General features: G+C 41.6%; 2 protein-coding genes and 2 long non-coding RNA genes across 7 annotated transcripts in view; 2 read left to right on the top strand and 2 right to left on the bottom strand.

The window, feature by feature from the left end:
- The window catches only part of pax3a (paired box 3a), an 18,463-nt gene extending 3,718 nt beyond the window's left edge, over positions 1-14,745 (top strand). For both annotated transcript variants that reach the window (XM_069511676.1, XM_020112609.2), the window contains exons 5-9: positions 7,931-8,130; positions 8,754-8,919; positions 9,033-9,253; positions 12,375-12,638; positions 13,590-14,745. In XM_069511676.1, coding sequence (XP_069367777.1) covers positions 7,931-8,130; positions 8,754-8,919; positions 9,033-9,253; positions 12,375-12,638; positions 13,590-13,607 — 869 coding nt within the window. In that variant the 3' untranslated portion in view covers positions 13,608-14,745. The remainder of the gene's footprint in view (positions 1-7,930; positions 8,131-8,753; positions 8,920-9,032; positions 9,254-12,374; positions 12,639-13,589) is intronic.
- A 5,644-nt stretch (positions 14,746-20,389) lies between these two features.
- On the top strand, positions 20,390-52,231 carry LOC138405162 (uncharacterized). The gene is made up of 3 exons (XR_011238844.1): positions 20,390-20,639; positions 47,378-47,445; positions 47,566-52,231. It is a non-coding gene; the product is annotated as an uncharacterized lncRNA (long non-coding RNA).
- Positions 25,485-39,466, bottom strand: LOC109638719 (mucin-2). 2 transcript variants are annotated; one of them, XM_069511713.1, is made up of 25 exons: positions 39,237-39,466; positions 39,040-39,092; positions 38,856-38,930; positions 37,952-38,175; positions 37,768-37,840; positions 36,932-37,329; positions 35,659-36,223; positions 35,370-35,566; positions 34,888-35,277; positions 34,171-34,463; positions 33,451-33,716; positions 33,027-33,089; positions 32,616-32,753; positions 32,258-32,514; positions 32,044-32,128; positions 31,839-31,910; positions 31,504-31,638; positions 31,129-31,385; positions 30,942-31,026; positions 28,744-30,852; positions 28,324-28,532; positions 28,053-28,209; positions 27,545-27,963; positions 26,425-26,554; positions 25,485-26,095 (listed from the first exon to the last, which is right to left on the bottom strand). In XM_069511713.1, the coding sequence occupies exons 1-25, from the start codon at positions 39,308-39,310 to the stop codon at positions 25,953-25,955; spliced, it is 6,867 nt and encodes a 2,288-aa protein (XP_069367814.1). In that variant the 5' UTR covers positions 39,311-39,466; the 3' UTR covers positions 25,485-25,952. The 2 variants fall into 2 exon arrangements, with proteins under 2 accessions (XP_069367814.1, XP_069367815.1); XM_069511714.1 differs by lacking the exon at positions 33,027-33,089.
- Positions 52,232-52,371: 140 nt separating the features above from the next.
- LOC138405161 (uncharacterized) lies at positions 52,372-57,506 on the bottom strand. 2 transcript variants are annotated; one of them, XR_011238843.1, is made up of 2 exons: positions 54,544-57,506; positions 52,372-54,254 (listed from the first exon to the last, which is right to left on the bottom strand). It is a non-coding gene; the product is annotated as an uncharacterized lncRNA (long non-coding RNA). The 2 variants fall into 2 exon arrangements; XR_011238842.1 differs by having other exon boundaries at positions 52,372-54,239.
- Between the last annotated feature and the right edge of the window lie 14,583 nt (positions 57,507-72,089).

Below are 72,089 nucleotides of genomic sequence, written 5' to 3'. Positions count from 1 at the left end.
GCCGTTGCTTTTGCGCACGGAGCTTCTTTTTTTTTTGACACAGTCTTTGAGCAGTGAGCACGACGCCTTCAGTCAGTGGGCGCAGGGGAAACCCCTCTCTCCACTAGATTAAATCCCAAACCTTTTATTTCTCTCCACTTTCATCTCGGGCAGAGTCCGCCCCTTTCCTTTCCGCCCAGGGCGCACACATTCATGCAGTATCTGTGGGCACTTCCCTCTCCCTCTCCCTCTCCCCGCGGCGAGACACATCCCCAAACACTCCTACAGCTCATCTATACATGCACAAAACAAATAAATCATTTCAGACGCTTAAATGATAAATCATTTGTCTGATCAATAAATAGGATAAATGCATTTGGATCCTGTTGTCAAATTAATTTAATTTACATTTTTGCCGGTTAAAAATATTTTTTAAACTTAAAGAAGTGTTTTTAATACAACCAACAGAAATTATGCGAGAATTATAATTTATTCTATACTGTGTCTTTAATTCTACTTTTTTGGCACATTGAATTTTTTTGATGAGAACAAATGACATAAGTTTTTTTTTACATCAAATACATGACCTCCTGCATTCAAACAGCTCCGAGACACCTTCCCCTCACTGATATACGCAACAGCACTATTTCATTCTTGTGTCTCTTTGTGGAAGTTGTTGTTGTTTTTCCTCTTTTACGGCACTTCATTAGAATGTGAAAAGCGTGGTTTTTGGGGACTGGGAGAGTGTCTTCTGGCCAAATATTGATTAAGTAGGTGTTTGCAGAGGCTATTGTTGCAGTGGGGAGAGGGCCTGTTGCTCTCTGCCCCTTTCTCCTCAACCACTATTGTTGGCTTCCCTTAAGTGCTAAGATCAAAGCTGACTCATTTAGATTTATTTGTCTGGGAAAAGGGACTTGCTGAGGTTTGTGGGATAAAGTATACTGGGCAGCCCCAGGTCTGCATGGCAAGTGGGCTGGAATATTGTGGGAAAAGGGTGTTCGCTGCTTGGGATGAGGCTAATGCAAAGTTGTTCTCCTCAACTGTTGACTGTGTGGAGGGAATTTACGCACATGTACAGAACCACATCCATGGCTGAGTTATGTGTGAGAGAATCTGCTGTGTCATTTCATTTTTGTCACATTTGGTCATAAAGCAGGAGTGTTTCCAGCCCGGTGTAACTTTGGTGTATGATTTTAATCCAGTGCTACTTTTCCATGAGCGGTTTAATTAATTGATAGCATCCTTCAATCTATTTATTACTGTTAGCACTTTGGCCTCATTTAACTAATTAAAGTAACCAAAGTCATAAAAGAGGAGTAGCCACTCTCACAGGATCAATTTATGGCAGTGGGGGTGAAAGGGAGAAGGGGGGGGGGGGCAGAAAGCTCAGAAATACAAACAGTCAAAGGGATAACTTTTCTTTAAAGGGAATCCTGTGGTGCCAAATTGAATGAGCCCAGTTCTTTCAAATCTGCCATGGTGAACGCAGTCAACATGTAATAATTGGTTTCATTGAGGTGCATTCCAACAATCTGCTGCCATTCTCCTGCCCCCATTGTCCAGAGGCAGGCAAATAGCCAGAGGGACAGGAGGAATCAAGTGCTGACAAAACATGAAAGATTTAGCAGCTTTTGTCGATGGAGCTGAGTAGGACTTTGTTTGTGTAAATAAACTGGGTTAGCGGCTCCCCGTGACTTTTGCATGGATTTAGCAAGAGGAATATTCGGAGCAGAAAGATCATATTTGCACCGTTGGAGTGCATAATGCTTTGCAGCAGTCTAAATGTTTCTTTTATTACACATTCAGATTTTGAACTTTCGTCGCACATTTACACCACATCTGAGCCATCTAATCTGATTTGCTGTTTTTTGTAACTTCTGCTCTCATGAGACAAATATGACTAGAAACAGTTTTCTCTCTCTCACACACACACACACACACAGGGAGAGAAAAAAGCAACAGAGCAGCATTGCAATAACCCGCAGCTGTAAACAGTGGTAGACGCTGATTCTCGCTTGTTAGGGGTCCCTGCATTTCCACGGTGAATAAGTGAAAGATTGGAGGGTAAGACGAGGCTGGTTACAGGAGACAGAAGGCCTCCATCCAACCAGAGGAATGTCTGCCGCAGACACATTTCCATTTTCATCTCAGGAAAAATTTATATTTGGGTTTTCCTGTTAATAATGTTTATAATGCTGGTTTAGCTGAGTGGCCTACTTGAGAAAACAAACCAGTATTTAGAATGTATTTGTTAAGTTGTGATTAGATAGATAGATAGATAAATGGATAGATGCTTCTTAAATTTAAATACTCAGTGTCGACATGATTCTCAAGGCTCTGTCTTTCTCGAAAAAAGAAAAAAAAATCCACACTAGCTGATCTGCAACTGAATGCCGACTCTATGCTTCATTAAAGCCTCTTTCTCTGTTGGCACCCACATTGTGATCCTCCAATATTAATTCAAAGGACAATTAATGAATGCAGGCCAACTTTGAAGTAATGGGCCGGGGTCCTGCCCTGAGCCGGCCCCTTGGCGCTGATGTACTCTCCACATTCTCTCCACTAACCCCAGAGACACCGTGAAGTGACTGAAAGAGAAGTGGCGAGCAATGGAAGGTCAAGGAGAGGAGCCCCAGCAGAAAAAGAGCTCTCTATTTCCTTGGAAGTATTAGCCAAGCAAAACTCTGTGATGGGGAGGATAAAGGAGTGGGAAGAGAAAAGGGTCGGGGGCGAGGGGACTCTGCAAAGAGAGGCACAATGGGATAGTTAATTGAGTAAAGCCAGACAGCGTTGTCAATCACTTAACTTTGTTTAGCCTCAGTTTTTGTGGAGCTGTTTCATCCAGCACATTGCACATTATGGACATGCCAGCACAACTCTGTTGCTGTTTTGATTAATGTCTTTTTTCCCGTCTCAGAACAAAGAAATCCACTTAAAAAAAGAGCTGATTTTCAAGACGTAAGGATTTAAAAAAAATATATGAGAGTATATCAGAGTTACATATACTTTTGTCCAAACACCAGCATTCATGCAGCAGTTGACGCTGAAAATGTCCACAAATGTGCCAAGCTCATAAAACCAAAAGCAAGACCCAAATTACGAGTGTAGTAGGTAGGGTAACAAAAAAAGAGGCATGGAATGTAATGACAGTTTCTCTCTCTCTTGAGCGTCTGTGAAGTTTTGTTGGAGGGGTCAGATGTGAGGCCGTTTTCACTGCAGCACCGTGCGGTAGCTGTGAAAAGGTCAGGGGCTAACCTGGGGTCACTTCACTGTTAGAACTATCAGGCCCCAGGAACAGGAGGTTATGATAATGTTTGAGAAAAGACGAGAGCTGACAGACGTGACGTCACACGATGGGAATTTCGTTGACGAGACATGAACCTTTGTCTTACAGTGTATAATACTGAATGTGGAGCGTGGTCGGGTTGTCGGCGTGGCCGTAACAAGGCTGGACTGAGCTGGTTAGTCTCTGTTCGAGTGGAACGTGCGGCAGACTGGCCTGTTGCTGCAGCCCTGCGTGGGCTCTGTGCTGTAGCTTTGTCCCAGCACCAAGGGTGGAAATGCCACCGTGAAACTGTCACCTAACTGCACCACAGTGGAACTAAATAATAACCACCACACACTGGGCACACATAATAGCTGCGCAGGGCCATTTTGTGGCTTTTTGTCACTTCACCGATATTAGACAGAGATACATCTCTCCGCGTCATATCGCCAGCTATAGCTCTTTGTCCGTTAAGTGCCAACCTCCTGCGCTCATTCACTCATTTTTTCTCTGCCCATCACATCATCATCTCCCTCTCTCATTCTCTCTATCTGACCCCCTCCCCGTCCTTTCCCAGGCAGCTGCGGGTTCCTGGGGGCTTTTTAGCAAGTCAAGTGAGCAGCCCACTCACTCCCCATTTTTTTCCCCTTCAACTGTTAACCCCAGCTGAGCCCATAAGCTGTCAGTTAACCATTCTTTTCCTCCAGTGCATCTGCTCGCCCTGGCTCTATGTGGCGTGCCACTATTTTATTCAGTGGCCCACTCGCACCGTGCTCCGTGGCCTGAAAGGGCCAGATCTACTTCCCTGGGCAAATAACTAGTTCATTTGTCTCTTCTGCCCTTTGTTTTGTGTTGCGAACACATGTCACCAGCTCAATTACCTTCTCTATTAACGGCCTCTGGAGGAAGGGCCAGCCAGCCCCTACCAACACAAGACTATAAACTTCCCCATATGCTCCACTTCTCTGTCTCTTTCTCGCTGCGGCTCTTCATCCCCCGTCCATTAATTTCTTTATTTTTCTCTTCATCTAATTCCTTGCTCATTCTCCTTCCTTTAAAATCAGTCTACATTATTTCGAATTGAGGATAAGATAACACTTTGTCACTTTTTCCACCTCGTTTTTTTTGCCATTTCAGGCTGCGTGTTTGAATGTATATGCACATGTGTGCACATATATAGATCCGTGTGCATGTGCATGTCTCTTCGTATTAACATCTCCTGAGCGGGTGGGAGGGGGATGAATGCTTGGCAAGGCAAGTCCTGGCCACTGTAGTCTCTGCCGTAAACAAGAGCAGTCTTTATTCTCGCGGTTGGAATCCTCACTTGTGTTCTTTCTCTTTTTTTGGGAGGGGGGGGGTCTGTTTGAGGCACTTTCGCTGCAGGTGAAGCTAATGGAAGTGGACGTTCCCTCGGTTCACATCTGTGACCCTCTGGAGTTTATCTTCACTGCCTGTCAGTCTGCTCTCTTGATCAATAAGCGTTTTTCTTTTCCTGCCTCGTCTGTGGTCGTATCTGCTCCTCCCTGAGCGTTTGTGTTGTTTGTGTGCCGACACTTAAACACCTGCAAATACACTTGTTGAATTTGATCAGTGAAAAGAACCTGTTGAATTCACTTGTTGAATGCTGCACATCGACCAAACTATGATAAATACAACCTCCTGGACTAGTGTGAATAAATGACCCACTATCCATTCCAATATCTAAAGTAGCTTGTTATTAGTTTAATAACCTGAAGCCTACTTTGTTTTTATACTTCTGTTTTATGGATAATTCTGCAGCAGCTTCAATTTCCGCTGGAGGGATAATAATCTATCTTTCTGTTAAGATCCTTGTCAGAGCCGCAGCCAAACTGTGAGCAGCTATGGAGCAGTTTCTGCTCCCCAGTGCTTTAGCTGCAGCGTAAAATTTGATTTGGGTGTTTAAGTAAGGAGGTCGAGGCCTCCCTTTGTGTGTTTGCTATCCTCTTCTGCCGTTTGTTGCGGGGAATGTGTGGGAACAAGCTTGCCTCTGCGTCAGCGTGCCTCAAAACTGATCCACGCCGGCGTGTAGGAGCCTCATTTTGAAAACGTCAAAGATGTGGACGCAGCACTGGCGGGCGAGCAAAGAGAAAGAGGGGAGAGAAGTGAATGCATGAGATGGAGGGGACAGCTCCCGCTTTTAAGAATGACCAGCACCCCCTCATTCTCCATAGCATGGCACCCCACACCCCTTCCCCAGCATCGTCTTCAGGTGCCTTCAGCCTCCGATCTCCTCCTCATGTCAACCCCCTCAACCCCACCATCCCCCAACTTTGTGCCCCTCAGGCCGTGGAGGGAGGGGATGAAGGGGTGCTCCCCTGCTGTGCCCCTCAACATCCCCCAGTAGCCCTTCTCCGGACCCCTTTGTGCCCCCCCTTTCTCCCTCCCATCCTTCATTCCCCCACTCATCCCCTGGCCCTACAGCCCCCATCTCCCCCTACAGCCCCCCTCCCACTCCCCTGCTGGGCAGGTGACAGGCCCCTGAATGCGGGCCCGGGCGTCCCTGATGGCTCCTACAGATGGAGCGTGGTAATTCGCCCAATAGAGTCCTGGCCCTGCCACAGGCTTTTCCCTGCTGCAGATACAAAGGCCCGGCCATATCATTTCTAAAAAAAGAGAAAAAAAGAACAACAAAGAGCGAGAGGAGGAAGAGCGCAAAAGAGAAAACGCGAGCCAGAGGATGACAAAAGCAACACTGTCATTTGCCATTAAGGGAGAGTCTGTGACGGAGTGTTTTCTCTCTAGTTACTAATAATAAACACAAGGAGAGAAAGAAAAAAGAGAGGGAAAGACAGAAATAAAGGGGGCAAAGGAGGAGAGATCCACCCCCACCCTGCAGTTAACATGAGTTACAGTGCCAATGGGGAGCTTTCTCCTCGGAGGAGTTTTATGAGCTCTCCTTCCCTCCCTCAGGAATCTTTTTCGTTTCTGCGCCATCATTGGTCCTCTGTCTTTTTCTTTCTTTTCTCAGCCATCATTAAAATAGCAATGACACCACTTGTTACTTAGCTTCCCAGTCTCATCCTATGGTGTTTGGTGATGTGCTGATTAATGGAAGTTACACTAATCCAGACAAAACAGATTTATTTTCATGCTGTGTGACCCCGTCCTCACGCCTGTTGTATTTTAAGACTATACATCCATTTTCCTTTGAAAGCAGTGTTTTCAAGCTCAAACGATCTGAAGACATATATCACATGCACTGGGCATGCACGTGCCAGTGTACACAGGATTTGCTCAAATAATAGCTCATCTCAGAATTTAACCAACAGCTGCTCTACAACTCTGGAGTAGTGTTAACGCCAGGCGTGTCCAAGAGTTGATGCACACACTATTGTGGATGTAGCCTAAAATTTGAACTGAACTGAACCTGCATCCAAACTTAAGTAAACCACATCCCAAACTCACTGTGCATGTTCCAAACGTATTTCCGAGCATTCAGCCATTTCCCCCAACATGATCCTTTATGCCAGTGTGGCACCCTGAGTCCCCCTGTAATAAAGACGTCTTCCCAGCATCATAATCTCGTGTGCCGGCAGTCCGGAGCACAGTAACATTCCCAGGGACCAAATCCGTGTGTAATGCCTGGTCAAACACACACTGGCAACCAGCACAAACATTTCCTGCTTCGGCTCCAGAGGCTCCAGAGGCAAGCGGGGGGAGATCCCTGCTACCCCCCTCCATGTCTGACATGGCACTTTTTAATTAAATCTTTAAATCTACAGAGGGCAGAGGGAGAATGAGCAGTCTGGGGGAAACAGGCCAGACTCTCCACTGCTGAGGCCTTTCTGCTGCTTACACCTGTCTCGCCGCCTCAGGCTCCCTTATTCCCTCTCCCTCAGCGTAAATATAGGTGTTTGCTGCAGAGACTGGAGTGAGGAAAAGGTGCAGTGACCCCTCTCCGTTCGGGTTTAAGAGGTCTCTCTGGGGTGGATTTGGGAGTGGATTCCAGCTCTTTCTGCCTCTGTGTCCATCTGTGTTGGACACATTGTCATAGACTGCTTTTATTGAGTGAAAGCCCACAGCTCAGACGCAGTAGCAGATGCATGTTTGTGAGTATATGACGGAGAAAGAGATGGGGGGATCGCAGACATTTAATGGCGGACAATAGCAGGCTGTCACGCTACTTTGTGGAGCCTAATCATTATTTAATAGATGGGTAACCTCCCCCTGAAATGCAGCAATAGTCCTCTGTTTCTAGTCTCTAGCCTTCATTGACTTCCCTCTTCTGCTGAATTAGGCCCCAATAGCTGTCTCCCAGTTACCCAGTCGCTCTCCTCTACCCTCAACTGAACAAACAGATTAAGATGCACCTGCAAAAGGCTGCCCGTTCTCCACTGTGGGACCCTACAGGCACAGTGCACAGCATGGCTAAGACTGGGAGAGACTCAGAGTCCCAGGAAAATCGACGCCCTGGAGGGATCTGGTCCTCTTTAATCCATGTTCAAGCAGCTTCTGGCTTTTGATCCTCTCGGGAACTACTGAAGAGTTTAAGGGAGCAGGAGGACACAATCTGAGGTGGCTCTGTCCCATGTGTCGAACTCAGCATAATCTATTGTCTCGGGTCTGGGTATTGTAGCTCAACTCAGTCTTTCTCAGTTGGACCCCTCTGAATGTTTAAAGTAACAGTCTGTCTTCTTGTCCCTTGTTTGTTCTTTGCAATTTCAGCCAGTCACTCAGACGAGGGCTCTGACGTGGATTCAGAGCCGGGCCTTCCCTTGAAGAGGAAGCAGCGCCGCAGTCGGACCACCTTCACGGCGGAGCAGCTGGAGGAGCTGGAGAGGGCCTTTGAGCGCACACACTACCCTGACATCTACACGCGGGAGGAGCTGGCTCAGCGGGCCAAGCTGACAGAGGCTCGAGTGCAGGTTAGACAGACGCACAGACGCACTCTTCAAACCTTAAAATGACCCCCCACCCCCAAGCCCCAGCAGAGCAGAGCAGCGCAGTGTGTTGGTCTGTCACAGATATGTGTCATGTGGCCTTTAAATTGCCCGGGGATGTTGCCACACATTCCTTACAACCATAAGACATGGCCCCCTCGCCTTCAAGCAACCCTTGACCCCGCACCCGCCTCCTTCTTCGCTGCACATACAGACACAGACAAACACAGATACACTGTGCCCACTGTGTGTGAGGGCAGCATCTTATTTGGGGCTGTGCAAAGATCTCAGAATAGATTGCTCATTTAGATAGTACGCTAATATAGGCTTTAACAGCTGTAACTGGCCCTGTGGCGTTATCTGAACCCGGGGACTGGCAGTAGCTTACAAAGATGTAATGTCTGCGGTTTCACTGCACGCTCCAGATGTTAAGATCTCTATCAGTTCAGCTCCCTGTAGTAGGTCATAGAGGCCTCACACACACATGCATGTATACATTTACACGTGCCAAGCACACGCGGAAATAGAGAAGAACATGTATGCAGTCTACAAGTTATTCTCTTCGGTAAAATGAAAATAAACACTCTCGGTCTCTGTTGTTCCTTCAGGTGTGGTTCAGCAACAGAAGAGCCAGGTGGAGGAAGCAAGCTGGAGCCAGTCAGCTGATGGCGTTCAACCACCTCATCCCCAGTGGTTTCCCTCCGTCAGCCATGTCAGGCCTGCAGCCCTATCAGCTGTCCGACAGCCCTTACCCTCCTACTTCCATAGCTCAAGGTGCGTCCAACTGAACACACACAAACCTATTTTAAATGTATGCAACAGTAGCAGCATTTGTTTTCTCAATTTAGCAGCACAGGGTTATAAGTAGAATGTTTGATTCTCAACAGTATCCGAGCAGCACAGCACAGTCCACAGACCGCAGCCGCTGCCGCCCACGTCTGTGCACCAGAGCGGCCTCAGCTCGTCAGCGGGCTCTCAGGATGCAAGCTCCGCGTACTGCCTGTCTTCTGGACGTCACGGTTTCTCAGGATACTCAGACAGCTTTGTGACTACGACGGGGCACGGCAACGCCGTGAACCCCACCATCAGCAACGGCCTCTCGCCACAGGTTCGTCCTTACATCTTTTATAGATGTACAGAAATATATCTTATAATATGTATTTGCCGACATGGACATAGATCTATGCACAAATAAACACACACACATTATACCAGGAAACAGGAGGTATTTAGTGATCCGTGCTGTTTTGGAAATTCACCATATGTGCGGCTAACACGTTCCTCAGTGTGACCTCGGAGGTGTCATTGCGGTGACATTGATGAAATCTTGTTAAGCTGAAAAACACGGTTGCTTTTCATTTTTGTTTATTCTGATGGGTCGTTTGATGAATTCGAAATGTGGCTAACGTCAGTCTCCGGTGAGCCATTGAGGACCAAACATGAGGAGGGATGTATGGATGTCCGATGATGACACAAATCAAAACTGAAAAGATAATTATTGTCGATTACACAGTCATCAGTGTCCATCAGTGGCTCCATACCAGCCCAGAAGATGGACTAACAGGCGTAAAACGAGCTTTTAACCACCACAAAGGGTGGCCAGCCCACATGCAATGCATGCTGGGTACTAATTCCCATGAGAGAGAATCTCAGACTCCTGTTAGGCACCGATAAAAAAACTGCCTCGGGCATGTTTGTTACTGTTTGAATGCCTGAGGATGTATATATGTTGGAAAAAACAGAGGAGCTTTGTTGTGGCTGTGGACGCACGGTCAGAGAGGAGAGGGTGGCACCATTGTGGCTGAAGGTATAATTGACTGCTTTGATATATGAGCTGGAGAAACTGACTCAAATTTGTATTTAGCTTCTCAATAACTCATCATGTTTACTTTTAAATGCATCATTGTTTGGGGACTTTTATTGGATGTATAAAAATATAGGGAGACGGGAGAATGATGCTGACACACAGCGAGCTACAAGCATGGTGGCTTCAACTACACTCATCATTTATACTTCAGTTTGTTGAAGCATTTGCATTCCTGCTCGAAGCTGCCGTCCTGTAACCGAGTGCACGGCTAGGGTTCACATACCCACAGGGTCACCGAGTGGCTTCAGCTCCAATAAAAAGGCCAAAGGTGCCGCGGCCTCATGGATGGTTTCAACATTAACCTTAACGGGCAGCTCCACACAGAACGGACAGCTCATCTTGCACAGGAGACAGCGCACCCAGAATGTTTTCCCCGTCTGGATTTGCAATCACAGAACGTTCCAGTGTCTTAATTGATTGGTACGAAGTAATCTTTCCTCTCGCAACAAAGTGTGTAATTTATGCAAATGACTCACTTTGTTGGCTAATTTGTTTTAATTCACATATTCATTGCAGCTGTTTGAATGTATATTGCAATGCGCCTCTCTCTATTTCAGATGAGGGTAGAATTAATTTCCTGATATTAAAATGAGAATTGATTAACTTGATTAACTGTGATATTGATAGTTCATACATGAAGACCTCTGTGCTCTTCAAAGACTTTACACTTTCAGTTTCCATAACATAGGTTTGTCTATTTTGTATTAAACCCTCACTGGAATTGTCTTGTTATCTGAACTCCAAATTTGTCTATAAAAGCTGCTCTACCCTATCTACTCTTATGAAGAATCAGGGGTTCATTTCACTCCAGATATGGTCACATTAGAGCGTGGCGGAGTTTTGATATGGATAAGGTTTACTTTAGATAGGCGATATTCTGTGTGAGCAGTTAGCTCGACTTTTAAAAACAGCGGTCAGGCCGGTGGTTTCCCCTGTGGTGCTGAGTGTCTCGGGCGTCTCACTGCTGATCTGGTGCATACCAAAGCAATCCTTTCTCACCAAGGAAGCGAGCGGTCGGGATTTGCACCCCCCTGAGACCTAATCCGCGGAACAACCTCAAAACAGACACAGCGTTGGGGGAAACTGCTGCTGTTTCAGTTGTGGACGGAAAGAGCACATGAACGCAGGAGCTTGTTGATGCACATGCCGCTCAAACTTATGTTTGCTTTCATACAAGCAAACAGAAACAGACTTTATTCTTGTTTGATTTTGTGAGGATAAACAGCAATGAATTTAATTATTTAATGATTTTATTTTTTTTCTGAGGCCTGGTGAGATTCAATGTGTATTCTAGGGAATCTATGCACCTGCATGAATAAAAATGAAGATATTCTATATTGGATGGAAGAAATATTCAAATAATAATAACAGACAGTGCACAAGGCTGTGCACACATTCCCTGCAGTGGCACAAGTGATTTATTGTCGGGGCACTTTGCTGTTTGTCAGATATGTGAGGTCAGATCACACCAACTGTAAATTACAGACTGAAAAGGCACCTGAGGTTACATGGTGTGAATGTATTTGTGTGTGTGTGTGTGTGTGTGTGAGAAATCCTTGTTTTGACATTACTCAGTGTTATTTATTCTTCGCCCATTTCTTTTGTTTTCCTTTACTCTCCAGGTTATTTTGTTATTTTAAGCGTATTTGCTCGGCTTTATCTCTATTTTCCTTCACATGGACTTTAATTCTCTCTCTACCTTCACTTTTGAGACACTTTCATGACTTTGCTTCTCACGCAAACCTACGTGCAGCTGTTCACGATGTATCACTGATACCCCTACACCCCTGACTTCAGAGCAAAAAGTGCCTACTACACACACACACACACACACACACACACACACACACACACACACACACACACACACACACACACACACACACACACACACGATTCCACACATTGGAGCAGTAGTGCTCTGTCACATACACAAACACACCTTGCCTCTCATTCCCACGTACCCTTTGGCCCTTTGGCCTCTTTACCCTGGCCTCAGAAGGACACGGTGAATTTAGGGAAATAACAGAAATTAGAAGAGAGAGACATTAAGAGAAGAACCTTTCTCTACATACAAATCTTGTTATATTCTACATCCAACACATCACAAACGAATATTTTCCAGTTGTAAAAAAGTTTAAAGGTTTAACAGCAAGATAAAATAAAATAAAATGTATCAGTCGAGCAGAGAGAAGAGAAACCACGTGTGAGGGAAGCCAGTGCTGATGTATTTCTGATGGAGTTGTGGAGCCTTAGATTTTTTTATGTCATTTCCATATTGACTTTGAGTTATATTTAATTTTCATGTATTACAATTCAATTAAATATTAATAATCAATTTCCTCCATTGTTCCACCCTCAGGTGATGGGCCTGTTGAATCCAGGTGGAGTGCCACACCAGTCCCAGAGCGACTTCGCCCTCTCCCCGCTGACCGGAGGCCTGGAGCCAAACGGAGGCATGGCCGCCAGCTGTCATGGCTCCCAGCGCCTGGAGACTCTACCGGGCCTGACCAGCATGCCCACACTTCCCAGCACCCAGTCTTACTGCCCACCTTCCTACACCTCCCCTGCCTATGCCGTGGACCACCATCCATCCTACCAGTATGGACAGTACAGTCAGAGCAAGGTGAGTTTTAAATACCCTGGATTCTCATTTTCTAGAATTGAATATAAATTGGATATAATTGATTGGCGGTCATGTCCTCTTGTGACCCCTCCTCTGGTTTAGCTACTTACGTTCGATTTTCTGACTCACAACCCGGGTTAATTGCGCAGACGTCTCTGATGAGCTAGCGTCTCAAATCACCCAGGGGCTGCGCTGAAATTACATGTATGTTAAAGAGCGCTAGCTGGCGGGTTACCTCAGTTTACATTACCATCACTGGACTATCCACGTGGCTCGGTGCAGAGGCAAGTCCAGATCGTGCAGCCCAACGCACGCATTTTCCCTCTGTCCTTTCATGACCCCGTATGATGAGCTTGCCCCATCAAACCCTTAGTCTACCTCAGCTAGCCATGTAATGACCCCTGCGTTACAAAGATCGCCGGCCAAATGAAAGGAGCCACTTCCCAAAGCATGTTTGACAGGAGGGAGGGGTGCATGTTGCTGTTGTTGAGGGCTGATCTGAGGTACACCACCACATGTCGACATCAGTGGCAACATCTTGATGTCATTAATTTAGCCGGGCCTGGGAGAGACACACATATAGGTTTTGTGGGTTTGGTGAAATGTGTGTGTCCGTATACGTGAGTGTGGACATGTAGGTGTGTGTGTACAAGGGGAGGGTTAGGGGCTCTTTAACAGGGGCCGATTATGGCCCTTGGCAGGCCAGGATTAGAACCATGTGTGCCACTGGAGGTCACATTTAGAGTTGTTATTGATCAGTGGAGCAGAGCCGAGGACCCCTACGAGGAGTTTTCTTATTTCACCCAAAACCTTGTTTTCCATTCAAACCGACTCTGACCTGCTCTAACACCACACCTCTCATTTAACTTTATCAGGGGATGTAAGCCGTTAAATAAAAAGCAAACTGAATCTCTTTAACCCTCCCGATCTGTCTTTCCTTGTCCTCCTCAGGTGCCTTTCATTATATGAAGCCCCCCGACATGGCCTGAGCAGGAGGCTTCTCCCGAGCTAGTCTGAGATTCATCTCCAGACTGCACCCCCCTCCCATGCTCACTGCCTTTGCCAAACCTTCCCAGCCCTGAGGACAGCAAGCAGGAGAGAGTTGGGTGGATGAAAAAGGGGTTGAAGTGTTTCTCCTACAGCGAGGAAGGAAACCAATTGAGATGGCGGTTAAGTGATGGCGAGGGATGGGGGGTTGGACTGGAATAATTAGGACCAAAGGCGCAGCATCTCCTGTTACCTGGCACTCGCTTTGACTTATACGTCAACGTCACGCTCCGAGGACCTGGCATGGTCTGTGGTCAACGCTGAAGGAGGAAAAGAGGAGGGTGGGGAGAGGGAAGTAAATACATTCAAGATTCTGTGTTTTGGTTGTTGTAATACGTGGCAGAGATGGAAGCTGAGGCAGACTGCCTGGGCCCCCCTGTGCTTCTGGGGCTGACTGGATAGGGAGCTGAGGGGTGGATTCTTATGGCTGATGGCGATAACGTGTTGCGATCAGCCACGATGGTCTCCTGAGGACCTCTTCACCACAATGTCTTAGGGTAATGATATTAAACGTACACCGATGTTATGCTTGTTAAAGTCATAGGAGATAAAAATGTGACCACAGGAAGGTGCGGACGGAGTCATAGCGAAACCACTGCAACCCAAAGAAAGTGCAATACATTCATACCTCAAATGTCCCTGATTATATCATCAAACAATAAAACATGCTCTCTCTTTTCAATGTCATTCATTTTGGGTTGCGTGCATCGACCAATCAGGGGAAATCGTCAAGCGGTGCAAAATGGTAGTTGTGGTGTCATCAAACCAAAAAAAAAAATCTCCAGCGCCAGTGAATACAATATTCAGTTTGACGTTTTTTTGTTTTGTTTTTTTGCATGTGTTAGTTTTCACCAGGAACTAGTTCCATCTCTTATTTATTTAGTGCTCAAATGTTATGTCTTGTTATAAGTGCTTAAGTGAGTCTTATACAATGTCCAATATTCATGTTCTTTCTTTTGTATAATTTCCATTTACACCAGCGTAAAAATGATTTTGTGGTGAGACGTTTTGTGTACAGTACAGCATTATTTACTATTTATAATAAAGTATCTAAAAATGAGTTGTGACTTGATGTTGGTTTCATTTATGGGATACGAAGGCTGAGGTCACATCCCCGAAGTTTTACACTTAAAACCCTATACACATGGACGGTATTTCATTACATTTACATTTGACACATTTAAGGCCATTTAAACCATTTGTCTCCCAGAATTGTATTCCCAGCAGGGTGGAGAAGACATTTATTTAGAAATATCTAAATTAAATGTACAGAAAGTATTTCTTTCTTTCTGTCTTTTAATCATTTTAGCATAGCGACAATATCTACATTCTGTGAGCAGTGCACCTTCTTTCTTTCTTTCACATCATACCTTATCGCGACAGTACTTACTCTACTCTGAGCCGTGTGCCTCATCCACACCCCTGCAGCACTAAATCATAAATATATCCCCTTTTATAAACACTCCTTTTGGACAAATTCCTGCTCCCTGGGGGCTCCTTCACACCCCTTAATGACTAAAGCAGAGCTGTTGTAAATTATATCAGCACAGCGGCCCACAGACACACAGGGACATCGGTCACTGACATGACCGGACAGGGTTCAAAGGAGTTTTGGCTCTGGCTGCCGAACAGAAACGAAAACACTGTTCACCCAGTTGGCAGACTCCTGAAAAGGTTACATATATCAGCAGTGGATTTTTTGCTTTTATCACTCCTCTGGAGGTTTAGGGATCAGGTATGCAGCTGTTCACGTCATTCACAGCATCCGTCAAAAATACTGCAAATACACGAAATATGTGTATTTTTGTGGCATTTTGATTTTCATGTTTGTGTGAATGTATCTGTGTTATCACATTTGTTTGTGTGTCTACAGGCTCAGTTTATGTTTGTCCAACGTGATAATATCAAAGTAAGATTACATTTCACTATTTTCTTTACTCTCGACAAACTTTTCTTTTTTTTTTAACAAGTGCTCAACTTGTAAGACACAATCAGTGAAAAAGCCAAAGGGGCTGCTTTAGAGCGGAGTGTCAGTCAAGCAGCAACACACTGGAGACAACTTAACCTCTGACCCCAGCACCCTTTGAAATGAGTAGACTACTTGACCGGAGCTGACAACAATCCAAGCGTCTCTGCCGCTTCCAAACCCCCGAATTGAAAGTGAAGGAAAAAAGCACAAAGAAGACAAGACAGGAAAAAAAAAAAGAGAATCAGATGGGGGGTGCGGGGGGAAGAGTTAAAAAGGAGATTTGGAAAATACTTTGAGCCAGAACGTCCACTGAGATCAAAATGACAAACAAGTCTGTACAAATGTTTCTCCAAAGGAGCTTATGATTTTCTGGCTGCATCCAATAGAGCTGAAAAGGAATGGGCTTTATCTCTGTGTTACTGCGTTATCAAGTCACTTCAAGAGTGGGTGGGTGACTCACAGCGTTCCTTTCCTAAAGTGGTGAGTGCCTGCCTCTCACACTTTCCATCTATAGTCCTTTCTCTGTTGGTCCCTGTTCTATTTTCTTCTTTGATTCTGTGAACATTTTCTGCTTCTTTCTATTTTGATATGAAACCCATGAACCGGACCCTCCTGCTTTCTGTACTGTCCAGATGCCAGCAGATGGTGGAGGACAACAGCATGGACATCGACGGGCACCAAATCAACACGACTGTTTCCAACAGCACTGGTCCAGTCTCCGCCGTCTCCAGCTCCAGGGAGTCGTATGACAATGCTTACTTCTACATCCTGTTTGTCATGATCTTCTACTCCTTTCTCGCTACAACACTTTTCAAATGCTTGGGCAGCGACGAGGAGAAAAAGGACTCGTACGAGGAGTTCATAACTACTGGGCAGTCATCATCGCAAAAATTCAACACAGGCCCCATGGCAGATAAGTTTGACTTTGAAGAGGAGAGCAGCCTGTGAGCCACGAGCTTTCTGAGGAGAAGGAGGGAGCGTATGAACGCATGGGGGGGATGTTTTGACAGTCACCAAGCCAGAAAAATGTCAGTGCGGCCTAGTCAGGCAAGACCTGTTAGTGATTTTGCAAAAAACCTGTAGTAAGTTCATTTTCCCCTTTTTACCCCCACCTTTTCCATCTGACAATCAGAAACCTCACGCAAGCAAGGCCGGCCGGCAGGAGGAGGAGGAGGCAGCTGCCTCTGATGATCTGAGAGACGGGTGGAAACATGGAGAACTGTGGGTCAATGGCAGGATGGAATCTCCTCCTGTGAGGCCCAATCAGGATCAATAACACCGGGGTCTTCGACATGCACACACCACAGGGAGCCAGGGATACCTCAGCAGACATGATGGTGTGGACAACATGGACACCATGTGTGTGTGTGTGTGTGTGTGTGTGTGTGTACTTGAACAGATATCTTTGTGAAGACCATCTTGAGCCATGACCTTATGGCGTGAGGTCATCTTGAGAAAATGACAACATTTTGGCCGGTTCTCACTTTCTGACCCACTTTCACTGTTTGAGTGTTAAGACTTGATTAGTGTGTGTGTGTGTGTGTGTGTGTGTGAGAGAGAGAGAGAGAGAGAGAGAGAGAGGGAGAGAGAGAGAGAGAATATTGACCAGACATTGGATTTTCCATTCAGTTGACATATACTGAACAAATTACATTAGGATTAATATAAATTTTACTGCATTTTTAGGATGAAACCAATTTGAAATAATTTATATTAGAATTATATTATTATTATTATTTAATAAACTGTGTTGGAACCTGGATATACTGGTGTGATCTCATGTCCTGTAATTTCCCTCTAACGCACCAAGCAGCACTTTGAACAGTAGCTGAAGAACATGCCTGCAACAATAAAAAGTACACGCGCACAAACAATGATCCTGAATAAAACAAAAACGACGTCCCCACTCTCAAATTGGCTCTAATTGGATCCAAGGCTCCGTGCAATATAGCGACATTCCTTTGCCATTACATTGAAACTGATCTTTGGAGACGATCGGCTGCAGCAGGGACGCTTCAACCTCCCGGTGACCCCCTGCATGATCTAAGTTTACAAAGCTGAGGCGAAACGTGAACCCGGGACTCGCTCTCTCTGCAGAATCAACTTCAATTGCGCAGCGGGATCGTGCAGAGGAGCTTGCGGGGAACACACGCTTCTGATTTGCACCTGGCGTCGCTGCAGTGACCTCCGCGGTGGAAAGGGAGGACCTCTCAGATTAGCAGGTACACACAGTGGGATACGCCCCTCGGATCATCATGCAAGAGAGAAAGATTTTTTGATTTTTGCACTAAACAGGGTTTTGTTTTGTTCAATGAAATCTCCGGGGTCAAAGGTGCGCGCAGACTGACAGCGCTGCTCTAATTTGAACTATCCGCTCCTGGAGGTTGTGCCGGTCCCTGAGGCCACGCGGACCTGTTTCCTCTTCTTCCCTCTTAATTAAATTTCTGTCTCATCCTCTTCCCTTGAAGTGCTGGGGTCACAACGTGTGGATCCTCTACCTAACAACACTGCATTCATCCATCTGACCTAGAAACACTCAGCAGATAGGCCGGATTTTTATCTAAGGCCTGAAGTGAGAGCTGATCATTCATCAGGTCTGTTCATTTTAGAACATCAAGCAGTGTATATAGGCTACATCAGCAAATGAAGGAGTAGCATCAAAATAAGAGATAAAATAAGAATAAGTGCATAAACACATTTTGTGTTCAGACACATCTTATATTCATATTTTATTTGGAATGTCATATTCCTACCTACCTTTACATTATCTTTTAATGCAAACTGCAGCTTTACACACTTGTCTCTTGTTCGTAGTTTGTCATCTCTTGTATTTAGTCTCTTCTTTGTAGGCTTATTCTTTGTTCTATTATATTTAGTACTTTACTGTGCATTCTAGTACTTTATTCTGTATAATTTACTTCTGAATATGTACATTTTTTAGTACATTTGATGTTTATTACATTCTATTTTGAGCTATTTTAATTCTGCGGCTGTAACGCAAAAAAATCTCAATTTGGGAAAAAGTAATTCTGTCTATCTATCTGTTTGACTATCTATCTGTCTGTCTATCTATCTATTTATCTATCTATCTATCTATCTATCTATCTATCTATCTATCTATCTTTCTATTCATCTATCTATTTTAAACACTGACAAAAGCATTTCTTTCTAATTACTCAAAAGACTCAAAGTTATATTCTGTTTATTTAGAAGCAACATAAAATACAGTTGAATTAAGAAATGTTGCTTTATGGATATGAATCGTCCCAAATAAAACAAAAGGTTAATAATACTGCATTAATTGTCACACATTATACCTCGTATTGAGAGTAAGTTATGATTATTCTCTTCCATTATAATCGTATGAGTTGCTTAGTACAATATCACATTTCAATGCCTGACCTGGTTGTATTTTCTTGTTCAGTCTTCCAGAAAGATTTTCCAAGTTGTTTTCCTAAAGTGCTGTAGAGACATTCTCAAATAGTCAATGTCTGTTGGTGCATCTTTTGCTAGACTGTGCATTCAACAGTTCTCTTCATAAGAGTTGGAGAGTCTGTTCTTACAGATGTGAACACAATGGTGCTTCCAATTGCAGATGGTTTTAGTCAATTGTTGGGTTTAATTCTAGCTCTGCCAGAAAAGGACTTCGACCTGAGACACAATCTGAGAGGAACCACACAGACAGCGACAACCATGGACACATGGAAAGATGAGCACACTCTTTATTGATGGATTGATTTTTTTGTGAAACTTGATGATGCTTATTTGCAGATTGTATGAACTTATATGGATAAAAACATGAAAGTCCCATCTTCATTTTCACCATTTATTGTTGTTAAATTGTTAAGACATTTGAAGAGAGCAGTGTGACAATGTAAATGCACACAGTGTTTTGTGTTACTGACTGTAACCTGGTTGAATCTGCTGCTGACTTTATGGATCTGGAATCTGGCCTTTAGTGGGAAACTGTGGATGTGCTTCCACCTGCTGGTAAATTAATTGTTGCTCCACATTCCTCATTTGAGCAGATTGATCTTCAGATATTACCTTTCTAAAGTTAAAAAATAAATATTGCGACTTTATTCTTACAATATTATGACTTCATTCCAATAATAACATGACTTTATTCGTGTAGAATAATTACTTTAATCTCAAAATCTCCAATTATTTTCCATTTATCTTGATAATTATCAATATTAACGAATATCAAAAGTTGTATGTGACTCTCGGGACATAGCGTTCATATTTGATGTGAATGTAAAATCTGATGTTTAAATGTAATGCTCAAGTTAACTCATTTTAATATTTTGTGCTTTATTGTCAGGATGATTTCATTAGTACATGACAATCAATCAATCTGCAACAATTCTGACAATCGATTCACTTTTTAACGTGAGCAATTTTTCATGAAAAAAAAGGCCATAATATTATGACTCGACTCTCAAAACCTCAGATTTATTTGCATGTGGCCCTGGTACAAAAAAGTTGGGATTAAGTGACATTTTCTCTCAAGAGCAAAAAGGTAAACCCGTGTATGGAGCATTGAGTAAACAATGCTGTCTCCCCAGCATCTATCCCCCTAAGACCTACAAGCACACTCTGCTTTACGACCATTGTTGAAATGGTGAAAACCTGTTGTAAATTTCATAAAGTTTACTTTAAAAAAAACCCCCACATATAAACATGTGTGAAACAGCGCCCCTCTCCGTTTCAATGTCTGGTTAATGTTGGAGAACGGAAGAGGTCAAGAAGGATATTGCACCCTCACGACAGTGGCGGAAACAGGTGCAGTTTGATTGAGATGGAAACAAACACGTGTTTACTCTTGTTTGAGTCTGCTGCTGCGACTCAGAGGGAACCTTTCAGGACAGAGCTCGTGGTGAAGGATTTAAAAGAGTGGAGCCGCTGAAGGAAACCCAGCTGAGGGCTGACAGAGAAGTTCAGCTCCAGGATGCTGGAGGAGAGACTGGGCCTGAGTGAAGCAGGTGAGTCACAACATCCTCTCACTGCTTGTTCCATGTGTCTCTGCGGAGTCAAGTCTATTTACATGGTTTGTACTTTGACATCACTGCTGAGGTTCAGCTGCTCGTCCAGTGTGGAGGCTTGTTTGTGTTGTGTAGACTAAAGCTGTTGTGTTAGTGTTGCTGGGTTAGGGTTACACAAACAGACACACACAAATTTACACAGGGACACACACACAGAAAGGCTGACAGACACATACATGCACACACACATGCACACAAACTCACATGCGCATACACAACTACACACACAGACGGACACAAACGTAGACACACACACAAGCACACAAACTCACACAGACACGCGCACACACAACCAATCCACACTCACCTACCCAGATACACACACTGACACACTGGACATGAGTCTGCATTATATACCCTCGATTAGTTGGTGGATTTCCACCACTAACACTTCTTCAAATGTGATTTGTCAACTTTTTCCCTCCCGTTGTTTTACTCTGCACCTTCTAATGAGATGACCTGTTGACTTGAAGCGTCCCCACATTGTTTAAGTTATTTTCACTGACCTCTGTGGCTTAAATGGGCCATAACCACCGCTTCCAGTGTAACTAAACTTCCCTCTCCTTTAAATACCACGTAAAATCTCCTCTTCAGTTGAAAAGCACCTTTCTTTGGTTTTGGCTGCTCAGCCTTTTCTGACGTCATGTGGTGCAGATAGTGCTGAATATATATGTGGAACACAGCCTCTGATGAAGGGTTATGTTGGACAGAAGCCACATTCATGCTTCTGTTTTCTCTGCATGTGCTGTGTTAGGTGAGTTTGATGCGTTTGACGGCCACGGTGCAGTCATCGCATTTCTGCCGCAGAAAGATCCGGGTCAGAAGCTGTGGTTGAAGAAACAACAGTGTGTAAAATGCGTATGTTTTATTTGTGATAGTTAAATATAATGATTCCTATTAAAAGGTTGTTTGTACTTACATTAGATACTGCCTCTGAAAGCACATCTTCGTTTTCCTCACTATGTGATAAAACAGAAGCTCTAAGATGAACAATCACGGTTTGGTAATCTACAGAAAAGTACAAAGGAAGAAATATTATCATGGAGACATCAACTACGTTAATAAAGAACAGTAGTCCATCACTGTCTCACTTCCATAAGTACACTTCGATATAATACGCTGTTAAATGACGACAATTACGAAAACTCGCCTGACAAAATATCTACCAGCTGCTTCGCACTTTTCCTTATACAAGCAGGATAAATAAAAGTTTACTCTGTGTTGCACTGAATTGCACATCACCATTTGATGTGTCAACAGCATGCTCAAATATACGATATACAGTGATAACATCCACTATCAAACAATAAGATCAAACCCATCAACATTAATTTGCATCCATACATGAAAGACAATGAAATAAAGAAATACCCTCACAAAAGTCATATTTTCTTCATATGCATAATATGAATTATACTTCATGCAAGAACCAAAATTCAGCATGTTACTTTCTTGTGTGTGCCCCCTCTCTCATGCAGCACAGTATTTCTACTTCCACAGGCGCCAACGACGTATCCTCCTTTCTTTGCTGTCATTTTTACAGATTTGAAAATTCACTGGTGGTCCCTCTTTTTCTGCTACGTAGCCAAGATGGTGACTGTAATGAGTGAGAAGTTCTTTCTTGGATCTTCTACTTTTTGACCACCGTGAATGTGTCAATGCGAACACTGACTGTGCACTGCGCATTTTCATAATTCTCAGTGTGAATGCAATTATGATTATAGGAAATCGATGCATCCTGCGTTTCACTGACTGCACCTTTATGTGAGCTGCTGGTCCTCTGGGAATCTGTGTTCATGTTGGAAACCTCAGATGTGCTTCCCTCTACTGGTGAAGATGTGACACTACTGGTTCCCAGAGTAGCACTGGTCTCTGACAGTGTTGCTCCAGCTGTGAGAACATGTTAGAGGAAATGAGTCACTGAGGATCATAGTTGGGTTTGACCCTGATGCAACAATAAAACAACAAATTATCAGTATTATCGTTTATAGATTCAGTTTAGACAATCAATGACCAACCTGCTGCTGTAGAGGCTGTGGATCCTGAAGGTGTGAGTCCATATGCAGGTGTAGCTGTACTGCTTGAGGACGCTGTGGTGAAGTTTGTCTGTGCAGATGTGTTGTTTGTTGTGTAGTGTGTTGTAGACGCAGCGGTTGTGGATGAGGACGTGCTGCCATCTACTGGTGTAGATATGCTACTGTTTGTTGTATTGGAGAGAGTGGATGCAGGCGTCAGGGTGGTGTTGCTCTCAGTTGTGTTATGTGCAGTAGATGCTGAGGTTGTGCTCACATGTGTTGGTGCAGATGTAGCGTTGCTGCTTTGTGTGTCAGGAGCAGACACTGAGGTGCTGCTCACATTCAGAAGTGCAGATGTTCCACTGCTGCGTGTTGTCGTGGGAGCAACTGTTGTTGAAGAAACTCTAGATCTCAAGGTTGTGATGGTATTTGCCGGTGTAGACGTCGTGGTGCTTCTTGATGTGCTCGGAGGTACACTGGCCGAAGCTGTAATCGAGAAGAAAGATCGTCACTTTCAAACTTACAGCGGCAGAGAGAGCTCAATGCACTGCAGATTAAGATAACAACTTCATCCATTGGACGACACATGGGCTGTTTCACAACACGTGCAGATACAGAAATGCGCTGCAAATAAACGACCCAAAAAAGTGATGAACCTTGCTGGAGTCCAATGCTGTGGTTCTTCACTTTTTTGGGTCCCCTGGAAACATTTCCAGTGTCGTTTCTGTTTTGTCATTGTCTATCATTTTCTTGATCTTTGTTTTTGCTACAGGACATCCAGGATTCATTCATTTTTTTCAATGAGTCTTGCAGCCATGATAAGACCATCTTTTAAATGTACTGAAATTGCTATTCATTGTATTAGCTATCATTGTTTTGTCGCCAAGGAGACAAAATCATGGGTGTAATGGTGGAGCTGAACTTTCAATTCCCCAATATTTTGAAGATATTTCGCACCAGAACAGTTGAACCAAGGAAAACTCCCAGATCAAGTGTCCAGCTCATTTTTACACTTTAAACATTGATTGTTATCAGAAAGTCAAATTTGTATGAGGTCCAATAATTTATATTGAAAAAACATCCCCCCTTTTGTTTTCCCCACGTTCTCACCACACATTATCTTCAACATTAATCGCGAGGTCCCTCTGACATAACATTTTATTATTTATTATTTTTCCTCATCTAATTTTTGTCTTCACCATCACTTACAAGTGCAGGTTGAGCTGTAGTCTGCACAGCAGTCACTGAATACTGAGCAGAAATCGTCACAGTAACACCCCCTGAAACAGGTGAAGTTTTGACCGGAGCAGCACAGCACTGGTGGACCTGCACAGCCTGAAGCACACACAACACAGCTGTTGCAGAGAAACCAAAGGCTCAGTACTGCATGTAGTCGTGTGTTCTTTTAAGATCGGTAATCAACCTAACTACACATCCTGTTCTACAGCAGGTATGTGTGGATGTTATGGTGGTAGTGGCAGGCGAACACTGGCAGGGATCACTGCAAACTGGGGTGAGAGCTGGGATGTGTTTGATGCATCTTGGGTGGACGCAGAATATGTTGCACAGGAGAAGTGTTGGAACAGGAAAAGGTCAGGTTGAGGATATTACCTGTTGCCGCTGATTGTGCTACAACATGAGAAGAGACAAAGATGTGTCATTTCATTTGAATTCAGGAAAAACTTTCATTGTGTGTGTCCAGACAGCAACGTCAACAGTTGGATAACACAAAATGTAGGTTCCTAATTTGATAGAAAATTAATAAAAGGCAAGTCCTTGTTCAGAGACACAATTTGTCACCAGTTTCTAGATGAATAATTCCATAAAACCTTAATGCAATTACATCTCATGAAGCAAGTTATTATTAGTATTACTTTATTGTAGTTATTAGTGTTTATGGGAGGAGTTTTCATGCTGAAGTTGGTAGAATTAGCAGTGATAAGTGACACACACCGGCACATAATATAAAAACAGGTGGAGGCTGTTTAGTTGCTTTCAGTCATAAACTGAGTCAGTGGTTCAGCTAAATATAAAACAAAGAACCCAAGGACAATAACCTGGTTCAGTAGAGGATTCTTTTTTAATTGGAAGTGGCAACACACTTGTGAGCATTGAATTATTTCTCATTATACTTAAGAATCCAATTGTCTGAGTCATTTAGTATTTGAATTATTTGATCATTTTTACAAATGGCTCAAATAACAGTCACATCATTGTTGATCAAACTTTGGTTTGTTGCATCTTAACTATACTTATTGTTCATCCTTATTGTAAATATAAGTTTTAATCACATCCTTTGGCATTTATGTGATACATTTGAATATGACCTGACTTTATTGAACTCCTGAGTGAAATAAATGATTTACTCACCATCACTGAGAGGAAACAACGCCATCAGGAAGAAGAAGCATAGTGCAAAGCAATCCATGACTCTGTATGCCCTCTGAGTGTAGGCAAGGCTCATTTATACATCTGTCATCAGACACAGACACTAATCCCATTGTCTGATAGCAGAAAGGGGTAAAAACTACCTGGTTGTAATCATAATATCATGTTTCAGAAGTTCTCTATCATTTTTGTAATGATTTGTTTCACTTGTTCCACTGGTTCACCCTGTCTGACTTTAGATATGTCAGGAATGGCCTTGTGTCGACACTCCAGACGTAATGGCGAGACACAAGGTGACGCAAATTACCACAGTGCATTTTAATTGAGGCAGTGAAAAGAAAACCTGCCATTGTGCTGTCATTCAAATTAAGTACAAACACAATTCTTAATAATCATTTATTGCACATGCAACCCCTTTTCAACAGTATCATGTGTCCATATGTAGACATACGTTCTCATCATTCAAACACTGTATTGTACCTTTTGTTCAGCGTGGCCATTACTGTGAAAGATCTACACAGCTGTAAGAACATCGCTTTTGAAGAAATGGTATGCTCGACTGTGACAAAAACAGCAACGTCTGATATATTGTCACTGATTTCTTGAAAATGTGATGGTTTCAAAGAAAAATCATTTTTAAAATAGACGTAGTCTTGACATCAGATTCTTTGAACAATGCAAATCCTAATAAAAGCAGATGCTGTAGAAAAGTATTTTTTTTATGATACTTTGTCCTGAACAGCTGGAGGAAAAGACAACTCAGTGCCACTGGTGTTTTTTAGCTTAGTCATGTTTTGAAGCTTAGGTTTATTCATATCTTCTAAGGTTACAGATATTATCCTTCTGATATTTACACTCTCCAGCTCTCTCCGAACTCTCGAACACTCCTGGCCATGGTGCCGTCCGGCTTCATCCAGTCATTCCTCTTTTGACTGTCAAAGTTCCCACACAGACCTCTTACTTTCCTTTTATATATGTGTGGGAGAATGATCTCTGCAGGGAAAACATATCAATCCATCAATCAGACTTTATTTATACATCACCTTTCAAACAAATCAATTGCTGTTCATAAACCAAAAGCATCTCTGACAGGTGTCACGTAAATACGAAAAATATCATCTTTTCCACATTCTCTTTTTAGTTCCATGGTATGATTATTTTCCATACTTTTCACATAAACAACACAAAGCCACTTAATTCAATGCCTCTCTCCAAGAAAATAATTACTTGCTGTGGAATTTAATAATAAACTGTGATTTAATGGTTTGTGATGAATCCTACAATTTTCAGAACTGCTAATTCTGTTGGTGAAGATTAGTTACCTGCTGAGCTGCGTCCATTAAACTCCACTGAGAGGCCAAAGTCAGTCTTCAGGTAGATGCGAGATGAATGCTGCCGGATGTTTAAACCAGCGGTCGGTGAGACAGGCATTTTGGTTTTCTTTCCATCCACCTGCAGGGAGATCGAGAAGGGGATGTGTCAGTGAGAGACAGGTAGAGTCGTGTGAATATAGCTAGCTCCTGTATGATTATCTATGTTGTGTGTAAGCATTCAGAAAAACACTTTCATTCCTTGTTTCTTGTCTAATAATGACTGAACAGCAAATCTAATAGTGATGGTAGTAGAGGAAGGTGATATAAGCAGAAGGACACAAGGAGGCAGGCAGAGCAGCAGGACTCATTTGTGTTGGCCTCAAGAGTCTTGCCACACTTTTCTGTGTGCTAGAATTTCACAAGGTGTTGGGATCAAGATGTTATTTTATTTTACTTTCTCTGATTGTGTAGAAATGTTTTCACATCCCAGGTTATTATGATATCAAGTCAGATATAATGAAGAAAAGGCTTTGGCAATGAGGATTGTGTGTATAAAAACTAAACATATAGACGTAGAAAAAACATGTACCAATGAACCACACGCACCTGACTATACTGAAGATGACACCCCCACTCATCCTCAAAGTTGATGTGCCTACTCTGACTATGAAAATCCTGACTCTGGGAAAGCCAGTTTTTAGCCGTGCTACCAGTGTGGCTTAGGTATGGGGAAAAATAACAGCTTGATGGTCAGTTCAACACTTTCCAGATTGATATTATAAGAACTATTTGCTATGAAATTCAAAAAGAGTGTTCATAGAATAACTCTTCATGACTCTGCCATTTGATTTATAAATTGATTCCCTTTGAAATGCGTGTCCACAATGCTTTTGTGTACAGCTTTACTCTGCATATAGCACATCATCAGTTTCAACACTATAGTAACACCTTGCTGTAAAATAAACCTATATGAGTAGTGCTGCATTTTTCCCTTAGTATTTTCATAATTGTGTGTGGGCGGGCAGAAATGGGATATTATCCCACGTACCAGATACTGCATCTGAGAAAATGATATGGCAGCATTGTGTTGATGTGTTGTTAAAAAAAAAAAATAGCACTTGGTACTTACGACCAGCTCTCGATTCTTCCTCATCTCCACAGTGTGATTGTACACTATGATCTTAAGCTCTTGTAATCTGGGATGCTCCTCATCTTCGTCGCTGTCATCATAATATTTGCGATCGTTGCGGTCATTGTCATCATCGGCTTCATCGCCGTCATCATCATCTTTCTCTTCATCCCCGACTCTGCGACTGTGGTTTTCTTCACTGCTACTGTCGTCATGATGCTCACTATCATCACTATCATCACCATCATCACCATCATCTACTCTGCGTGTATTGATGCCCACGATGTAGACGTCTGGAATGTCATTCGGCAAGTTTTTGGTCTGGACCAGCACATACGAGTGCTCGCCCTCAAATTCATACTTCATTTTATCAAAGGTTCTGTACTCTGGGTCTCCATTTATAGTGCATTCACTGAAGCCTGTGGAACGAGTGAAGAGTAAATAATAAGTTGGTGAAGAAGATGTAATGTAGTTTAGATATGCAATTAAATGTTGGCATTAACAGCACCTGTAGATCTGCAGTACCATTCGCCCTCGTTGTTTTGAAGGCAGACAGCATTTCCATCGCATTCGTCTTTGTCGTCGCAGTCAATCGTCCCTATGCCATCGTCTTTCTCACATTCACATTTCTGACTGCAGTGATTGGTGTACCACCTGTCATTGAACTGTCAAGAAAGATAATGTACAGGTTGGACCTCAGTGTCCACATGCATTGCTCTCATCGTCTCAAGTATTTCAAACACTGTGTGAGTCATATTGGTGAAAAGTTATTCCCTCACATGATGTTTGTTGCCACTACTGTCCACGCATCCACACTCTTGGATAGGCACGCAACGCTGCCCTTTCTGCACAAAGCCGTCATCACACACACATCCTGGCACACAACTGTCACTGTCACTGCAGCGTGGTGGGCCATTCAGGTGTCTGCAGGTTGGACTGCAGGCAGGGATGCAAGTGGTGTAATGACTGTTTTGTGGGCAAGAGGGTGCTAGGCAGAGAAAGAGAATATCCTTAGACACAACAGAAAATGACACAAAACTTCTACATAACCAATTTATACTTTAATGAACTAAATTATTGGGTCACATGTGACTTGTTACCTTACATGTGACGTGTAAAGTAGCCTGTGCATTATGGGAATTACAGTTCATGTTCAAGTTTTTTTTATATAAATAGGGGAATTCAAATGTCTTACTTACTTGGCACAGCTGTAGTTGGTGGTTTGGGTCTAGCAGTTGTTGTAGATTGTGTTGTAACTGTAGACTGAGGTCTTTCTGTTGGTGGATGTGGTTTTAGGGTTGTGGTGGGTTGGGGTCCAGCTGTTGTTGTGGGTTCTGGTCTCAGTGTTGTTGTGGATTGTGGTGTAACTGTTGTGGTTTGGGGTTTAGCTGTGGTTGATTGTTGTGGTCTACTTGTTGTTTGTGTTTCAGATGGAGGTTGGGGTCTGGCTGTGGTTGGAGGTTGAGGTTCATTTGTAGTGGTTTGAGATGGTGATCCAGCTGTAGTGGTTTGAGATGGTGGTCCAGCTGTAGTTGTTTGAGATGGTGGTCCAGCTGTAGTGGTTTGAGATGGTGGTCCAGCTGTAGTGGTTTGAGATGGTGGTCCAGCTGTAGTGGTTTGAGATGGTGGTCCAGATGTAGTGGTTTGAGATGGTGGTCCAGCTGTAGTGGTTTGAGATGGTGGCCCAGCTGTAGTGGTTTGAGATGGTGGTCCAGCTGTAGTGGTATGAGATGATGGCCCAGCTGTAGTGGTTTGAGTTTGTGGTCTAGCTGTTGTGGTTTGAGTTTGTGGTCTAGCTGTTGTGGTTTGAGTTTGTGGTCTAGCTGCTGTGGTTTGAGATGGTGGTCCAGCTGTAGTGTTTTGAGATGGTGGTCTAGCTGTAGTGGTTTGAGATGGTGGTCCAGTGGTTTGAGATGGGTGTCTAGCTGTTGTGGTTTGAGATGGTGGTCCAGCTGTAGTGGTTTGAGATGGTGGTCTAGCTGTAGTGGTTTGAGATGGTGGTCCAGTGGTTTGAGATGGGTGTCTAGCTGTTGTGGTTTGAGATGGTGGTCCAGCTGTAGTGGTTTGAGATGGTGGTCTAGCTGTAGTGGTTTGATATGGGTGTCTAGCTGTTGTGGTTTGAGATGGTGGTCCAGCTGTAGTGGTTTGAGATGGTGGTCCAGCTGTAGTGGTTTGAGATGGTGGTCCAGCTGTAGTGGTTTGAGATGGTGGTCCAGCTGTAGTGGTTTGAGATGGTGGTCCAGCTGTAGTGGTTTGAGTTTGTGGTCTAGCTGTAGTGGTTTGAGATGGGTGTCTAGCTGTAGTGGTTTGAGATGGTGGTCCAGCTGTAGTGGTTTGAGATGGTGGTCCAGCTGTATTAGTTTGAGATGGTGGTCCAGCTGTAGTGGTTTGAGATGGTGGTCCAGCTGTAGTGGTTTGAGATGGTGGAGCTGTGTTTGGCGTTTGTGACTGCATCGTGGTTGAAGGTTTTGGTCCAGCTGTTGTTGAAGGTTGTTGTTTAGCTGTGGTGGTTGAAGGTTGTGGTGCGCTTGTTGTTTGGGACTCGAGTGGAGTTGTGGTCTGAGGTTTTGATGTAGTTGTTGTTGGAGGATGTGAAGTGCTTGTTGTTTGTGACTCAGATGGAGCTGTTGTTGGCAGTTTTGGCTGCGTTGTGGTTGGAGGCTGTGGTTGAACTGTGGTTGTTAGTTGAGGTGTAACTGTTGTTTGTGGTTGTGATGTAGTGGTTGGAGTTTGTGGTCTATTTGTTGTTTGTGACTCGGCAGTGGTTTGAGGATGTGGTCTAGCTGTGCTTGGAGGTAGTGGTGCAGCTGTTGTGTGTGACTGTGGTTGAGTCGTGGTTGAAGGTTGTGGTTTTTCTGTGGTTTCAAGTTCTGGCTGTTCTGTTGTTTCAACTTCTGTGTGTTCTGTGGTTGTGGTTTGTGGTCTAGATGATGTGTGTGGCTTTGGTTGAGTTGTGGTTGAAGGTTGTGGTCTTACTGTGGTTTCAGATACTGGCTGTTCTGAAGTTTCAACTTCTGTGCCCTCTGTGGTTTTTGGGTGTGGTGTAGCTGTGGTTTTGTGTCCAGTTGCAGCTGTTGTTATTGGCCTTGATGTTATTGGTAGCTGTGGTCCTGTTGTTGTTGGAATATCAGGTCTCGTGGTCATTGGGTCATCAGGATTTGAAGTTGCTGTTGTTATGGTGGTTGTTGTCATAAATTTAGTTGTTGATGGTGGTTGTGGTTTTGATGAAGTTGTTGTTGGTTGTTGTGTGGCTGATGAGCTGATGGTTGGAGGGAGCTCAGGAGCAGGGGTTTTTGGTTCAGTCAAGTCTGAAACAATTCACAGTGAAGTCAGTAACGATCAGTAAGTTTTTAGTTTTACTGTTTTAGGACTACTCTGAATGTCAGGACAGAATCACCTGCACAAGGTCCACGATGAATTGATACGTCATCTACAGCCACATCAGACTGATCATTGGAACCTCTTCGCCCTTCAACAATTATCTAAAAGTTGGTGCACAGGTTAATACTTAAGTATGTCTGTTACAGAAAACCCATGCATTAGCAATTTTGAGGGAGTTAAACATGTTTTAATAAGTAACTTGCCTTGAAAGTTCCAGTTGTAGTGAAGTCCACCTGAGCCAAGTGCCACATATTTCCTTGGTCATTCCTCTTCCACCAGACACCCTTAGCCAGTCGGCCTTGTAGCAGGTAAACATGGAGGCCCATTGTATCTGCTGAGCCGTACATATGGTACCAGAACTGCAGACACTGAGGACCACTGTCAGAACACTCAGAGCTGATGAGGCGAGCTGTATCTCCATGTGTTGCGCTGTTGGCCTCAATGTACAGGTAGTGACCAGCTATATGAGAGTTAAGAAGAAACCAAATTTCTCAGAGAGACTTACCATGGTCAGAATAATCTGTACCACAGTTTATTGTTGTCACATTTTAGATTGTAACACAAATAAATTGTATTACCACCAGTGTGGTCAGTAGAGGGCCCTGTCATCAGGCTGGGTGTGGTACCATTCTGCCATGTCCAGTCAAAAACATCAGTAAGCATCTGATTCCAGCTACAAAGATTGCTGTCAAAGCTACAGTCGATGTTACAGACTGCACAAATTAAGAAAAAAAAATAACATGAAGTAGGTATTGTTGCTTACACAAATTACTAAAAACTTCTGTAACACTCGATCACAGTCAAAAACTGCATATTCAGTATTTTTTGGACTAGACATTAACATTAATTGGTAACCAAAATTCAGCTTGTCTGAAACAACTGACCCATAAAATATAGCTTCCTGTGTGCTTACCTGGGTGTGATGGGAGAACTTCCGCAGTTGTGGAAGGAAGCTCAGTTCCATCAACCAGGCTAGGGAATCTGCCTAAAGTAAATAATTGACTTTGTTCAAAACCTGAGATATCACTAATTATAAATTGAGACCTTGATGTTTTAGCACCAAATATATAAAAAAGTAATGATACAATATATTATTCTTTTTGAGAGGTTAATGTCACCTGAGCATGAGCCAAAGTGGATGGAAACGTCATCTATGGCCACATCTGACTGCGCATCAGAGCCTCTGATTCCCTCTACTATGATCTGAAACCGGGGTTGACCATAAAATACAAACTATTCTTCACAGCATACATAAAATTATTGGTTTTGATTAGAATAACGTAGAACAGTTTTCAACGTGTCCCTCATATAGTCTTTAATTGACAGACTTACTTGGAAAGGACCAGACACACTGATGTCAAAATTTCCTGGATGCCATTTTGGTCCCTGGTTGTTCATCATGGACCATAGCTTGGTAGCTTTGTTGTCTTTGAGCAGGTATATATTGATTGCCATTGCACTAGCTGAACCATACATGTGATACCAGAATTGCAGACAGAGTGGGCCATTGTAATGACACTTTGGACTCATCAGACGGGCGGAGTCTCCATGGATGACACTGTCGCCCTCAATGTATATGTAGAAGCCAGCTGGAGAAACCATAAAAAGGACAATGAGCATGAAGCAAGAGCAATTTATGTGGCAACCCTACAGATAGTAGATAACAGTTTATCCCAACACTGTGTTTTACCTCCTGTGGTGTGGTCCTCCATTGGCCCAGTTAGGTTTGATGGGGTGGGTCCTAAATGTCTTGTCCAATCAAAACTGTCCTGTATGAGCTGCTCCCATCCACACAGATTTTTTTCGAAGTCACAGTTCATAGGACAGACTAAAAGCATAAAAACACAATGGAAACTGTGAGCATCATGACCTTATCTATGATTATTTCACCAAGTTTCTAGATAATTATATCAGTGTTATTCAAATGTATATAAATGTATATTAAAATTATGTAAATCAGTTGCACTAGGAGGCAAGCATAGTAAAATGTAATAATTGTTTTTGAAATTATATTTTTTTCTAAATTTAAATTGGATTTTGCCAATTATGTTTTTTCCTAAATCAGTAGCAAGTAAGTCTTCCCAGCCCTGAATGCTCTTACAAGTCTGATCTGGTGTTGGAGAAGTTGGGGTTGTTGGAGAAGCTGTAGTGGTTGGGGGCTCAGCTGAAATGGACAAACAAACACAAGCAAGCAAGCAAATAAAAAAATTAAGTTGTGCTGAATTGAGTCTGCCATCCTTGCATTTATGATGCCCTAGCTTTTTCCAACCTTGTTTTTATCACTAACAAGACGAAACGAAAAAAGCAGATGCACAGTTAGCAGATGCAATGGACCAGTCCTGCGTTGTGATCAAAGAAGTGAGAAGCAGAAGCAATACACAACATTTAACAGAATTATTTACTTTAAGTTTATGATTAAGAGCAATTAATTTTTTCTTAGAAATATTTGACGAATTAATTAATCAGACCCATTATAAGTGCACACTCTCACATTTAAGCTTTAGTTATTAACTTATGTTACTAACCGCAAGCTGTGTCTGCCTGCCAGAAGGGCAGCTTCACTCCCGCAACCTGACATGCTGTTGCATAGGACTTCAGAGATTCACACAAGGTGTGTTGGTCCCCATTTGTGGCACAATAGTCGTACACACAACTATTAAGGTAGATGTCGGGGTGAACAATTTCATGGCAGGGATTGAAGGCATCCTTCAGTAGTGTGTTACACTCATTGTAGGCATCATTCTCTTCATCATAGTCACAGACTCTCGGGTCATTTGGATAGACAGTACACCTGGAGGGGAAAGTTCAAACAATAAAACAGGTTAAACATTTGGAATTATGATGCAAACAATAAAGTAAGGTGTGGTGGTTTGGTTAATAATTTTGTATTGATACCTGAACTTTTATGCTGATACTAATGCAAATTATTGCCTCTTGCAATTCCTTGTCAATAGCCATGCAAGTGGCTCTGTTAGGCTCTAGTGGAGCTTTTAGCAAATGTTGGATTGCTAAAATGTTCACAATTACAATGCTAACATGCAGATGTTAGCGGATATCATCATTTTCAGGTTCACTATCATGCTGTTAGCACTCAATACAAACTAGGACTAAGGTGAATGGGAAAACATTCAGCACCCACTGTGTACTTTAGTCTTTTTTGTTTTTGATGACATTTACGTTTTCCTTTTGGAGTTATGATGTCATTTATTCAGTGTGCTGATACCCTGCAGTGTAAAATAACTCACTCATCATGGTTCGGCACCCTCCAGCTGTCACCAAACTCAAATGGCTCTGTAACGTTTTGGCCTCCTGGGGTTACGAATTCATCGCCCTGGTATTCGGAGTAGGTGCCACACAGTCCGCACAGCTCGTACTTGTAGCGCTCATCCACCTGCACAAAGAGTCTGCTCTGCCCATCTACCATCACCCGGAGGCCAAAGGCCGCCTCCAGAACAATATAATTATTCTTCATGTAGGCCCGTATTAAGCCGTAGGTTCCATCAGTGATGTAGGGGAGTTGGACACGGCTGTTATTTACCTAGAGAGAGGAAAAGCCATTAATTATACAGATTTTTTTCTAGTAAGAACTGTTTGGTTTTAAATAGCAAACACAAATTGTTAATATTGTTTTTCTACTGGGATAGTAAGTGCAACCAGTTATCTTTCAAATAACTGTTCAGGGTAAAGTCAAGTGGGCGAGTTATTAGTTTGTGTATTCTTGTAGGCCCCAGATGACAAACAAAAGGCTTCCTCCAATGACACTGAGTAATAACTGACTCTATTAACGGGTGTGCTGATACTAAAGTAATTTGTCACTGCTATTAATGAATTACTTCCGATAACACAGTGAAACAGTAAGTGGGCCACATGCAGTCCACGGGATGCATTGACTGGAAGCTGTTCAGGATCATACACACCGGTTTATGTTTATTTGTTATATTGTAAAGTGTTTTCATGCTTACATGGACCTCTCCACTTTGATTTAGGGTGAGGCAAAAATCTTCCACCTGTAGAGTCACAGCCTCCAGCTTGGACCGAGTGTAGTTCTGAAGGGGAGGATGCATGTTGTGTCCAATTACAGTGAACTGGACTGAGCCTTCTTCTCCACATGTTGTAGTCAGAGTGTAACTGCAGCCTCCTTGGAAGTCATAAGCCACCTTGTCAAAGGTGATGTAATGCGGATCGCCATACACCCTGCAGGTGGCGGGTTTGAATGGGAAGCAGTCTTTGACCCCTTCCTCGACCTTACAAACCTCTCTGTATGCGCATTGCATTGAGGTGCACCACAGATCATTATTACCCCTACATTGGCACTGCTGCTCGCACTCTCCTTCCACAAATGTGTCTCCTTTCTGCAGAGACAAGGAGGTGTGTAATAAATTATAGACCTGTAGATAAGAACAGGTGAATATTAAGTTGTTTTTACTTTATCTAGTTTACTTACCTCGTAGTGTTTCCCATTGTACCAGCACCCACAGTCTTCTGCTGGGACACACTTTCCCCCACTGAGTTTGAAGCCAGAGTCACACACGCATCGTTCCTCACAGTTTCCACAAGAGCCAGTTAAATCCAGACCGGAGCACACCTCTGGACAGCCATAAGCACATGAGTCATAATGGCTGTTCTCAGCACACTGAAGGGCTGAGGGGACACAAGAAAAGAAAGGCTGACTTTAATGTCACTCAATTATTACTCATTATTTGCCTCTATTTCAATGTCAATAAGTAACATACGGCAGAATGTGGAGTTCCTCCACATGGGCACAGCGACACCAGCCTCCTTGCAGATATCGCTGTAGACCTGTAATGTCTCACATAGCACCGCTGGGTCCCCATGAGCAGAGCACATACCGACCACACAGGCCCTGAAGTAACTCTCTGCCCCCAGAACTGATTGGCAGTCCGCAAAGGGCCCGGTGCTAGAGAGGAGTCTGCCACAGTACAACTCACTGGTGTACCCGGACTCCTCCTGTGGGTCACACTGATGAGGGACTAGAATAGTTTCACAGGAGGAGGTGCTCTGCCCAGTCTGCCAGCTCTGAGCCAAAGCCGTAGCATCTTGGGCGTTTGTACCATCAGGCTTGCGCAAGTCATCTTCCCTGATGTCGTTAAAGTTGCCACACAAGCCGCAGGCCTCATTTGAATATGCGGACGGCAGGGTGACATGTACAGCCCCAGCGCTGTCAAATGAAACGGTCAGACCGAAACTGGTTTCCAGGACAACGGCAGCAGGGTTACTCTTGATGTTGACAGTGCCACTGCTGAGGCTCAGCGGAAGCTTCCTCCAGACCCCATTAACCTGAAGAAGAGGAGAAGTTTGAGTCTTCCTTACCCACTGCAATTAGCATATATACTGTTTCTGACAGTTTTTATGAAATGCAGGATACTGAAGCTAGATAAATCTTTGAGCATTGAGATAGCTGATAAGTGTGCTTGGGAGGCCAGGACACTGACTTTAAACTCTGCACCTTATGATAAAGTCAGTTTATCAGTAGAACTGACTGCAGATATGGGAACTGCATGATCTAGTACAATACTAAGCTCAACACTCATTTCAGCATAATGACAAGGTGCCTATAAGCTGAAGTTGTATAAACAGTACTTATGAAGAACAGTTTTATGAAGGTAATAGGAATACTATTTGTTTTGACAGACATGTTAATTCAGTGCTTTAGCATGGGTTGTTCTGCAAATTGCTGCCTCTTTTAGCTATTGTCCTCAGAAGTGTGGTGTGACAGAGATGAATAGCTTAACTGAGGAATCCGACTATAAAGAATTAGTGTGCCAAAAAGAGTTTATGGGCAAAATTGTTTAGTTTCTAAAGCAAAAGGAAAAACCATTAAATGAGGTTGTTTTGGATGTTTTTTGTTTGTGGTTTTTAATATAAATCAGACATAACTGGTCTGTTTCTGTGAGACAGCATGACATTTTAATCTGGGGGAAGGATACAATGGATCACAGTGCAAGTGCCTTTCTAAATTCCTGCTTCCCTTTTAAAGTAACTCACCACGACCCGGTGCATCTGTCTTTTCAATAGAGACACTCTGATGTTCCCTGTGTCCACATTGACCTGCTGAATGGCTGGCAGAGATGAGTTCCCGTTCTGCTTATTGACCACCTCCACACTGAACATGGGCAGGTCCTCAGTGGGTGAGCAGGTCTTAGCCAGTATGTAGGTGCAGGGGGCCATGAAGCGGAACAGCACTCCATCGAAAGTGCTGCAGTCTGTGTGACTGTGTATTGTACACGTCCCAGTGGTGGAAATCCCTCTGGAGCTTCCTCTATGAGGACCACAGGTTTGGCCTTGTGGGCACGGAGAGGGAGTGCAGGAGAGCTGGCCCTCAGAGCAGAGGCAGCGGGTGGACTCATCCGTCCATAACTCTGTGTTAGATTCACACTGGGGCCCTGTGAGGCAAATGACTGAGTAAACAATCACTTTGTAACTGCAACACCATCTGGTTTACAGTAATTGATTAATAACATTAATTAATCTGTAGTGATATTATTGGAATTTAGCACATTTCCTTAATGATCTCAAGTTATATTATTCCTCTTGGTGATCCGTGGATTCATGTTTTGTTGATTTAATCATAAAAATCTAAATCATTCTGTCTAATTAAAACAGAGAACTAATGAAACCAGATAGATGAAAGAATATTTTACAACTATAAACATTGAAGGGTTATCTGGCATATTGGGTTTTGCAGTTTCAGTCATCTGACATGTGTTACTACAGCTGTAGTCTGTTTTGCATTAACATTGTTATCACCATTTATACTATTTCCTAACATTGGTACCAAAAGCAGACGTTCAGATGGCTAAGAAGAGTGAATGAATACATACCACATGAGCCTCTTCTTACACCTATCTTGTTAATTGTGATCCGTCCCGCCATGGCCACTGCTTCAAGTACAACCTAATGTAAACAGATCATCTCTTTAGATATAAATAATTTAAAATAATTGATTCACCATTTCAGTTCATTTAAAGATCCTCTGGAAAGTGCCATTTTTCTTTATTTCTTTACCCGAGACTCCGGTTTGACGATATTCAGGGGGACAAACACTTGCGTCCATGAATTTCTGGGGAGGATGGGAGAGGTCCATATTTCTACCAGACCGTCGCTGCTTTTCAGGAAAGCTCTTAGTTCAGACCCATTAGCTGTGACTGGGCTCTGGTACCAAAACTCCAGACAGGCCTCGCCCTCCATGCCCAGCCGACCACTCTCAAAAATACTCACTGCAACATCCACTGGAGGTAAAAAGCTCAATAAGAAAATATCATGCACTAGATGCTCTTGGAATCTCAATAGATATTAACTACACTCACTATAGTTTTTGTCATTGGCAGTTGTTTCTAAAGTACAAATTCAATGACCTTCTAGTTATTGATACTCCATTCTTTTTAAAAGCACATAATATGAATAGTAGAATATATTTTTAACTACACACTTCAGGAATGGGCTTTTATATTGTGTCATATTTTCTAACCCCAAATGGGAAACCAATTATTTTCTTTTGTTATTGTAATAAAATCAAGAAGTACATCTGTTGTGGTGCAATTATCATTAAATGCAAACTAGTTTTTTGTGCTAAATTTGAAGCCCAAGTGCAGACCCTTTACGTTGATTGCCCCTGGGAGAACACCAGGCTATAAAAGATTATTAGTCTGCTTCAGATCAATTAGCGATATGCAGCGAAGCACAGCCACAGTCACAGTCTGTCTGCAGATTAAAACAGAACTGTGGGCTGATGTTACAAATCCTCTCCAAAGGGAGGGACGGAATGAAAGGTCAGGTAATCTCTCTGTGTCACACTGATCTCATAACTCCACTGAACTATAACTCGACGACTTTGAATTAAAACAAAATTTCATTATTTTGATATTTAAATCATCTAATACATGGGTTTACTGCAGTTAATGTTCTTTACCTGATATTTGTTGGTTTCTCGTCCAGTCACAGCTCAGATTGTTATGTCTGTCGTAGAAACATTGTGTAACATACTCTATGCAAGAGAAAAGGGGGTTGAGTTAGTTCTTACAGATTTGGCCGTTTTTTTTTCTGACAAATTTAAAGATATAAACTCTGTACAGCTCAGTAGATCTACTTTATACCTGAATGTGTCCTCCATTCTGGTAAAGGAACCAATGTCAAGTCGTTTTCAGCTCTGATAAAGAAACAAGATTACAAAAATAATAGATTTGCTTCTGAAACAAATCTATAAAATACCTGATTGGTCTCATCTCATTAATTCTCAACACAAGCAACAGAATATTAAAATATAAAATGTCAGCTAAAATTTAAGACCCACCTGCACAGAGTCCCTGTCTGAGAGAGGAAGAGTAAAGTCGTGACCAACAAATCTGTGTGGACTCCTCCAAGCATAGCTGATCCCTTAACGGCAGCCTCTCAGCTGATCTCCCGTTGCTAATACTCTCTTCTGATGAGTCGAACAGTGACTGATGAGCAGTAACAGTATATGACCCTTTATCTGGCAGCACAGAGGCGTTGGCCCTCTTGTGTCCCTCTCCGAACCCAGTGGAGAGTTTCAGGCATTTATAACCCCCCCTCCCAACCCACCTAACCAGGTAACATCAGCAGTGGGTGGAGAAAGAAAACTGTGGGATGGGAAGACATGAAATGGACTGAAACTAAACTGTGGCATAGAGATATTCTCAGTAACGGCAGCTGCTAACACATTTACAGCAAATAGTGATTGTGTTGCTACGTCGTAAGACACTGTATGCAAGGTAGTTGCAATCTATCTTCCTGAAACACACACAACAAGGCATGTGTTCATCGTGACCTGATAATGTTGTATAATAACAGACTTGAAGAGTCCGTTTTATTATTAGGTGTATGTCAGCTAGATAACAGCACACACTTGAATAACAGGTGGAAAAGGAGTGATAAGAAGGACACATTGTGCGGAGGGTAAGTTTGTTAAGTAACATTCCTGTTGGTACGTGTCAACAGAGACGGTGGCCCAAAACAAATATTGGAGCACTTTAAAGCTGTCCAGTCGAACAGAAGGGTCTTTGTTAGGGTAGGAAAAATGCGTAATGCTTGTGTATGACCAGAATATAAAAATTCACCTGTCGCCAGTTTGCAGACATTCATTTTCTTTTTTTGTGCTTGTTTGCATAATGAATGACCATCCGAACTACAGGGATAATCAATGAGCTATCTAAAAGGCACCAGGCTTATGTCACAACAGACAGTTAGATCAAGGTTTTATCTGGTTCTCAGGTGTCTAGTGTGATGAATGTCTCAGGATGTGAGTTACTCATAAACTGAGAAGTAGAGAGCTGTGCATAGACTTATATTTTAGAGGCTGTAACGTGAAATAAAGCGGATGCATGGCTCCACAAGGTCTAGTCAAAAACCCGGATTTACACTTAACCACACTATACTATGTAAGTAAATGTGCTGGTATTCATTCAGTTAATGTTTTGTCATACTCTGTTACTTATTGCCTTTTCCTATAAACAGCATCACTCTAGTGGTTTTAAGTTGTCCATAGTAAAGTTGGAATTTGTAGTTACCCAATTAGGCAGATGGATAATAATAGCTATCAAATAGTTCTATATTTAGAAATTATGGCTGTGATAAATAATGGGAGGGAGCTGCTGTTGATAAGACCTGTCTCGGGGTATAAACCTATTTCTGAATAAACCATAATGATGCATCTTTGTAACCAAGACTGTCAACAATGTGGCAACCTGTCTTACCCACCCAGAGGGGCATGATGTAGTGGTATACCTCACGGGGGACCACATCAGTGTACCTCATAATTGTGTTCAAGATTGAATTATGACATAATCATTGAGAAAATGCTGCTCTATTCCATACCTATAATTCCATAAACCCACACGTGTCCCCATATCTCATAGCTCCTCCATGTCTTCAGCCAACAAATAAAATGGCTATTAATAATCAACCTCCCTCACAGGCAGCGGGAGAAGGAGCAACAAGGGGCCAAGACCAAGTGCAAAGCAATATACTGTCGGCTTTCCCAAGGATCACTGTGGGCTGCAGAAGCCATGACCCATGACTAACCATTAATAAGCCAGTGTTTGCTATTTTGATCTCCTCTTAGCTAGCTCTGCAGTGCTGTCAGGTAAAAATAGAACACCACAGTAAGGCAAAGGAATGTCATTTTGTAAAAGAGTATTTTTTTAAACGTATCTCAAGCAAAGCCTGTGACTTGGTCCCGCACAGTGTGTTCTGTCAAGATGGTAATGTCTACCATTAACCATTGCATAGTTCAGATGTTATCCAAGCATGTTTCCAGAAATAGTTTTTGAGGAGCACATGAACATGCCTGAACATCCTGTAATATTTAATTGTTGATTTACCACTTGGGGGGGTGGCAGTCATGGGGCTAGTGTGTGACAATTCTGTGACTTTCCAAGACCAACATCACTCATTCACCAGGAGCTTGAGATCTCTTAAGCTTTTTAGTCTCTTTTTATGTGCACAAATGAATGCAAGACTATGAATCGACCATAATTAAATAATTTTTCCATTTATTCCCTCTGTGCGAATGGGAACAGCGGCCCTCTGGGCTGCACACAAGACCGTTCAATTTAGCCCACTATGCATTTCCAATGCCTAAAAAGCAGCTTGTATAAATACATCCTCGTGACAGGACAGCCTTCAGTATCATACAGCTCGAAACTAATTATGAAATTTAGCTCTGACATCCAAACCATAAAAATTCAAAATAAAAAGTTCCACATTATTTTTTTTCTTTTTGACATGCCGTGATCCATGACCCCATTCATGGGCTCCAGACACTTGATCATGACTTTGGCCCTCAGAAAAACAACCATGTGCCTAAAACAGATTGCCCCATGGAAAACATTTGTCCCTTAATCTTCTCACAAAGTCGACTTTGAGCGGACCCTTTTTTCAAGACTTCAGTTTGTACTAAGCTTGTACCCACAGTTCACCTCTGCTAAAAAAGGAAAATCAATCTGCAGTGCAGTCTTTCATCTGTGAATAGGTCACCCAATGGCATATGAAAATCGTCTCCGCCTTCCTTCCAGTTTACTTGCGTCTCCTCAGTCTGTACTCCCTGGAGATTCCCTCAGCTGTAGCAGCAGGTCAAGGTCATGGTTGATGGATAATACTGGGCAAGACGGGGCAGACACTGAGCTCTCCCTCATGTCAGAGCTTTAGGACTTATTCTTTTATTGAGCTCTCATTGGTAAACTTGCTCCCTTCCCTTAGATGTGGGAATTAAATGAGGACACCTGGGATCACACCGCTTCTTCTTTTTGCTGCCAGGTGATTCTGTGTAGGGTCATGGTCATCAAAGATTCAGACCAGTGGGAAAACAGGCCTGGCTCTCATTCATGTCTCAGGTTTGAACCATCAAATCTTTGAGCTTTTCTGTTGAGACCCCATTTTTCCAGTCTTAGGAATATTGATGGCACTTTTCGCAGCTTTGAAGTGTGTGTCTGGACGTTTTGGCATTTCTAAACTCTGCCCATGATTTCTTTTCTGCTCCTTGACAGTTTATAGAACAAAGTGTACGGCCTTCAAAATACTGCAGAGGACTGAGTGCTTGTGCACCTTGTTGATAATTAGAGCAGTAAATTACAGCGGTGCATGAACGTTGAGGACATACGTAAGTACTTAAGTGAGTCTATAACATTGCATTTTAAATCCCCTGACTATTTATGGGTACATTTTTACAGGAGCTGCCATTTATAGTTTGTCTGCTGGAAAATGACCCATTTTCACTGAGGTTTTTAGAATTAAGAGTTACCAGCAAAGGGTGAAGGAAAGCTGCAATAGGACCCTCTGTTGAATTTTAATTTGGAAAGGTATAGTTTAGAGCACTCTCTTAATTCTTCCAAAATAAAACAAATTTATCAAAAGCAAACCTCCTCAGTGTGGCACCTGCTTAATATTCATTGAATCGTTTAAGCTGCCAAAGCATTTCTTAATTTCACAGAGAAGTTACAGGGCCAAGTCAAACTTGTTAACATTTCACCCTCAAAAGTGAACAAGTGTTTATAAAGCGATAAAGCAGTAAATAACTGTCTCATTTCAATTGTTAATGCATTAACACTCACTATTTAACATTTGTTGGTTGTTTTTCCTTCACAGTTTCTGTCTCTTCCTCCTCCTTTCCTTTTTTCTCAAGACAAGGTCATGAGCTGTCCCTCCGCCCTTCTCTGTTCATTCCGTCCTTCCTCCCTTCCTTCCTTCCGTCATGCTCCATTGAGAAGTTTCTGTGCAATCTCGCTGGTGTTTCCTGGCCTGTGGCGCCTAGTTTCACAAACAGAGCCTGACTTCTCCTTCCGCCACATGGTTGCTAAACAGGTTGTTTAATGAATACAGGTGCTGTGGTTCTGCTCTGGCTATCAGGGAGACATGATCAATACTGTAGGCAAGCTGCGTTTAATTGTCTTTTGTCAACACTGTGGAGGAGAAGGGCACATTCCCTTTACCCCCCACATCTGCCTAACTCGCAGGCTTTTATTTCATTGCTACATTCTTGATTCCTTTCAATTGAACAAGAAAAAAGTTAATGTTTTCTTGTTAACGCTTATTGTATGTCAACCTGAAACTTGACTTTGGAAAATAAACATTTTGTTTCAAGTAAAACATAAATGCATCTCTTCGGCATCATTTAGTCTGTAAAATATATCTGTGCATATTGGCAAACATAAACGCTCATACCTATATGTCTTTTGAAAGGCTCATACTTTTGGTTATTGGCCAACAGAAATATCAGTCTGGCTTTAATTACTACTGAGGCCCTGCATAGTTTGGCACCAAGCTACTTGACTGAGCTTCTAAATCATTAGTAATCAGCCATTAGCTTCTGATCATCTCATAAACCCTGGTAGCTATTCTTCAGTCAAGGTGAAGACCAAGGGTGAAAGAGCCTTTGCTGCCAGGGCCCCAACACTCTGGAAGAGCTCAACTGAGGACTTTTCTGTCTTTTCTGTTATCATTTACTTTTAACTGTTATATGAGCTGTTTCACTTGTTGTCCTTGGCTTTGATTTAGTTTTCTTTATTCATGAAGCACTTTGTAATGGCTGGTTAGACAGAAGCTATATAAATAAATAATTCATATTATTATTGTAAGTTTAGGGAGAACTTCAGAAACAAACTATATATGGTTAGTGTCATCAATTTTGTTTTATCTGTGTGAGAGCTGAGAAAAAACCTGTTTGCATACTGAGGCATTTAATAAGTTTTGGATGCGTGAGTATTATATTGTAGCCTATAGTGAATATTGTATTTCTACATTTTATTGAAGACTGGATTTCAGAAGAAGCTGTTTAAAATAATAATGACTAACCAATTTACGCACCAGTATTGTTTTCTTGTTTCTAATTTGGAGAGTTACACATTTCTGTGCTTTATTTGAGCTATTCCAGCCATCCTAAGCCATTTTTTAAATTGCTGTGCTCTGTGTCTGTAAGCCAAATTCATGATGACACAGAACTTTAGACAGTTGAGGTCATTCGGTGATTTCACCAGAAGGTGGCACTCTATCTCCTTCTTAAAACCACCAGTGTCAGAGCCGAGACTGTAAAGTTTCTTAAGGTTTACCAGACTTACCATATTATCAAAACCACACCTCAGTTAGCTTCAATATTAATTTTACATCGAAGTAAAGGTGCTCAAATAAATGCTGTACATTAGAAACAATAAAATACTAGTTTGACATGGATGCCCATGAATCTGGCCCAGAAATGGATGAAACGAATATAAATTTAATTACAATAACAATTGATCTCGTCTGTTGCTGCAAGATAATTTTAAGGTCTGATAAGGAATGGGTTTTTTTCTGGGTTCAGTGATTCACTCACAGATAAACCCCTGCACTCAACTACAATACTCCGGCAGACAGTGGCCCAGTGTCCTATGTCCCCTCAATTAACTTCAAACTGCTCTCCATTACACGCTACAATGAGACACGCAATTTCATTACCTCACCCAGGCCCATCAGCACTACTAATTGTTTTTCTTCTCATTTTTTGCATCCCTCCATCTTAGGGAGTGTGTATGACGATATCTCATTATAGGATAGAAGAATATGAGGCGGTGGGCATGAGATGGAAACAGAGAGAGACTAAGTGATTCCACTTGTTCTTGCTGTATATTGGTCCAATAGTAAACAGAGCTGAGGAGGTCATTCGTATAACCTTAGGGGACCAGGAACCTGGTAGCACTTAATTCGCAATCAGCAAAGATGCTAGTTTACAGAGCTAACTTGCCAGTGTCGGTGGGACCCCGCTTTTGGTCCTCAAAACACAGCAAATCATGAGTCGCTCTCGGATATAAATTAGAAGTAGTACTATTACACTCCAGGAAATGTTATATACTTGTGGAAGAAAGCAACACCCTTTCTTTTGCTATACAATACCCTGATGGATGGAGTAGAGCCTCAGCAATACTGGATTTTAGGGGTAGAGAATTGTAATCTTGAAGAGTCAAAACGAGAAAATTACTATATATGATGTATTGGCCAAAAAATAAAGTCTAAGACCATATAGAAAATCCCCAGATCTGCAAACTATCTTATTATTTAGTATAAAGTAGCATAAATGTATTTGATGCAATATATCATGATATATACATGAATTATCAGTCTCAAGTCTAAAGAGAACATGAAACATCTGTAGCATTGTGTCACTGCCAATCACCGATCTTCTTTGCAAGACCATGATGAACATAAGCTTTATTAACCACCACCCATTTGCAACTGGAACTGCATGCTTGAAGTTAGCATTTAGCTATAACTTAATCTAATAGTGTGTCGATACCTTTATCTTCTCTATGAGTAAAATCTAAAATTATATGTATATTAATGGTGGTGGTGGAACAAGCTGTAAATACAACTAACTGTTCTCTTGTTAGCAAACTGCTGAGTAATTTAACATCTTGCAAAGGACACAATTAGCACTAGCTTATGATTAAATAAAATCCATATCAACTCAGCTTTCAGCTGTTACCATCCCTCATCTAAAATGTCAAGCTAGTTGGCTTATGACTGAAAACAAAAGTAAAAGTTTGGGACAATAAAAGTTAAAGATGCTGAAATACTGAAGTGAGTTGCATGGATGGAGTGTCAACAGTTGTCATTTTATCCACCACTTATATACAAATATTAATTGTAGCATCTGTTCATATGATAATGTTTTTTGATGCTTTGTCTAGTCCAGTGTCCTGGAAGACCTTTTAAATTGATAGACTGGTGATGTAAGAGAAATGACTGTTCTGAGTCAGATGGGGTGAGGGAGCCAGGATGACTAAACTGCCACTTAACTACTCAGAGGAAAGACGTCTCGTAATTAATAATGTACAAAGCTGTGCATATGAGTAGCATTTGTTGATGTCACACACAGGGGGCTCCATGCATCAGAAAGACAAAATTCTCATCCTGCCTGCTCTGTATGGAGGATCGAAAGTGCCGTGCAAAAAGAATGTAGCTTTTAAGTGATTAGTAATTAATTGCACAATAGAAATTTACACATACTGCACATTTATTTTTTATTAGTCTTTTTAGAGTTGGCATCTGCTCTAAAAACAGACTATAATGACAAAGTAATTGTTCATTTGGTATTATAATGGTAATACACATAGAAAATGCAAAACAACAAATCCAATAATAAGTACACAATTTAAAAATACATTAGAGAAAAGATATGAGGAATAACATTTAAAATCTACTTGATTATGCCATTAAAAAAGCAACTGGATTGAAAAATAGAATTAAGAATAGTTTCAGTTACAGGACAGTTTGCATTTCCATTTCTCTGTTGCTTTTTCTTTCTTCCCCCTTCTTCTTTTTTTTGGTCATAATTTCTGGGTTATTTAGCTTTAGCTTCTCCTGTTAGCCTCTCTATGCCACTTTGGCCCTTGTGTTGGGGGAATTAATTGGATTAAAAAAAAAAACATAGGGTCTTGATGGGTTTGAATGCGTAACTTTATTTCACAACCTCAGCTGCCCTTCAGCACCGCCCTCTCTGTCCCCAACCATATATGAGCTGAATGCATCCAATTGAATATGCCCCAATGACGGAGGTATGAGGCAGGGTCTCCAGTCTCAAACTGAAATCGTTTTGGTCTTGCTATCCGGGATTTGATTCGCTCGCCCAACCAGCTGAGACCAGTTTGTGATGAGGTGCTGGTCTCCAACAGAGCTACAGAAGTCACATCCACACTGTTTCACCTTAGCTGAGGCACACAACTACTACAGAGAGAGAAAAGGAGTAAAAAAGGAGTGAGAGATTTACAAAGAGAGGGAGATAAGAGAGAAGTCTTGGAGTTTCAAGCAAAAAGGTTGCCTGCCCAAAATCCAGTGCAGTCCAGCATATGAGAACAATCAAACCTGTGAAACACACACACACACAAACATTCTTTGTACAGACTCTTTTTGTTGTATCTTACCTTTTTTCTTCTTCTTCTCTACTTCCAGCCTGCAGTTGTGGTGTATAAGTCAGCCAGGACTTAGAGGAACAGCAACTTCATTTTATTTAACAATAGGTAAAAGAATGAGAAGACGAAACCTTTGGTATTCTAATTACTGGGTGATCTGCATATGATCAAACCCCAATGTATGCCCTGACAGGAAGAATAAAAGTATTTTTCTCCTTTTATGCACAGGGACCAGGCACAGAGACACCTTGGCAAACCCTCATTATGTTTTGAACATCCGTCTTTGCCTGAAGCACCCAACCTCTGCACCTTTTCGCTCAACCTAGCCGAAAAAGATAACGACAAGCAGCCGCAACCAGGTAGAAAAGACTGCATTTGAATGTCAACCATCAAATATTAGAGCAGAACCTACAAATGGCACAGCTACTTAGTCAGAGTCGTAACGACACACATTATCTCAACATGGTGCAACTGTGATAAGACGAATCGAAGCCAAGGGAATTTAATCATGATATTGGGGATTAGACTTGGGAACTGAATGGCATTAATTTGAAGTTGCCTAATGCAGCTGTGAATGCAAAATGAAAGCAATTCATAAGAAATGCACAAAGAATGGGCGTTGTAGGAGGTATATTTTAATAATCAATGCACTGTGTTATTTATGCAAATTTGTGATTATTTGAGCGTGTGCATGTTTGGAATCTTTTTTAATCCTCCCCTCGGCGTATAGCTAGCAGCACCCATCTATAGCTTCCAATGGTAATGAAGACATTTGGATTGTACAGTGGAGGATGAAATGCAAAGTAAAAATAATTCAAAAAACTGAATGAGCAATTTAAATGAATACTTGTTTTTTTTACATTCGACCAAAAGATGAGAATTGTTCTTTTCATAAATGCCATTCAGGGTTGTTACAATGGTTTGCTCGATGCTTGCATCAGGTTGACTAGATGTGCTGAGAAACATTGTTTCTTCCTTGGAGGTCCGATCTTAGTTATGTGCTGCGTGTGTGTGTGCGCACGTGTGTGTGTGTTTATGCCATTGGCAGATTGTGTACCATGTGTTCGCTCTGACCCTTGCTTTTCTGATGCAGCTCCTGTGTTGATACAGTGATAGACAGGAGTTTGTAGTTTTCTCCAGAGGACTCAAACACTGGGTGCATGCTCCTCTTAGTCGATAAACAATCTGAGCACCACAAAGGAACAATAGACACTCTTATATTGTCCATCCTGAAAACACATCCTTTTAAAATGTCAAATGAAAAAGCTGTTGTAAGGGTGCAGTGTTCTATTGATTCAAAATGGGTGCATCATTTGACCACTATGTCCAATTCATGGACTGCTGAAGTAAAACCTGTGGTTATTTAAGAAACTCCAAGAAAACAACATGAAATATTGAAAGTCAGTATTGATGTGTATTACAAGAAGTTAACGAAACCAAGATAAGTTTGAAATGTGCAAGTTGCAGAAACTTGTGGTAATCTGTGGAGACTGAGAGAGGCTTAGAAGAAACGCTTTATTAACCACAATGTCCAGTGTCAACAATCAACACTTGAAGTAAGAAATGTTAAGTTGTATGTACTGTATATAGCTTGGCCCAGTGAAACCTTGCTGAATGATCAAGTCAGGATTCTGAACCAGCCCAAGCACTATTCCTCTCATCTCTCCTTCTCTACATCTGTAACCCATCCACCCCTTCCCACTTCATCCATCCCTGTTTTTGATAGGAACCATATTCCTTCAATTCTGTGTTTGCCTATCAAGAAGAAAAATGTTCATCTGTAACATATGAGATTCCATGCAATGATATTTGTTTAACTTAGTAAAATATTTATCATTACAATACTATTGTAGGTGATGACTGCTAAAACTGCTTGGTCAAGATAATGTTATAATCATTACACATACACATACATAACCGTGGTTCTCTGAGTGAAACAAGTATAGGCCCCAGTTAGGCCTATAGGTGCCGAGTATGTACACCACACATGCAGTTGTGGGTAATCATCCAAATTACAGGACCTTTGTAGGTCACTCCCTATAAAGTACAGTCAATACAGAAACCTCAAGGTCATGGTCTCTACTTTTTTAGTCTTCCTTGCCCTGCAGCTACCACACCATTGACATCATTTCCATTGAACTTGGCCACTGTCTGAAAAAACATTTACAGAGAATAAAATTATTTGTATGATCCTAGGTTATCTATATGTAAAGATAGTTAGAAAATAGCTGGTCCCTCTCCCTCCCAGCCTTTCCAGAAAGAGAGACAACGGGAAGACAGACAGGATACTTGTTTGTGTGTGTGTCATCCAGATCAATGGTAAAATCATTTCCAGTGGCAAATACTTTGTATTGCAGACATTATAAAATCTGGCAGGAATATAACCTCTCAGTAATTTATTAGAGTAGTAAAGCACTACCACTGTCCAGATCATTTAATAAAATCAACAACGTGCAGATGTACTAAATTACATTACCACCATTGTCCTGCAATACTAATCCCATTTAGAGAGGCTGTTGTTGGAAGATGGAAGTAAACATTCTGAGGAGCTTTAACCCTGATGGTCCTTCTGTCTGATAAGGAGGCAGTGATGGAATATTCGAGTAGTGAGTCCATTTCCCTGCCAGAGATATATAAATATATCTATATATCTATATATATATTGTTGTTTGGTTTATTTCAGTGTCCAAAGTATGCCATTATTCAGAACTCCCAGGGGATGCAATGGAAAGATGGTCCATCAAAAAAAAAAAAAAAGTGTTCTCACTCCATTCTGAAAATGTACAGTCTAGCATTTCTCACTCAGAGCCAAAGAAATCAGTAGATATAAGGTAATTTATCATTAGGTAAGTGACCGCCTTATAGATCAAGGAGACGAGGGAGTTAGTGGATACTGTCTTCATGTACTTTGTTGATTTAGTATATGAATATGTTCTCAGGGTTTTGCCTCCCACTGGTGCAACTTGTTTGATCTTTATAGACATTATAGTAATTGCTGTTCATGCTGCTGCTATTACAGTATATCAAGATCATAATTCCTGTAAATGACGGATCTGTGATGCCGTTTTTTTGCCTTGCAGTAGAAAACATCCCCCTTCATCTTTTATTTTTCCACGTTACTTTCTTGCATTGCCAAAATCTGGTGAAAAGGTTTCAAACATATGCCTGCATTTGTCTGTCTGTGTGTCCACATGTTGTGCTGTCCTATGTGGTGTGTTCTTCAGGCCTCAATGGCTCTGTGATGAATCCTTATGACCCAGCAGGCATCTGCCTGTATTACAGCTGGGCCAGACTAATGAACTGGACCTAGACACAGTCATAATCAGATTAATGACTGTGTTCAGGTATAAAATGACCAGAATCAATTGCGAGAAAGCGAGATAGAGGGAGAGCATAGCTAATCCATGGCTAAAGGATGATCCGACACTGAGGACCGGCACGGGCCAAGGTCAGACACCGACCAGCCAATTCTAGGTCAGAACAAGGTACTAAGCTAGGGAGCAAGATAAATATATGCCTGCTGCTGATTCCATATGGAAAATTACACTAAATGAATACAGAGCACTGATGTTTTTGAGCGGCATATGGTGACAAAGGTCAGGGCCACTCTTGTCTGTCCTGGTCACCTCCCCAAGGATAGTTTGACTCCTGGCGTAGGCTGTGAAAAAGGATAGCGATCACAGTGTAATCGGGTGATCGTATTGCGGGTGCTAATATTCTAAACAATATGCTGTGAGAAAACAGTGACCGCATTTTAGAGCGAGTAAAGGTTCCTTCAATAAAATGTATGTATGAGATAGAGAAAAGTGACACATTAAAGGTAGAGTCATTAATTAAAAAGAACTTCCTGTAAAGTTGGGGCATAGAGGCACTTTCCAATTTGTTGTTACTATCTTTTACGTTTCCATTGTGGCTGTGTCTGGATGAGAGAGGAATACTGCAGCCGTTGTATGGGTATTTATTGTTAAACCATGGGCAACGAGATGAGAGTAGAGCAACAGCATTAAAAGCCCCAGCAGCAGCCACTCTTTATACGACCTGCCAGTGACTAATTAGGGTGGACTAAATGGTTGGAGGGGGAGTTCACACCAAGGCAGAATAAAAAAAAAAAAAGCTACTTGAGGAAGTAAAACCAACCAGACTGAGACATTCCCTTCATGTTCAGGTGAATTATATGTAATGTGCTTACCATGTGTTCCGGTAGCTTCCCAACTGAGGTATAGCTCAAAATTACATTGGGTTGCAATTTTGCGCACTTTTTCAAAATTGGTGAATATGACACTTTAGGACTTGAACTGCCATTGGACGAAAGTTTTCCTTTGCTTAATTAACTGAAGAAAAAAAGACTCATCATGACTTGTTCTCAGAAGTGGGTAATTTTCCTCTCAGCCCTGTTGATATTCAACTGACCAGGTTGGGTTTATAAGTTACAGATAGCTACAACCCAGCCAGCAGGCATTGCGCCGTACCTGGGAGTCGAGCAACTCTGCCTGTTTTCTTGTTCGGCTGTCGGAGTCCAGACACATGATAATCCAACTTGTTCAGGCATATCAATCTTTATCCCTATTGTCCCTCATAGGAAAATGTTATGAACAGCCTCTTCACCAAGCAAAATCCTCACAAATACATTGACACAACTAAACAGGTGAATCCTTCAGAGACGAGCCCTAATCTTTCTTCAGACTGGGCTTAAGCTTTTCTTTGATTCACTAAAGTAAACACCAATCAGTAGCTTTTTTCAAAGTTGTCGGAAAAATGGCAATGCTTTTATTAACACTGACTGACTTCTAGTGCTGCCTGCTTGAAACAGCAATTTTACTGATGCCTGCTTGAAGTCTCTTAATTCTTCCCTCTTGTTGTTCAGCCTAAATACATTTAGATGCATATAAGATGCTAGATAATTAATACAAATAACAAATATAAGGGATCATAGATGGAAATGTGGAAGGAGCAACATGGGAAGGTTTGCAGTTATCTTTCTGTGAATTATTAATTGTACATTTCAATGGTAAGAATAAATCAGTAATGGTGGGATTAGGGAGCTTCCAAGTTGAAAATGCTCCATTTACACAGAAGCATTTATTTGTCATATTAGAAAGTAAAGTTGTTTTTTCTCATCTTGATCATGCAAATCAAGATTTTCTATTGATGGCTTCAACAAAAAACAATGAGGGAACAGGAGATGTATTCCAACAGAGCCAGAAGCAAATGCAAATGCAAATCCAAGCTAATTGGCCTGCTAGTGTTCAACTTTAACTGTGTTAATAACAATACCTGTGCCGTGGCAGGGATCTGCAAATGCGTGCCACAATTTGTAAATGTGTGTGAAGATTTGTCTATGAGACTCAGTAGTCTACGAAAATCTATCATCATCGTGATATCATCATCGCGATATCAACATGCGTGATAGAATTATTGCAAAAGATGTCAAAAACTGCGATAAATGACGATCCATGCACCATGCATTATATATTCAGCAGATTAGATTGAGCCCTGCTGAATGAGGCATGAAAAACTAACATATGGCATGTTATCCTAATATTGTGCATCCCTTATTTACATTTAGAATTTTTTTGAAGTGAGGGGAAAAGTTAGTCGTTGTCGAAGGAGTGTCTTCCTCAGCACTTCATGCATCGCTGACAGAAAGACATGGTTTCCTTTCTGGGTGAAGTTCATTCCGTCAGGTAGATACAGGTTTTTCTTAAAAAACCTCAGGAGTGGATGCTGTATCACTTCACCTCCAAACTGGTGAAGAGCCTTGGTCATCACTTCGTTGACAATCCTCCTTTCACCATTGATGATCCTTGGTTCACCATAGGGCCACACTCGCCGCTCGTTGATGCAGGAGAACAGTATTTTCATGTTGGGGAGCTCTTTGTGGAGCTGCATCAAGTCCATTGTCATTGCAGATGCAAGTTGCTTGGCTGGTGTGAGTCCTATATCATTGCCAGCAGCATGGATTACCAAAATATCTGGGGGACTCTGTATGGACTGCTCCCTGTAAAAGCAAGGAAGGACACCACTCCATCGCAGGCCTCCTTTGCCAAACCATTGCACTTTGGCCTTGAGTCAAAAATTCTCGCCAAAAAATTTGAAGGCAGCTTTCTCCCCATGGTGGATGTAGCTGGATGCGATGATCCAGACCTTTTTGAGCAAGGCTTTTCTTGTCTCTGTGACCTCCTCTTCATTGACAGGCAACATCTTGGAAAAACAAGATTGTAGTCATGATTGTAGAACACTGTATTTGATTTGCACTATGTAGTTTGCACTATTACTCACTACTGTAAGGAGCTGTCGGGTTACCAAGGCAACAAGAAGATGCCCATTGTCAGCGGTTAAATGATGACAAGGGCTGCCGCCTGATTGATGCAGTGGCTTTTTGTTCTTATGTCTGTTCCCTCGGTGTATCAGACTTTGTGGGACTATCCAGCATTATACCAGCTATTAATGAGTTCCACCACCTCCTGGTACAGTTTCCAAGTTTAACAAAGCCCACTTTCTCATTCAACACCACCCAATGTGGGGTGGAACATATCTCTATAGCCGGCCCACCAGTTCACGCTCAGCGCCGGCGCTTCAACCCGGTTAAGCTGGTTATTGCTAAGGCTGAGTTTGAGAACATGGAGGGTCATTGAATCATTCGTCACTCCAGCAGCCCATAGTCTTCACCACTGCATGTGATGGCAAAGCAAGGTGCTGGATGGTGCTCGCCGGCTCAATGACACCTGATTGCTATCCAGTCCCACACATCCAAGACTTTCCTGCCTGTCTGGCTGGTGAAGTCATATTTTCCAAGTTGGGCCTAGTCCGTGGCTATCACCAGGTCCTGTGCACCCACTGGACGTGCCCAAGCCGGTAAGCAGTTATCACACCTTTTGGCCTTTTCAAATTCCTTTGGATGCCTTAAAAATGCAGCACTGATACAAATCAAAATCTCACAGCTTGAGGCTACTAGCAGTGGTCTTTAAGCAACCTGCCAGGTTCATTGTTATTATAGGAGCAGTTAAATTCAGTAAACTTGCTGCTATATGCTAGTTAAATCAATTGCAATCGTGTGTCTCAAAAAGTGGGGATGCAACATGACAAAATATGGGATTATCAAGAAATAACGATGTAATGTTAGCATGTTAGCATAATCATGCTAGCAATTTTTTTTGTAAGGTTGTGTGAGGTGCAGAGGTGTGTGAAGCCTCAGTGTTTTTTCACCTCTTCATCGGAGGCCATCCTCCTTCTCTTGGAGGGCATCTCTTGAAGACTTGAAATGTCCTCAGCAATCTCACTGAAGAGCCTTTTTATACCTCTCCTGTGAAGCCTCTGGATGGGCTCACAATGTGGCTCTGCCTTTTCTATGTCAAGTCTGATCCTCTTTCTTTCTCTGGAGGAGCTTCTCTTGCGGATACCAAACTGCACGACTTCAGAGAAGAGCCTTTTTCTCGACTTGAGATCCATGATCGACTCCTCTGTTTTTCAAAAAGATCAGAGGTTGTGACAGCACAGTGATCAAATTAAGGCCCAGCACTCTAGAATGCAATAGAAATTAGATTTTTGATGCTCCTTTTAAACCATTTATTCAGTGAGTTGTCATGATATAGAGACCGATAGAGCAGAAAATGTCTTTGATCCCTATGATCAGTCAACATAAATGAGAAACCTCCCTCAAATATAAAGGGCCATTTCTAGAGTAAAGAAAACCATTTGTCCAATTTAGATGATTGAAAACATCACTAGTATTATTTTTATAAAATGTCTTTCAATAACTTTCTGCCCAACTCTAACCTTAACATCCATTAAACAACCCAGCTAACAACCATTCTAGCATAAACATTTCTGCTGCAACAAAGATACAGTTGTTTTATAGTTTGGTTTCCTGTTACATGTTTTTACTTATGTTACTGTTATTGAATATGTGTTTACTAATTAATCATCATGTTTCATTACCCTTGGTGACAATGTTGAACTTTCACTGATGATGCCATTTGCATCAATTTGACAAGTACTTAATAACTTGAGTCACATTTCAGTTTCCAGTTTTATTTTTGATGGGCCTATTTTAGGAACATCCTCTTCTGTGGTACTAGCCAGTCATCAATTTATTGTTGGATGCCATTAAATCTTTATCATTAAGTCATAACTTTCCAAATGGACTGTTTCTATTCTTCTCAGGAGTGATTTGATCAACTAAAAACATAAACAGAAATTTATTGTTTTGCTGTTGTTGACTTACTGAGTGGATTAGCCTGCAACTCTGTTTGAAGTCAAAGCTTCTTGCAGGTCATCAGTGCCGATATGGATAACTTAACTACAACAGGCCGCTGCTCTCATAAAATATTCAGAAGGAATCATTTGCCTCCATTGAGTGGTAGTCAAAGCTTGCAAAAAGTCCACCTAATGATCCCTTCCACACTGTAAGACTTATGAATAAAAGACACTGAGATCAATAATTTATTGACGATGTGTCATCAAGTAAGGAAACCCCTAATGAAAAAGTGAGATCAATCCAGGCTGTATTGCAATGTATGCAAAGAAAATCCATTAACTTTATATAGCCACTAATCAAAAGACTTATTACCCTGACAAAACATAAACAAAAGTTCTGCACAATAAAATTGAAAACAAAGAAATCATCTTTACAATGCAGTAATTCCTCAACACCCGTTTTACAGAAGCCTTTTAGACTGGGAACTGCCTATGTTGCTCTGATGCTGCCTTATGTGTGCTGCTCTAAACTCTTTTTGGATAGTTCCAAAAAATCTATACTAAATCACAGGGGTGGTAATGCCATTAAAATAAGAGAAAAAAAAAAAAATCCGCTATATATTTCTACTTAAGTGTCTTGAAATTTTTAGCATAAATACTGCCCATGAGTCAGTAATTGACTTTGCCCTTTAATAACAGCCATGTTTTTTCCACATATCAAATGTATAACACCCAAGCGCACATTACATGCAAATTGGCCAAAATTGCATCACAAAATATTTAAAATACTCGCATCATCACTCACTGCCTGCGACTGCTGTCTAAAGCTAAACAGTGAAGTGGTTCTGGCTGTCTGTTTCTGAAGAGCATTGAAGCTATGGGCCCATTTTCTGTCTTTGCCTGACAGCCCTGTGATGTGTACAAAGCCTCCATTCCTCAGCTGGGAAATCAGCCTTACTACAGCCCCGTCACAAACAATCAGCACTCATTACCCACTACACAACACCACATTTTACCCCATTTACCCACAATGTCTAGGGTGCGTGCAGTTTATGTGCATGTGGGCCAGTGTGTGTGTCTTATGATGATTCTGTTTGTGCGCAATTAATTGCTAGTGCTCTTAGGTGAATTGCTGTTAGCTGCATAGCTTTCAGCCCATAACCTGGTCAATGAGCTCTGCGGTCAGACAGTGTGTTGATGTTATCTTGGCCCCCTAACCTTGCATTGAGTAGAACTACACTGTCAAATTTTGAGAGATGCTTTTATCTACCTGTTGCGGAGCCCCAGCATTGAGAACTTTGAAGGACATGATGATCACAACCAACCTCGTGTCAGAGAGGAGGGCTATTCCTGGAGTTGAGTGTAATTGGTGAGGAGAGCTGTGAGCTGGTTGCTCTGTGTGTGTGTGTGTGTGTGTGTGTGTGTGTGTGTAAGGCTGGCAAAGACCCCCTTAGGGCGCCACAACATGGCTGTCGGTACGGGGTGTGTAAAACAAGCATCTCGTACATTTTACAGGGAAGAATGCCCAGCCATGAAATTAGGAGAGTGAAGAAAACAAGGGAATAAGAGGCGACTGGAACAGGACTGGAAAAAGAAAGAGGGATAGACATCGCTTCATGACAATTAAACAGAAAACAGGTGTAGCCCACCACCAGGAAGCCAGGCGTAATTTGTTGAAAGCGGGGAGCTCCAATCCCTTTGTCGTTTTGCATTGTTCACCACACATTGTTGCTGTTTTGTATGCTTACCTTGGTGCTAACAATGAGCTTGTTTTGCATACAGTCCAAATCGTTGCTTATCATTTTTGCCAAAGAAAAGCTTGTTCATGCACAAGCTTTTGTTCTCTCTTGGATGCTTGTCATCTTTAGGATTAGTCTCTTTTATCATTTTAAATAGGTCCCTTTTGGACTATTAAGCTTTTCTCAGCACAGTGTGCTTCACTGCTCATTAAAAGAGAATAACATACTCATATATACGCGGAATCAGTCAAGATATTATTTGGCAAATAGACTCTGGATGTTCACTTTTCTAGAACTTTTACAGAACAGTTTTCTTCAAATAAGTTTTCCAGCACACCTCTGCAGCCCCTGGCAGTAGCACAGACACAAAATGTGTTATCTGTTTCTGCAGATTCGGGCTAATGTCACAGTTTTAGAAGTATATACTTGTGTTCTTTGTTACTGGACAAAATGAGGATTAATGTATTTTGTAGGTCTTTGTACATGTTAATGATTTATTCAATCAAAATTTTTTTTGTTTGACATACTGTGTGGTTTAGAGCAAAAATGTCAAACGTATCCTTAAATCAAAATTTGAGGCTATAGTTATAATTTAGCCTGGTATATTAAGTAAAATAGAATATACATTAAGCTATAGAGCTCACTTTTAGTTACAGTTGTACAATCAGTGTGTGAGCAGTACTAACAACCTCTGCCTCAGTTAGTAGATCATTAAATATGTATGCATATTCATCCCAGAACAAGCTACTGCAGGACCGATTCAGTTCAAATCTGCAATAATACATCTACAGTATAATCTTGGCATTGTAACGTATTAACAAGTGACAAAATGTGGCAGACGTGTTTGGGTTACAGTCTATTTATTTCTCAGTCATCTTTGAAAAGGAAGGGAATAGCTTATCTGGGTCACATTTTTACCAAAATTACAAGGCTGCTGCACTGCAGGACCCAACCAGTAGAACATCAGGCCATTGAGAGTGTCACAGTTGATAATGATTCTCATTTCAAGACACATGACAAAACAAAACAAAATCAGCATGTAGAGAGCCAGACTCAGATCAAGATTGTCCGGTGCCAAATGAGCATTGCCAGTGCAGCCTTAGCAATTCAAATCACCTCTCTCCTGTGCTTTGCATTAGGATGCGGCAGAGAGAAAAACCTTGATAATGGTTTTCATTTACCCCCTAGCCAGACTAATCACACTAGCATTGGTTCCACTCACTGCTTGGACTGGTGCATTGGAAATACTGCAGCCCAGCACTGTAGGTGGCATTGGAGCAGGTCTATGCTCCTGTATCGTGACTATCGCCTCGGGTGCTAGTGCCAATGTTTTCACCACACAACCTCACGGCAGGAGTGCAGAAGATCTTGGCAAATTTGTCACAGCACAGAGAAAACAGTCACGCATACAGTAAATATGCAGTGAGTGTGCATTTGGAAGTGCCAGTGCATGCTAACCTGTGCACACACCACGCATATGCCATTTCATTCACATAAATGTATAATGTGCAGTAAGAATGCATGCACCTCAGGTATAGTTCAGCCCATAGACCAGTGTTCTTGACTGAGCAGAGTATGAAGGGGGTAATGGAGGAATGGAAAAGTTAATGTGACAAACAAACCAAATATGCAATATTACTCTCTTCGGCTGTTAGTCAGTTTCATTGGTTGTGTAGATATTTTGCAGACTCTGTAGATTTTAGCTTTTTTGATTATGTGTATCATAAACCAAAGTTTCAGGGCAGTTGTATAATCATTTTTAATTATTGTGATTTTTTTTCTTTTTAATTAGTTTTAATTTGAAGCAGTTTTTCAGCAAAGTTTTGATATGATTGCTATTTTTAAATTATTATTATTACCTTTCAAAAATTTGATGACAATTTGCTGCTAATGAGTGTTTAATTGTGCATATTGGATGAACAAAAGAATTACCCACAATCACTCCGTAGAGCCAACTAACAGACAAACAGATGAAGGGAATAAAACGCTGAAAGGGATAGTTCACCCAAAATGAAAATTCATTCATTATCTACTCAGCACAATGCCGGTAGGTGCAGGTGAAGTGTTTGATTCCACAAAACACTTTTTGAGTTTCAGGGTTAAACAGTATTGCAGCCAAATCCAATACAATTTAAGTAACGGTGACCTCTTTTTCTGAAGTAACAGAACACAGAAAAAAACATAAAATGCCTCCATACTGCTCGTGTGGTGTCATCCAAGTGTCCCTATGCCCTGACTTTCAAATTCGACTTGAAACAGCATCATTTAAGGAACTATTAAACCTATTCCCACCAAACTTGGTGGCAGTTACTGCAGTTGAATTAAATTTTTGGGTGAACTATCCCTTAAAGATGTACTGCTGTGGAACAGTTGGAGGCATATAGATATTCTACATGTGCACGTACACAGTTTATGAACAGTTCTACATATCTAACTCCAAAAAGTGTCATGCACTGAATTCAGTTCCCGTCATGTATGTTTTGCATACATATATTTTTATTATTACTGTCAATATATACAGTATGTGTGGTGCAGTGCTGTTAATGACACGGTAGACCTGGAACTCATGCACACTCAGCAGTGTAACACAGCTAAAATAATCTCATTAACGTAGGCATTTACAATACACTGAATTATTAAAGATACATTTGGCAGCTTCCACAGTGTGTGAGTGGAAAGCTGTATGGATTATCAATCCTTATTGTTTTTTTATCCGCCCTTCTTAAATATGGGCAGTCAACGTTCACTCAGAGAGTTAGATAAGTGTCTTATAATGTGAGCAGACTCCTGCAGTAAGTCACTGTTTGCTGTAGCAGTTTGGTTTTATTGACAGTAAATTTATGGCCGTTTAAAAATACTTTGTGTAAAGTGAAATTGTCTTTTTTTATTTATGTGGTGGCCAAATGCCTCTGTGGGTGACAGAAAGCCAAGAGGCCTTGCAGCTAGAAATCTCCACCAGTCTTTTGACAATTAATCATTCATAGCTGAAGGTTCCATTTGTGGAGATCGTGTTCATTTGCCTCATGGTTGAATAACTGAATAAGTCAACAGCAAAAATGGGAGAGAATTCGTTTTTTGCGTAGCTATTTCTCAAAATAACTCTCCCGAGGCTGAAACTGAGACAATGAGAGAAGGCGAGGCACCAGGAAAAGCCAAATGCATGCTGACACTGTGCACCGCCATACTTACTCGGGTGTCTATGAAATAATAAATATGGAACTCTGAGGTCATGCTTTATTCAGTGTAAGAGCATCTTGTGTTTGTGTTGTGTTAAAAGACTAATAATAAACCCTGTCAATGTCTGTTTCTGATTCCGTCCACTCACAATGTCTCATTAATAACGTCATGTCAAGTCTTGCGTGCTGCTGCAACAGTGAATTAAAACAAAAGAAGACAGAAAATCCAGAGAAAGAGGTGGTGCAGCTTCACTTTACATGAACATATTCCACCTTTATCAGGTCTCATCAAAGTATGTTCAGAGGTGTGTAAATCTAACAGGAAATTAAGAGATAATGTAAGACATTGTGCTCAAATTACCAACGCACTGACTTCCTTACACAGACCTCGGAGATTTCTTTTTCCTGCTGAGACCCAATTATATGATCTCTTAGGTGTATGGATACACTCTGCATGAAATACTAATTACAACTGTGATGCAAGGACATATTTTCTTATTGTTTGCTTTGATGGTTGATTATGTGGACGAACTAATTCTCCTGCATAATTAGTAAAATGCTGAATGTCCATTTTAATGAGAATAATTACTCATTAACACTTTTAAGTCCCTGATCTAAGCTGCAAGCTAGTTTCACTTTCTAAATGACCCTCTATAATCTCTTCCATATTTATTGTAGTTTCAGTTTCTGTGGGTAAATCGCATATTTGTTCATTTCTGAATCAAGAAAGAAGAAGGCAACCTCTGCAATTATATTTCTTTGTTTCATGATTATATTGTTGTACCTTTAGGCTCTCTTAATCACAGCAGATTTATCCCCAGTGATGTTGAGTGATTTTTTGAAGTCATCACCACAACTCCAATTTTCTTACAAAAACGGGTCCGACAATTAATGACCAGAGACTTTACAAGTAGAAGTGTTTCTAATTAATTAACATTCTGACAAATATTTAAACAATTAAATCATGGAAATGTACCATTGACTGTTTAACTGTCAACTTGGAATTTTACCAATATATACTATCAAACACAGACAATCCTGGGACATCGGTGCCATCTGAGGGGGTATTCTCCTCTGCAGGTCTCCCAGTTAACAGTCACCAGACTAACTCCACATGTTACTGTATTTCTGCACACCCATTGTGGAAACATGCACAGCTAAAGCAGTTGGGTCTGGCCGCCTGCCTAGGAGGATGGTAAAAACGTAATGGATGTTTTGATGTTTTGACGGTCCAATGAAGCAGAGGGACTTCTCCCGCTGCTGCCGATGGCCAGTCCAACTGTGACAGAAGGGTCAGTGTAATTGTGTGTGTGTAAGAGAGAGAGACAGAGGCAAGAGATGCCCAAAGAGCACTGCACACAGCGCTTCATTGAAAACTGCAAAAAAACCGACAGATTTTATATGTTGTCATGAGTTGGACAACATTTTGGATCATTATGACATTGTGGTGGGACAAATTACACAATGGCGGGCTGCCACAGTCTAGCTGGTTAACAGGAAACACTGTATAGACCTATTGGTTTGTTTTACAGCAGCTGCAGGTATATAATGAAGTGATAATCATCATATTCTGTTGTTAATGCTTGTCAGCAGTTTGATCCTCACTCTTCCCCATCTGCATACCGAAGTGTCCTTGGGCAAGATACTGAACCCCTAAATAGCCCCTCATAGATGATGTTGAATGCACTAATTGTGAGTCGCTTTGGATAAAAGCGTCCGCCGATGAAATGTAGTGTAAATATTGTATTGGTATTTTTCAATGTGCCAGAGACACTTGTGAACATTCAAATCTTGACGTTAATGTGTAATCGTTGGTTAACAGGTGTTTTAACGTCCTAGATCATATAAATGTGCAAAGACTAACAAACTAAATAACTTAATAACTTACTAACTAATTACTAAATAGATAAATTACTAACTAACTAAATACATAAATAAATAACTACGAATGACTCTGTGCTCTGGTGCAGCCCTATTTAAGACTGCACATGCTTGTCGTTCTGTATGTATATCTCTATATATGTGCATACTTGTCTGGCTGTGGCTCTATATGTTTGTGACTTCAGGCTTCATCTGCTCGAATGCTACTTGACTGCACTGTCACTGATGTGCCCTGTCAGGGAGCAGCAACATGGGTCTCTAACGTGTCACATTGTGGCATGGCATTGTTTGATGATAAGAGAGTGCTGGAAACACTCAGCAGCCTCTGGGGTGAACAAGTGCTGCAGAGATTCAGCAATACTGCCTCAAATTTGTCTGAGGCTGTGGCCGAGGCCAAAAAAAAATCTTCTCTACTTTATTTCCACACCTCTGTCCAATTAAAATGTCTCACCCCTCATTTTCTCTGGAGTTTCACAAAATGAACGACAAATATAACTACATTCAGCCAGAAAAGACTGCAGCAGAGATTTGTGCTGCCTTGTTAGTCCTCTCTCTTTTCCTGAGATTTAGACACACATTGAGACTGTGTTGGTTTTTATTATTATTCCCCTGGCATATGATGATGTTGGGTAGATATGGTGATCAGTACGTTCATCTATGCATCCGGCTGTTCAGTCATATGTCTGTTTGTCATTTCATTTTCAGAGCAGAACTCGAAAACCATTTGCAGTTTTTTCATGAAACTTCACTATTATGTTAATCGGATAGTCAAGATGTGCCTTTTGATAGTTTTATACAAGAAACATTATGACTTCAGATAACTGATGTCACTAAATGATCTGCTCTTTCAAGTTCTATGGGTCCAGAGGAGACATGTCACCCTCCCCCCCATCCCATACCGCATAGGCAAAGTGGCCTTGTAGCCCAGACCTTCTATTTTTTGATTTGATTGATCAATGCAGTTTATCTAAATTGTTGCAAGAATACAAAATAGTTTGAATATTTTGTAAATTAGATTAAATACATGTTATAATGTATACATTGCATTAAGACTTTATCTGATGCTTCCTGTCCTGTTAAAATAATGACTACTATATGAAAGTGTTTATGCTGTATGTTTGTATGTTGCTCTAGGGCAGTGGTCACCAACGAGTCGACCGTGACTCTAGGGCGTGTGTGGGAAGGGGTCTGTTGCAACCATAGCCCACAGTCACGATAATTCCCTCCTGCCCCTGATGACTGTGGTTATGGAGTTTCTGGTTTCAAAACACATCATATATATACTTTGAGGCTTGAGACATGTTATTCATTTACTTTAGCCTTTTACACCTTTTAGTGTATCATGTTTTTTTATATCAAAATAGCATGACACCATCTGTCCAAATTGACAATTATTTTCCCAGTCAGTTGATATTTCTTGCATTTATCTGTTCTACTGTTATTTTTGAGGAAAGCTCCATTTGTAGATAGAAATAGTGTAAATATCAGTACCTCATGTCCACAAAATTCATGGGTTATCTTTAAAAATTGTATTCACTGCTGTCCAGATCTTGTTTTGCTGCCACACTATTCAGAATAGAACATTACCTTCTCTGCTTCCATGTCTTTTCTATCTTTCCTCCCCTCTCTCCTGCTGATATGCTGTGTGACAGCTAAACACTGTTGCCTGCACCCTACTGATTTTCATCAAAATTGCATGCATCACCCAATCGCTCTTCCTCTTTCTATCCACCTGTAAGGTAATAGGCACTTAGGGGGGAAGGAAAGGTGGGCTGTTTTGGCATGTCAGAAATATTCTCTGCCAAAGAAGCAATGTTAGAAATAAAAATTAGATCTAGTAATGGAAATGTAATGAATCCCCAATAAAACGCATGTGAAATTATTGACAATGGTTTATATACATATATTATGAGAAGTACAGTATATTCAAGGAGAAAAGTCAACATTAATTTAAATAAATCCGTCAGTCCACGATAGAGCTTTTACTTTGAAGGTCATGGATAGGCTGGAGCCACGTGACGGTCCCCCTGGACAGGTCGGCTGTCCATCAAAGGACCGACATGCTCATAAAATAAATGACTACATTTAATAATTGAATATATATTTAATCTTAAAACTAATTTCTACATCTCACTGGTCTTTTTACTGATATTAATGTAGCCTAGAAATGATTAAAAACATATAGGCCTTGTATATATTTACATTCATTTTCAAGCTTCATTTTCCCCCCATTTAATGGTTTCTTGCATTTCAAATTTTTTTCGAATGTAAATTTAAAAAAAGGCCATTTTATCTTACTGTTTAAAAGTAAGCATTCATATTCATCATTCAAGTCAAATTTAAATTTCAAAACTTTCTAATTTGACGTGAGAATAATAATTTTAAATTATTTGTGAAAAAAGATGAAGTTGAAACATGGACATTTTCTTACTAGATGCTGTGTTGTCTTTGCACTTTCTGTTCCTACTTGAGATCGTCTTACCGTCTTACTGTTCCTTAAGACAGTCAAGGAATGTGAATCTTAACTGATTAGCTTTAATAAGTTTGCTTGTGGCACAAGATACACAATATCTTATTTAGATTGTGTTCAAGTGTGACTCTTTCTGTTGTTGTTTTCTTAATTACTTCAGCATTCAGAGCTTGACTGGTTCAATAAGGCTCATATACACACAATCTGGAGGTGGGGACGGTTAATGGGCTTCAATCTCTTCACCTGCTTCATCAGCACAGAAGAAACAAATACGTTTACTTTTGTTGAAGATAAAATAAGGCACAATCTTAAAGTGTTCTTCAAAAGGCATTTTCCTGTTCATCTTTGCACAGATCACTCAAAATAAAAAGGAATATGAGAAAGAAAATAAATGTATCACCATCAGAAAGATGAGAAACAGGAGAGAAAGAGAACACAGAGACAGGTTAGTGTGTGTGTGTGTGTGTTTAGAAATGTTTTCAAGCATCCCTGATTAAATCAGCGTGATATCAGATTTGGTGAAAACATGTGGTGTGCTGTCATCCAACATAGAGCTGTCAGTGTGCACCATGACACGCAGAGTGACAATTGTGATGGCGGCCTCGTCTAGCGGATGCACTCCTGACTCTATGGACTGCCACTGGTTCTGTGCAGCTCCTCAACTAATGTCATTGAATTTTTTCTCAGTGACACATGGCGATAGACGTCTAAGGACAAAAACAACATGATGAGTAAATGTGTTTCCTGTCCCGAGCCAAAATATTGTACATCCTAGTGTTTCATGTTCTGCCAAATTCATCGTGCGCCTAACTCACAAGCTTTGGGAGCTGCTTGTGCATAATGTTCAGAGGGAAACATGCCAAAGTCTACTGCCTTTAAATCAGTGGTAGTTATTTAATTAGCATGATTGTTGTTGGTCCCTACCACAGTAATGGTGATGTATTGGTTGTAACCACACCACATATGTTGTGAATGAATGAATGGAGTGACTGTAGGTCTCATTTATTCTGAGCATAATGCACGAAGAACAGGAAAACTGTGTTAGCTGTAGGGTGCTGTGACTCTGCTGCAGCTTCTCTGCTCACACTTCTATTTCTTGCCAAGAAGCTCTGCTCCTGCCGGTTCCCAACCCTGTGTCTGCATCAGCCTAATTTCCATGTACACAGTTCTAGACTGAAGCAAAGGCCACTTTTTAAATGCAGTGTCCCACCTGCTTTTCAATTGCACTGTATCTATAAGCTGTAAGGACAATCTGTGTCCATCTCAGGAAAAACTCACTTTGAAGGATTTGGTCAGATGTCCACCTGCTTTTCTGCTCCAGCCTGTCCCTTCATGTTAGAGCACAGTGTTCAAAGGTAGAGAAGGGAAACAAATTTCCTGCACAGTGAAGGTTTCAAGTTCTGACAGAAGGCGCCTTAACATGTGCTCAGCCCCCACTGAACCATGTGACGACTCGTAGCTGCCCAGCTGAAGGGAAGGAGACCTGTTGGTTTGACCTTGTCCTGGGGCCAGACACCTGGGCAGGAGGGAGCACCAGATGCTGCTGCCATGACAGCACTGTGGAATAAATACTTTACATTAGGTAATCATGATGCAGTTTAGAGATTTTACAGAGATGCCTGTCAAGGGTTTCTTTCTATAACATGTGCTGCTTTTCCCCGTTGGAGTCACTGCGAGTGAGTGGGGGGCGTTAAAGCTTCTAACACGCAACAGACGCAAACATGAAAAGAACCCAAAAATAAATACAAATATCCTGGTGAAAAAGCGGTGACACACAAGTAGAAGACACAGGAAAAAGATGTCAAGATAGTTTGTGGCCAGTGATATATTTTTTATTTTTAAGCCAGAAGACATATTTTTACACAGGGTGACTGAGAACTCAAAGGATGGGACACTGCCACCTACCTGAATGCATATTTGTCTATTTTACTTGAATTGGACCATGATTTATAAAACATTAAGTTGTGTTGAAGGCAGTTGAAACTAGCAATTGAGACCATGAACTCCTTAGCAAAATGTTTGCTGATGTTATGAATCCACTAAGAGGTCGGGATAAATATATTCCTGTGAAATTCCAGAAATGGGCTTCTTGTGGAGTCACCCTCTGCTGGACATTTAAGAGAATATGGATTTTAACCACTTTGCATTGGTTTCTTTTGGTGATTTGAGTGATCTAAACAAAAACGGCAGATTCTGTAAAGTCTACCATCAGTTGACTAAATGACAACACACCAATCAGCAGCTTTCTTCCACCACATATCCAGTCATGTGATCAGAGATATTGGAGAGCACAGCGCTTTCAGGGTTGACGTAAGGGCGATAAGTAGCAAAAAACATCCAACAGAGTAGTAAAGTCGCTGAAGTAAGTCAGAGATTCTTAACTTGACATCAGTCAGACTTTCATCTCTTCTGGAGTCAGAGAGAGGAGGTGGACTGGCAGCAAGCAGACATCTGCGTTACTGGTGGAGTGAGGGCTCATATCTCATCTATCTGCCCCTGAATGCTGACACTGTCATTGGCTGAGGTGGTGGAGATTAATCCGCTAGATGTGCTTGCTAGTGGGACGTGGATGTGAAACTGGACTTCTGGTGCTCCTCCATATGATGGTAAGTTGCATCCTCAGCACAGATCACAGAGATGGTCTAAAGAGAGATGGGCTCAGAAGAAGAGGAGCTCATATCTTCCTTCTCCAGGCTGGTGATATTTACCCAAACCGGTCTGTTGCAGATAGAGATCAAAGCTGAGACATGGCCTGTGGTGGTGGTGATGCAGCAGGACAGGAAATGCTGCTGACCACACACAAGACTTCCTTTGCAGACAGACAGACAGACAGACAGACAGACAGACAGACAGAGAGGCTTACAGTTTTATTTGTTGAAAGCAGTGAATGCAAAATTTCAGTGCCCTCATCTGTAGGAGTGAGTAGGCAACCCACTGAGACTCCAAGTAATTTAATTTCTGTTTTTCAGTCCAGCTCCAGTTACAATTTATATGTCACAGAACACTAACAAAGACAAAATACACTGTTATATATACAAAATAAAAAATGGCAACCCCGACACCTGAAGTGAGGATCAAGATGCTTACATTTTGCATATAAGCACCACAGATGTTGTTGTGTCCCTGACCTTCTATGTTAATGTAATGAAACCCTAATTATGTAAATCGTCTCCTCTCCCTGCATCTCTCAATCCTTTGGCTTTTCTTTTCTTTTAAACAAAGGCAAGGACACAGTGCATTTCATAGTGGACATGTCATGAAGCACACATACTGCTTCAATATAATCTACAGGGATTTGGTGCACAGGTGAAATGCCTTTAAACACATGCAGATGCATGCTCAAAATCACCTAAAGCTCCGACGTGGCTGAGCTCACAAATTTATGAATACAAAACAAGCTCAAGCAAAACAGCTTTATTGAAATGAATAAATGTTTTTCTGAGACTGTTTGAGGTAATGTGTTGTTAAGCACCTACACTCTAATAAAAGACACTAATGAAAAATGAAAATTCTGATGAGTCATTCCTATAAACCCAGTTAATCAATCACAGAGAGCCTACTGCATTCATTTAGCCAAACAACTTTATTGCAGCAGCTGATTTAAAAGAGGTGCGAACTGACGTGAAGTGCTTGCAAATCCCGTGACCGACAGATAGCCATCCGCTCAGTGAACACTTTACACTTTCACCTTATACATGTGAAAACCGCTGCGATCAATACAGAGGAGCAAAGAGTTATTACCGAGAAAATCGCTGGCCGCAATCATTCATTATTGGAAAAACAGAAGCAATGGGTTGTGCTTTTACTGCCTCAGGTCAGGTCAATGAGTTGTCGAGCCAGAATCCACCTCTGACACAGGAGAATGAGGTATTGGAGTGTCACTTTTATCTACTGCAATGAGCCTTTTATGCGGCTCTCAGTGTTGCTAAAGGATTCGTCTTGTGAGAGCCAGTAGGAGAGGCAAACAACCCACGATGTTTTAGACTCAGTTTTAACAAAAGCTACGTGCACCTCAGCGGGAATCTGACAGCTCTTGAAATACAGGGCAGAGGTTGGAACAGAGACAAATGGAGGGCTGGAGGAATCCGAGGATGCTGGATTGAAGTTGTGGGCGTACAGTTTTACCTGGAGAAATTGAAGTGAGGCTGAGAATTATATAAAAGAAATGTGGCGTGATGTCTTTGATTATCCGTTGGAGTAGTGTTAATGATGCTTCCTCAGTTATTCGTGGTTTCTTTTTAAGCTGTGTGATTTCATGGCTAAGATATAATTGGTGAAAAAATAAAGTCTCACCCAGATTCTCACTCTGCCTGTCTGTCTTCCTTTGCTCTTACTTCCACTCTCTCTTTTTTTCTTGTCTCTAGATAGCAATCAATAGTTATTATCTGCAGAGTGTCGCGACAGACACTACACAGAGCCCCCTCTCTGAGTTGATGGTGCTTTTTCATTATAGCTGACACTAGTCTAAACAAAGCAGGCCTATTTCCCTGCCACCAGACAAACACAGTCCCCATAATGGCACCAGATAAAAGAGAAGCAGGAGGGAAAATTGAGTTTCACATAATGGGGAATCACTAACTGGGGACCGCTTCTTTTCCCACTCCATTTTCCTTCTTCCACCATCTCTCTTTCAAGTATTTGGCTAATACACAAAGCCAGTAGATGTTAATTCCTAACAACTTGCCATTGTGCCATCCATTCTTCCATTCATCCAACCTTGTTATCCAGTCCAACAATGGTTTTGTCTGTCTGTCCATCCATCCATCCATCCATCTGACAGTCTGTCAGTAGGTAGGGGGTGGTCTTGTTTTGTTTTGATGGGGTTGTTGTTTCATAAAATAAATAAATGATATCTGCGCAGCGGAGTGGAAAGCATAACGAATGGCAGTTGGAGGAAAGGCAATTTAGGGAAAAGTGCAGTGGCTGGCGAAGGAACAGAATGGGTTTTTACTGTGAAGTATAACCAATGCATTACAAAACACATCACCAGAGGTTTATTGAAAAAGCCAAGTACGCCCTCACAACCAGGCCCCCCCAAAACCAATGAAAACGGCCAACATTATCATGGCCTACATGGTTAGGCACTGAAAGTCACTTTCAGAAAGTCACGGGAGAGGCTTGTATTGTAGCAGCACACAGAAATAGAAGAGCCCCAGGTGAATGACGCTGCCAGAGGTGGTCGTTTTTCAATTCACTTACATACATGCAGGTCTAGATTCTGCAGCTTTCGTGACACATGGCATTGGGTTCACCGTGGACCGGGACAGTGTGATTTTTCTTCACAGTTTGCACCCTGGAGCCATTCACACATGCCTTCATAAAAATATTTAGCCTTTACTGGTCAGGTGGGTCGACTTTCTTTAGCATGATTAAGTTACATGTTCATGAGAGGATTAAAACATCTTCCATCTTCATGCCTGTTTGCAGTCCAAAACCTTATCAGTTATTTTCAGAATTATTCCTGATATCTTTCTTTTTCCAGGTAAGATTTGCGATCGCTCCATGTGCCACACAACAAACTGGCTAATTGCTGTAGCCGTGCAAAATTACGTTTCCAGTGCACTTTTCCCTGAAGGTGGATGTTTGTTTGATAGCTTGTACAGCAAGCACACGATGCAACATAAGACGTCTGTGCTTGTAGATTAGAGGAGAGTCAGAAAGGTAACGTGCGTTTGCACTTCAAAGTCTGTTGCTCTTTCTGTGTCATGTTGCTGCCTGCACCCTGACAGCTACTGTCCCTGCCAGCCAATGATAGAAGAGTGAATTGAAAAGGTATATTTATACACGGGGGGCACCATGAGGAAACCAAAGAAGAAGAAAAAAAGCACTATTTGATATCAGTGAGACTTTAAATATGCAGTGTAATTTATTATTACAAAAGTGGCAGCACAGCAATCTGTATAAATGTTTTATGAGTTGGTAACACGCTTCTGCAAGAAATGTTAAATGTGGAGAAATGTGAGCTGAAAAAGCCATTTTTCAAACAAATTGCACTGACAAATAGCTACTGCATGAGCAGTAACATGCAGCCCATCAGGATTCACATAAAGCATATGTGGAGGAATGGACAATTTAAAGTCCTAATGGAAATACTAGATTCACTTAGCAACATGTATATCTTATTATTTTCCAAAAAAAAGTAGTATTTTGAGTTGAAGAGAGGAAGAAGATTCACTATGATGACTCACACATAGAAATAAGAGAAACCAGCCGTAAGTCTAGTTGTTCGCATGTAACTTTGAACTTTATTCTTTTTGCTGCTGGATTCACAAGCTGTAAAAGCAGCTGACTGGAAGCTATTCATCATTTCCTGTCCTGACATTATATAACGATGCCATAATAGCTTCACTGATGTAGGCATTTCTCCAAATTTTATCAGCTACTCTTACAGGTGTACTATGATGGATTTGTTGAAGCAATATTTCTAATCACACCATTTAAAGGTGGCAGTTTCTCTGCTGCTCAACAAGTAAACGGAGAGAGAATGAATGAAGAGAGGGAGCGGCATTAGCGCGAGGACAAATCAGTGAATCAGAGAAACAAAATGTTGTCTGATTGTTTCCTGGTGGTGATGTTCTAAACACAAATAAACACACCCACACTTCAGCACAACCCTGTGGGAAGGTGGTACATTGCCGATTTTTATGTAAATGTGACTGAAGCGCACTTGTTGCCTCTCTCTCTCTCTCTCTCTGTCTGTCTGTCTGTCTGTCTCTCTCTCTCTCTCTGTCTCTGTGTGTGTGTGTGGGGGGGGGCTCAGCCACAGCCTCAGTCAAACAGAGACCCACACCTGCAGCTCTTTGTACGTCAGTGGTGCAGACAGACAGCTTCGTTTTCATATCAGTCCTACCCTTGCAACCTCTGAGCGGTGGGTCACATACACTGCGAGATAGCCACTGTAAAAATAAAACAGTATTAGTGAGTTAGTGTTAGTACTTGGATCTTTTTAGTGTGGCTTATAGTGTTTGTGCAAACCATAGACTGAATATAAAGATGGTCGAGGTGGCAGCTTTCAAAAGTGAAGCTGGCTGCACTTTAGGTCTCAAACCTTGCCTCCTCCATGTTAGAAGATGGGACATGGACCAAACTAAGTACATGTTTCTGCCACAGCCAAAAGCTTGAAGCCCAGAAACAACATAAACACAACAAAAGGAGGAGAAAATAATTGCGATAATTATGTTTTTTTTAATTACCCGGCCATATTATGCACTAGCCAAGCTGACTGTATCCTCCTCCTGTAGGAGATGACTGAATCATATACAACTTTTTTTGGTAAACACATTTTTAGTT

This window comes from Paralichthys olivaceus, chromosome 16 (assembly GCF_024713975.1).
Source record: "Paralichthys olivaceus isolate ysfri-2021 chromosome 16, ASM2471397v2, whole genome shotgun sequence".
NCBI classification, from domain to species: Eukaryota; Metazoa; Chordata; class Actinopteri; order Pleuronectiformes; family Paralichthyidae; genus Paralichthys; species Paralichthys olivaceus.
The sequence above is the reverse complement of the archived record's forward strand: the minus strand, read 5'-3'. Positions and strand labels throughout refer to the sequence as shown.

What these genes read in the sequence shown, in the direction of transcription:
- LOC109638719 (XM_069511713.1), bottom strand. Translation starts at nt 39,310, where the DNA reads ATGCTTGGAGGAGTCCACACAGATTTGTTGGTCACGACTTTACTCTTC. An exon ending in TCGTCAAACCGGAGTCTCGG is followed by an intron (nt 37,841 to 37,951) that starts GTAAAGAAATAA and finishes TGTTTACATTAG; the next exon opens with GTTGTACTTGAAGCAGTGGC. An exon ending in GGAAGAATCGAGAGCTGGTC is followed by an intron (nt 26,555 to 27,544) that starts GTAAGTACCAAG and finishes ATCTCCCTGCAG; the next exon opens with GTGGATGGAAAGAAAACCAA.